This window comes from Osmerus eperlanus, chromosome 2, assembly GCF_963692335.1.
Source record: "Osmerus eperlanus chromosome 2, fOsmEpe2.1, whole genome shotgun sequence".
Classification (NCBI taxonomy): domain Eukaryota; kingdom Metazoa; phylum Chordata; class Actinopteri; order Osmeriformes; family Osmeridae; genus Osmerus; species Osmerus eperlanus.
In genome coordinates this window covers 18661861-18722808 of record NC_085019.1, presented here as the reverse complement: position 1 = coordinate 18722808, position 60948 = coordinate 18661861, and the positions used below count along the sequence as shown (strand labels likewise).

At 40.9% G+C, this 60948-nt stretch overlaps 1 protein-coding gene and 1 pseudogene across 1 annotated transcript; both read right to left on the bottom strand.

The window, feature by feature from the left end:
* Positions 1-14253: 14253 nt before the first annotated feature.
* On the bottom strand, positions 14254-25178 carry LOC134037123 (uncharacterized; annotated as a pseudogene).
* A 2-nt stretch (positions 25179-25180) lies between these two features.
* On the bottom strand, positions 25181-28608 carry LOC134037113 (uncharacterized; the record flags this gene model as incomplete). The annotated part of the gene is given in 5 exon segments (XM_062482448.1): positions 25181-26463; positions 26466-26489; positions 26579-27439; positions 27597-27985; positions 28526-28608. Coding segments are annotated over 5 exon segments (2640 nt in total), but the record flags the coding sequence as incomplete, so codon positions are not given.
* Between the last annotated feature and the right edge of the window lie 32340 nt (positions 28609-60948).

The window sequence follows — 60948 nt, the reverse complement described above, 5'->3', positions numbered from 1 at the left end:
GCCGATACCTTGTTCGTGAAAACCTTGATATTGATTTGGGGACAATGACATGGCTTGTTAGCTAGCTAGTCTTCTTGTCAAACATATTGTCAAATTATATTTACGGTTTGTCAACTGTACACAATGTTCTTGTCTATGAATCTTGCTAGCATAACTTAGCTTTCTGGCTAATAGCTCAGTCCTCCGCTGCACGTAAACGGGCGGGGCCCCCTACAGGACGGGGCCCATGGGCTGGAGCCCAGTCAAGCCCAATGGTAAGTCCGGCCCTGGTCACGAGTGAATTTTTATTTTTTCAGTCACAAACTGAATGAGGTTACCGGACCACACTCCGGGGGCCAGTCCAAAGCTGCTCGGGGGCCGGATTCGGCCCGCGGGCCGCCTATTGAAGAGCCCTGCCTTATGGGTTCTTGAGGCTTTTTTGTTCCCCATGAGAAATAAAGCATGTATACCAATTTTCAGGCATTTTGGAATAATGGGGCGCTGGGGAAATCACGTAGACTTTGGGCGTGGCTTATAGCGCCACCTATGGGCGTACATGGGCCATTAGCGGTCTGGGAGTAGTGAGTGACCTGGTGTATCATTGGGCCAAATTTGAAAAATTCGGGTCAAGGTCTTTTTGAGCTATTGGGCCATTTAGCGGAGAAGAGGAAAAATAATTATAATAATAGGAATACTAACAGAAACAGTAGGTTTCCTCCTACCGGAGGAACCCTAATAATAGGAATACTAACAGAAACAGTAGGTTTCCTCCTACCGGAGGAACCCTAATAATAGGAAATACTAACAAAAACAATAGGTTCCCTCCTACCGGAGGAACCCTAATAATAGGAATACTAACAAAAACAATAGGTTTCCTCCTACCGGAGCAACCCTAATAATAAGAATACTAACAAAAACAATAGGTTCCCTCCTACCGGAGGAACCCTAAATACTAACAAAAGCGGTTCATGTTGTTTAATTGTAACTTGTTTAACTACATGCTCTTATGGTTCTTCCCTTTGGCACTTACTTTGGTTGTTCACAATGTGTGCTTCATGTTTTGGCTACTCGCAATGTTTTGTGGCTATCTTGTTGTTATGATCAGTGACCTATGCACTTTGTAAAGCTCTCTCTTGGAAGTCGCTTTGGATAAAAGCGTCTGCCAAATGAATAAATGTAAAATGTAAAAACAATAGGTTCCCTCCTACCGGAGGAACCCTAATTAACTAATACTAAGGGGACAGGTAGGCCTATGTAAAATAAAATAGGGAGAGGATAGTGCCCAGGAAGCGGAGCCACCCTGGACCTTAAACAAGCAGAAGGGCAGTAGATTACAATCGCCCGTTTCATATAGTGATCAACCACACAACCATAAATAGTCGTAATAGTCATAAAAAATCGTATTTTCTTTCCAGGAAATAAGATAACACTTTACGTCCCACATGGGAGAACGACCATGGAAAATAATTTACTTTGCGGTAGGCTAATTATGAAAGCTAACACACTCTTAACTCTTTAAGAAACGATACAATATCCATTACTCCCAAACAACTCTAACCTACTGAATAACCTTTAACCTACTTGGCACCACTTCAAAACAATCCAGTTTATGTAGGCTAGATTTCGTTTTTCCCGCCGTACAATTTCCCCACAATGCGGTTCTCTTCTTCTTCTTTACACTTTTGGGAGACTAGGCGCGGTAAGCGCTTTGCTGCCTCTCACAGGTCGTTTACTGGACTCACGTATTGTCACTGTCAAATGAAACTGCTGGCGAACACAGTCTATTTGAACTCCTTTGGATGTTCGTTTATTAACAGCATGTATACACTTTATCACGTCACAAACTCCATACCATCTGGTAACTTCCTACTTCTAGCCACCAGGCTGCCTCGCAGCTCTCTCATTGATTGGCTACTGAAGTGGCGCGTGCATATTAAGTATCCTATGCGATACCTTGACATCTCCCCCTTAAGTTGTCCTTTTCTCTCGAACTTGGGGTATAACAGCCTGGGCTTCAACAAATAACACCTCCCATGGCCAACACATAGATGTTTGTTTGAAATTTGCTTTACATTTTAAAGGTAAGTGTTTGTTTAGTTACATTTTTCACTGCCCCTCCTCCACTCTTTATGTCCTCCTGTGCTGTATTGGTTGTCATTCTACTGTGATGTGCAGGTTCTGGAGTGCCAGTTCCTAAAAGAATGGCCTATAAGGAGAAACTGAGGGAGGTCCAGGAACTCTTTAACAACAAATATAGTAGGTTGCACAGTTAGACTACAGTACTTTTTTACTTCTGATTTAAGATCCGTATATGTTTATTGTTTGCAGCTTCTTGCCACAGTAAATTCCGTGTATGTGTAAACCTACATGGCGACTAAAACCAATTCTGAATTGATTCTGAGACATAGCGGACCAGACGCAAGCTTTTACTTTGAAAAGTAGAATCTCGGGGAGGGCATGACACAGGAGGCTCCAGGCTGCAGCCATACACTCTTGGAGATACTTCACATCTCCTCCTATAATCCCTCCAGTGAGTTCTGGGTTTACCCAGGGGTCTCCTCCCAGTTTGACGAGCCCTTAAAACCTCTAAAGGAAGTTGCTTAGGAGGCATCCTAGTCAGATGCCCAAACACATCAATTGGCTCCTTTGGATGAAAAATAACTTTCCTTGTTTTTACTTTTAGAAGAGGCAGGTGGGAGTGGTAGAGTCCCATACTCCACTGCTCTGGAGGAAGGGAGAATAACCATTGCAGTGGAGGGCATGCCTAGAGAAATGGCATTCAAGAAACCAGCATTTTACGGCATCGACCAGCTGAAGGACATTTTGAATGCTGGCAAAAACCTAATTTTTGTCATAAGTAAGTTAACTTATTTTAAGTGGGTTAAATTAAATTTGTGAACCAAGCATTTCATTGCTTTTAACGCTGTTTATGTGAAAACGTGAAATGTGTATTTTTGCAGAAGAAACGGCACCACCTTCAACAACTCCATTGGAGGCTTCCAATTTGGTCCAACCATTGGACTGTGAACATGAGGTAACCGTATACATTGGTGTGCAATAGTTTTTCGTCATTACATTCATTGAAATATTCAAGAACAGGTTATTGTCTCATAATCTATTCTCCTTTTTCACTTTCAGCCTGATCTCACAACTGGTGACATACTTGCCTAGGCCATGCATTCACTTTATGAAGCTTAGCGCAAGCTCAATCAGGCAAGACCGATTCCCGCACTCGGGCATACACAATAATGTTTCACTACTCACTCCCCCCGCTATGAACGCTCTCTCCTTTCCTCTTTCCTATGCCGGGCTGTCATATGGGTTCAGTATCGATTAGCCGCTCTATTCTATCAATTAACGGTGTCAAATCCACCTCGTAGCTGCCAGCTCATCAAAATGATGCCGTGCCTTTAAATATGTTTCTCCCCCTGTTTAGTTTGTCAATGCCACCAAAGTGCGCGACCCGGCCTCCACCTCCCCGTCGCCACCCGGTGCTTTCGTTTTGTGCTCCTTGGCTCCTCTGGCTGTGTCGTCAGCTGCCGCCACCGCCACCAGTGTTTGGACTCCGTGGGGGATTCGTTTTCGGATGTTGGGCAGGCGCTCTTTGATTAATTATTCCCCATGGGGTCTAAGCTCCAAACACTGTAGCACATTTATCATCTCTGTAAATCAAAATCACTTTACTCATCCCAGGTCTCTCCTGATTGAAATGCTTGATGCTGTCATGCCCATATCCGTGCCCCAGCTTTTGTTCATGTTTTCCCTGCCCTAGTGTTTCCCTGTGTTCTTTTCTATTCATTTAGACTGGGAAAAATCAATTGTAATGTAAATTGAACTGCATTGTATTTACTGCCAACAACAGAACTGATTAAAGATTTCCTTTAGAGATGTCTGGTCTATAAAGCATTAAGACAACACAAGGGTTAAAAGAGAAAGATGATATTTACAGATCTCTGTCTGTAATCCAGGGATTCCTTTTTGGGTCATACTTGACTTTTGAGATGTCTCCACAGGCATCTGTATTTATTTTAAAATTGTCCTTATAAAATATAGTTGTTGAAACTTGTTGACAAACTTTTATCATTAGAATAAATTATGTCCTAAAGTGTATGTGCCCGACAAGTTTTAAGTACAAAGCACAGGAGAAGTGGTCTTAATGCAGTATGCCCATTCAGATCCCTCTTAACTAGCAGTGGTTAGTGGTAGGAGGTTGTGTTTGTGTGTGCGTGCATGCATGTGTGTTTGTTTGTGCGTGCGCGTGCCTGCAGGCTCTCAGGCTGTATGTGTGTGAGCAGTGTGGAAGAAATTGGGATTTCCTGTGTGTTTACATTATTCGCTAATCAATAGAACTAGTCATTGGATACTAGTTAGTACGTTCTCATGTAAGCTTGCTATTAATAAGAGTAGATTGTGTCTATGTGTCAGGGTTAATAGATGTTCGGGGTCAGGAGAAAGTACTGGCTAAACGTTCCTTGTCATGACTACAAGGAGAGCTCCAACTATGAACTCTCTAGTCTGAGAGTTGTCATGTGTTGGGAGCAGTGAATCTCTTTCTCTGAGACTGTTGTAACGTCATTACTGTCTGACTGTCTTACAATCTATGTTTCCATTCTTGTGCCCTATAAAAGATGGTCCTCTGGCTTTCAGAGCTGGGAGAGACATGATTGAGACCTAAGCCTGGTGTTGTGTTGTCATTTATTGTCAGAGGTCTGGTTTTCTCTCCTGAAGATTGGTAATAATGATTAAAATCCAGAACTCAATTGAACTTAGTCACTCCGTTTTATGAAGAGAAGGAAAAACACTTTCTTCATCAGCAGGCTGCTCAGCTATCAGGTGTTCTCGGAGGAGCTGGAGCAGATAGTGGCGGCACTCAAACAGGACATCGCCGCCATCGTCCGTCACAAGCGAGAACGCTCCGGAACCTGGTCTTGACCGGGCCTCGCCGGTAGAGGCTGGGGGGCTGAGCTGGGGGATGGGGGGCTGGGGGACTGGAGGCTGACATGGCCAAAGCCAGAAACCATGAACCCTCATCTAGCCAATCAGAAGGCTGAGGCCAGACACCATGAACCATGGTCTGGCCAATCAGACTTGTGGAACTGAAACATAATTGGGCAAGAGAAACAAAAGAAGTGAAGTACATCGTTTCCATACACCTTTACATTTACTGGAAATTTATTTAGAAAATAGATTTTAATAAAAAATATCATCTTTTAAATGGTTGAAGAAGTGTATAGAACTTTCAGAATCGTTATGGTATTTTATTCCATGGCATATATTTAAGAAAATTGGGGGTCAAAAATTTCTGTTGGCATGTGATTACAATATTACCAAACTGCCGCTTAAGTTATCTAAATTTTATCAACAAGCCTTTATGGCATGGAAATTGTGTTTTAGACAACATTTTTCACCTCATAAAGCTATTATATGGAATAATGACAAGATTACTATTAAAAACAAAAGTATCTTTATGAATCATTGGCTAGAAAAACATATAATTTTTGTGATATATAAACCAAAAGTGATTTGGTTTCATGTTCATAAAGCCACATTTTCAAACTCTATTCCGTGCTTTACAGTATTTCTAATATACTTTAATCTCTTGATAGAATCTCTTAATCTGCTACAAAATAAGAAATATTAAATGTTGACTTTTGTCAGATGGCTGAGCAGTTAGGGAATCGGGCTATTAATCCGAAGGTTGCAGGTTCGATTCCCGGCCGTGCAAAATGACATTGTGTTCTTGGGCAAAGCACTTCACCCTACTTGCCTCGGGGGAATGTCCCTGTACTTACTGTAAGTCGCTCTGGATAAGAGCATCTGCTAAATGACTAAAATGTAAAAGCTTCAGCAAAAAGTTTGGCTTTGACCATGCCACTTCCAACAAACAGAAGCAGAGTGAGTTGTTTGATGTACTCTCCTCCTTTTATCTACTTTCTGTCAGTGCTGGGTCTTAATGCTATGTACCTGTTACACATACATCTGATCTCAAAACATACTTTTCCAGCCAATCAGGACTTATCGAGCAAAACTTGTTACTCTAATTAGGCCCCCAGTTCTTTACATTTTATTCCCAGTCCTCTTCGGAACCACTGTCAGACCACTCACTTTGCACGTCGCTGTCTATGTCATTCAAGACTGACGTGGAAATACTAAAAGCAGCAAAAGAAGTTAAAAATGTCTGCATTTTTTTTACTTGTTTCTGCAGTAGTGCAGACGAGCCCTGGTTATAGCGCGTGGCAGCCTGAAGAGAATTGAAGCTTCATAAAGCTCCAACTCCCTCATAAAATTGCTGGGCATTGAAGAGATCTTTTTCAATATTCTGCCTCTCCTCTTCTGCTCTCTTGCAAATCTGCAAAAGCATCACAGCTCGCTGTTTCCCCCCGTGCAGGCTGCTTTGGTTTGTTCACATTGGATTTAACTGTCTGTACATCTCCGCCGAAAGGTGGCGCTGGTGCGGACGAGATACAAAAGATAGAGCACAGCACAGGTCGAGTGGTTTGAAAAATGCACTTTTCCGTTTGGCAGTTGAAAGGAATACTGTGCTCTGAATGTTGTTGTATGTAACCTGTTGGAGGTAATAAAGAGCTCAACTTTTCTACACCCAAGTGTCTTGGGTCTAGCAAGATCACTAGCAAGATCTTGTCCTACCGAGATCTTGATTACCTCACGGAGAAAGACTGAAAAAGACCGGTGAGATGGTAAAGTGTGCGAGAGCGAGAGGCTAATGCTAAGTTAAGAGCTACAGTCAAGCTAGTACGACACGGACCGTTTTTGCGTAATTTTCAGTCAAATCCAATAAACAGGCATAGCTGCAAACATGTCAGAGCATCGCGAAGATTTTCTGTTGAATTTGGAACAGAAATTATGCGGACTTCTAGTGAACGAACTGCTAAGAGTATGTGAACTGTGTAACATTACCGGAGAAGACAAGGCCATTTCGAGCAAAAGCCGCCGAGCTCTGGTTAAGCTCATTGTTGATTTTTGCGAGCGCGACGAGTTTTTGCAAAGCGAAGATGAAGGCATGTCTGTGCTTTTGGAGTTGAACGATGCACTAGATTCGCTGCTAGAAGCAAGGCCATCGGCTGTGGCGGCGGGAGCAGCGTCCCTGTCGTCACCGACGGGCGTGGAAGCGGCGGAGGAGACGCGCATGGAGCGGTCTGCAGCCCAGAGAGAGGACCACGGAACGTCAGCGGATCAGGCACCGTCACCGTGGTTGTCATCGCTGGAGCACCAAGCGGCGCCGAGGACAACGCTGGACGGTGGGACTCAGCGCAAAGGACGAGACTCCACGAGCAACAGCTGTTGCATGGCATCTTCAGGCGGATTCAGGAAAGATTTCCGCATAAATGGTCATGTGGGTGAGTCTACATCCAAAGACACCCCGAGCTTCAGTAGCCTTGAGCATCAGATTGAAAGTGGCTTAAGAAAGGGCTACACTAAAACTGAAGTAGTAGAGGCTGTAGTTCGTGCCATAAGTCCTGGACTGAAGCTAAGGAGCTATTTAGAAGGAAAAATAGATCTCAGTTTGACCAACTTAAGACAAATCTTAAGAGTCCATTATGCAGAGAAAGATGCAACTGTGTTGTATCAACAACTGACAAAAGCAACACAAGGAGCTAATCAGAATCAGAATTGGTGTTTATTCGCCATGAAAGTTTGCACAGACAAGGAATTTACTTTGGCAGGAGAGCCTACCTAGGCAGCCATTTTCGGCGCCAACTAGAAAGTTACAGCATAACATGAGGAGAGGGGAGGAGAGAAAAAGGCAACCCCCCTCTAATGAAACACCTCTTGATTTTCTGGTTAGAGTGCTTGATTTACGTCAGAAAATCCTCTTTGCATCTGAGCGTACCCAGTCTAGTCTTAAGTACAACAAGGAGCTTGTCCAAAGTCAATGTTTCCAGTCAATTATGACCGGACTGTTAAATGACAATGTCAGGGCAGAAATTAGGATGTATTTACAGGATGAAAACAGCACTGATGAGCTCCTGTTACAGAAAATGCAAATCGCACAATACAATGAAAGTGAACGATCCCTAAACTAAAGAAAACAGCTCAACTCTTAGGGCAGGACTAAATGTTGTTGAGCAGGCCGAAGGACTGAATGACCCCTGCATAAGCCAACTTGTAGCAAAACCGAACAAACCAACTAAAGACAACTCACTCTTCACTAAAATAGAGGAAAGTAACACAGCAATCAGAGAGCTTACAGGTCTACTAGCTTCACTTGTGCAAACTGTCCAACGTGACAAAAGAAATGACAGTGACAAACAAACCAAAAGACAGAGAAGGCAATGCACTGCGTGTCAACAAGAGAACAAAGACTGTGACCATTGCTTTAAATGTGGCAGTGACTCACACTGGGCAAAAGGATGTAGAGTAGGGGGAAGTCATAAACCGGGAAACTGGAGGAGGCTGTGACTGAGGGACGCGCCACAGCCCCAAGACCAAAGTCCCTAAGTGCTAAACCCCAAAACTCCAAAAGGGTCCAGTATGTAGAGTTAAGCCAAAGCAAGAAAACTGTGTTACCAAAGACTGAGACAACTCGTGCCAAAGCTAAAGACCAACCATCTAGCATGCTTAACCCTAGTGCTTAACGCAAAAAAATTGCGCCGCTGGTAGGCAAAAAGTGTCTAGTTTGGTGCAAAATGGACAAGTTTAAAACTCAAGCTCTATGGGACACAGGAGCCCAAGTTTCAATAATGAGTGAGTCATGGAAATCAATCAACTTACCTGATTTAAAAGTCCATCCCATTAGTGAACTATTAAGTGATGATGAACTTTTAGACCTGAGAGCTGTAAACGGATCTGAAATCCCTTTTCAGGGCTGGGTGGAAGTTGGCCTTAGCCTTTGCGATCCAAAAGGGAAAGCTGCAGCTGAAAATGATGTCTTAGTTCCATTCTTAGTAGGTTGTGACATTATGCAAAAGCCTATAATAGGGTTTAATGCTACTGAAGAACTGATAAAACGTGACCCTACTGAGTCTATTGACGGAGTAGCTTTAATCAGAAGCTCACTAAAAGTTGGGGCGGGAAAAGCAGAAGCACTTTTGAACCTTATCCATACAGGTACTAGTGAAACTGTCACTTACCCAGTCAGAACAGGGCGCACAGCTGTTATTGTGCCAAGAGGACAAATACACTGTATTAGCTGTCCTATTAAAACAGATCTAAGAGTAAAAACTGAAATGCTTTTTGAGCCAGATGAAAACGTATCCTTAGATGAAGGGTTAAAGTTTAACTGTCAGTTGTTAAGCATATCAGGCACTTCCAAAAAAGCAAAGTTTTATGTCTCTAACACTACACAGCGTGACATAGTTTTGCCAGCAAAGACATTTTTAGGTAGCATTGAGAGAGTGACACACTGCTATCCAGTCAATCTTGACCAAATTAAGGTTTGCTCAGTTGTAGCTGAAAACTCTCAATGTCCGCCTAACCCACCTAAGAAGCCTTCTGACCCACCTGTCAACTTGAGTCACCTCACCCCAGAACAACAAGCTGTCATCATGGAGATGCTTAGAGAGGAGTCAGGTGCATTTGCCAAGCACATAGATGCGTCTGAGGAAGGTCTTGGTGCTGTTTTGTACCAGAGACAGGAAGGTAAACTCACAGTGATTGGGTACGGCTCACGGACACTGACACCAGCAGAGAAAAACTACAGGCTGCATTCAGGGAAACTTGAGTTCTTAGTGCTCAAGTGGGCCGTTACAGAGCGCTTTAGAGACTACTTGTTTTATGCCCCCTCAGTGACAGTCTATATTGATAACAATCCTGTAACCTATGTTTTAAGTACAGCCAAACTAAATGTGACGGGACACAGATGGGTTTCCGAGTTGGCTGACTTTAACATAACGCTCAAATACCGACCTGGAAAAAGCAATGTTGACACAGACTTCTTGTCCAGAACACCTGCCAGTATGGACTCGTACATGTCTGAATGCACTGAGCAGTGTTCACCTGAAGTGTTAAATGCAATACTAAATGCCGCTGAGAAACAAAATGTACAGGACGTGGACTGGATCTCTGCCATAACAAGCAATCCTCAAGTAGATGACATCACTTTTGACAACCAACCAAATCTGAAAATCACCAAAAAGGAACTGTTGCAAGCTCAGTCATTCTGACAAAACACCTGCAAACAAGGATGCTAAGGTAAAACAACTACTACATGAGTGGAACAGACTTTGTATTTCTGATGATGGTTTATTGATGCGCAAAACTGTGATATACTCTCAAATTGTGCTTCCAGAGACATACAAAGAACTTGTGTACAAATACCTTCACTGTGAAATGGGTCACTTAGGGGTAGAACGGGTTTTGAACTTAGCTAGAAGGTTTTACTGGCCTAACATGCACAAAGATATTGAGTTTTCCATTACTAAAGTGTGTAAATGTAACATCCAGAAAAAGCCTACAGTGCAAAGTAGAGCTCCAATGTGTCATGTACCAGCTACTGCACCATTTGCAATGGTTTCTATAGACTATCTTCATCTTGAAAAAGCAGGGGAGGGTATGAGTATATTTTAGTGTTACTTGACAACTTCACAAAATTTACCCAAGCCTACCCTACTCGCAACAAATGTGACAAAACTGCAACAGATAAGATTTTTAATGACTATTCTCTTAAGTTTGGGTTTCCTGGAAAATTACACCATGACCAGGGCAGGGAATTTGAGAATAACTTGTTTAAACAGCTGCAAAAATATACAGGAGTTGACAATTCAAAAACGACACCCTACCACCCACAGGGGAACCCAGCAGAAAGATTCAATCGTACCTTACTTTCTATGCTGCGGACCCTGGACGAAGAGAAAAAGAGAAATTGGAGTGACTATGTAAACAAATTTGTTCACGCTTACAACTGTACAACTAGTGAATCGACAGGTTACTCACCCTTTTACCTACTTTTTGGTAGGCACCCGCGTCTTCCAATATACTTAATATTTGGACTGAATGAGACAACAGGACGTAAAACGCCTGAGGAATATGCTCAAAAATTGCAAAAACAAATGAAAGAAGTATATGACATTGCATCCAAAAATATCAAAAAGACTTTAGCAAGAGGAAAAACTTATTATGATTAAAAGAGACAAAGTGCAGTACTCTCACCTGGGGACAGGGTTCTTGTAAGGAACATGTCAGAGAGGGGAGGGCCTGGGAAGTTGCGCTAATATTGGGAGGATCAGGTCCATGTGGTGGTGTCTCAAAAAGGGGAAAATAGCCCTGTTTATGAAGTTAAGCCTGAGTGTGGCACCGAACGTGGTGGTATTCTTCATCGCAACATGTTAATGCTCTGTAATGCTTTGCCACTTCCCCAAGAAACCAGAACTGAGTCAAATAGCGCTAAAACAGATCAAAAGACAAAAATGTGAGTTACACATCTGAGCATGAGGAAAGCTCAGATGAAGAGGAACAAGGTTGGACACAAGGATTAAGGTGTCATCACCATCATGACTCTCCAGAGGAGTCAGTAGCACCTTCTATTGGACTAGACCAAAGTGATCAGCCCGAGTGTTCTGAGGATACTCAGGAGCTGACAATGGACACTCACGAGCTCCGAGCAGATGCTGAGGAGTTTAGAATGGACACTTTACCGAATCAGGACACTGAAATGGACATTCCACAACCAACAGAGACTTTTCCCTCTCCAGACCAACCCAGTGGAGTTGTAGATACGCAACTGTCCGACACTGTGTTGAGGAGGTCTCAGAGAGATCGACGCCCGAGAGAGAGACTAACTTACGATGCACTTGGTCAGCCTGTCCAGAGAGTTGTTGGGCTTACTGCCAGTCCGCTGTATGCAAGCGCAGTATCTCCACTATATGGACATGGACAGTATAGAGTACCTTGGATAGCTCCACAGATGCCTTTCTATCCAACTTTAGTGCCTGTGAGTTATTACTGAACTTGAATTGAAATCGTTTCTTATGCACTCTTGTTTACTTTTCTATATATACACTACCGTTCAAAAGTTTGGGGTCACTTAAAAATGTCCTTATTTTTCAAAGAAGAGCACTGTTTTTTTCAATGAAGATAACGTTAAATTAATCAGAAATACACTATACATTGTTAATGTGGTAAATGACTATTCTAGGTGGAAACGTCTGTTTTTTAATGAAATATCCACATAGGTGTATAGAGGCCCATTTCCAGCAACTATTACGTTGCTGGAACTATTACTGTATGTGTTCGAATGGTACATTGTGTTTACTAATTGCCTTAGAAGACTAATGGATGATTAGAAGGATTAGAATTAGAATGCCAAAGGTCTGCAATGTTGTAATTGCTGCAAATGGAGCATTATTTGACGAAAGCAAAGTTTGAACAACAAAATTTATATTTCAAATTAAAATAATTATTTCTAATAATAATAATTAACCTTGTAAATGTCTTGACTATGTCTATTCATTTTGAAAAGTTATTTGATAAATAAAAGTGTGAGTTTTCATGGAAAACACAAAATTGTCTGGGTGACCCCAAACTTTTGAACGGTAGTGTATATATATAAAATTGTAATTGTACTTGGTTTAACCATAACTGTGACTTTCCCTGATCAAATATTGGGTATTACAAACAATTCATATGGTAAAATGACAGAAAATGGGTTTTAAATGACACTGGCTAAAGTATGCGTGTCAGAGTAAGGTTACTGTCTAAGTTAAAGCTCCGGAGTACGTAAAGAAGTGATAGTAACACGTGTTTAGAGTAAAATGTAATACTTGTGCTATTGATAACAACTCAACAAGGTTATAAGCTATATGCTTGTTTGAGTAATGGGTACAAAGTGATTGTATCACCTTTTGGTTCAATATTATGGTATAAACTTGCACTGTAAAACATTTATTCTATTCTGCTCATATGCTATTTTGTTTGGGTCACATGAAAAGTTTTTGGTTCATGTTGGTATAAAATACTTTGCTAATGTTGAGGACAACATTTGTTTAGCAGGGGAGGATTGTAGCACTTGAACAAGTGTTGGCTGAACTGTCTAAAACATTAGTAGAACTGTTCTAACACATGCTTAGTTGGTTTGTTCACATTGGATTTAACTGTCTGTACATCTCCGCCGAAAGGTGGCGCTGGTGCGGACGAGATACAAAAGATAGAGCACAGCACAGGTCGAGTGGTTTGAAAAATTCATTTTTCCCGTTTGGCAGTTGAAAGGAATACTGTGCTCTGAATGTTGTTGTATGTAACCTGTTGGAGGTAATAAAGAGCTCAACTTTTCTACACCCAAGTTTCTTGGAGTGGTGTAACACATATCGTGTGTCTTCTTTCGCTCAAGGCTTTCCCAAAATGGAAGACACTGCTGAGGAGACCAGCGAACGATCCGTTGCTTCTTCTCGGTTGTTTTCTGTTTTTTCTCCAAGCTAAATAAAAATGTTACTGTTAAAAGTGGTTTCACCTTAGCTATTTGATCATATATTCACAATTATAAGAGGGAACGTCTATCTCTCTTACCTGGTAAGAGATGTTGTCCTCTTCTCCATCAGGGTGTTCTTGATCTGATGTGCCCAGACTTCCACATCAGACAGTGTGCTACCTATAAAATTGTAGACTCAAAATAAATATATCTTAGAAAAAAAACAATTTCACGTTATGATTATTTTCAACAGTTTAGACGCCAATTAGAAACATCTGACCTGGAATGCCTTCAAGCAACATCAACAATTCCTGCTTCGCCTCGTCCTCCTGTTTCTGCACTTTTTGTCAGCTAAGCGGAATTGTGCTTGCTATGACATATACAATTTGATTTAATTAGATAAAATTGTATCTCAACACTATAATCACCAAATATTAACTTCACAAGTTCAGTAATCGCACCATAGATTGAATAGATAGCTTTTATTGAAGCAGGGCTGTTAGCAGAGCCAAGCCCGATGGTGGAGGAGGCTGGTAGCAAAGCCAAACCTAATGCATTGTGGTACAGGCTGGTAGCAGAGCCAAGCCTCAGGCTGGTAGCAGAGCCAAGCCTACTGCAGTGTGATGCAGGCTGGTAGCAGAGCCGAGCCTGAGGCTGGTAGCAGAGCCGAGCCTGGAGCAGTTGGTGTAGGCTGGTAGCAGAGCCAAGCCTGGTGCTGATGGAGGCCGGTAGCAGAGCCGGCCCTGGGGTCCTGGGAGGATGAGAGTGTGATTAGGGGATGCGGAGAATGGTGATGGAGGTGATGTGGATGGTGTACGTATGGTTACCGGGTATGGACTCGGGGTGTGGCGGAGAGTCCTTATGGGTCACGGCCGAGCAGCAGCTCAATCGGATCCCCAAAAGGAACAGACTCACCTATTTGCTGCAGCGAGGCTGATGCGAGCCTGAGTGTGGTGGAGGTCAGGGAGGTTGGTCCTGACGTATAGGTGGTATGCCTGGGAGGACCAGCGACCCAGGAGCTGGATGGTGTGGTTGGCGACGCCCTGGCTGGAAGCAGAGGAAGCCGCACCGATCCTGAAAGAATGTGCGGAATAATATGAAGGGTCTATACCTGATTTGGCGAGGATGAGGCGGAGATGATGGTGGAACCAGAACCGGCAGGCGACATGTCCTGATTCAGTGATGAATAGTGGGCTGGAGGGTGTGGAAGAAATTGCGATTTCCGGTGTGCTTACATTATTCACTAATCAATATAACTAGTCATTGGATACTAGTTAGTATGTTCTCATGTAAGCTTGCTATTAATAAGAGTAGATGGTGTCTATGTGTCAGGGTTAATAGATGTTCGTGATCAGGAGAAAGTACTGGGTAAACGTCCTTGGTCATGACTACAAGGAGAGCGCCAACTATGATCTCTCTAGTCTGAGTGGTCATGTGTTGGGAGCTGTGAATCTCTTCCTCTGAGACTAATGTAACGTCATTACTGCCTGACTGTCACTATCTATGTTTACATTCCTGTGCCCTATAAAAGATGGTCCTCCGGCTTTCAGAGCGGAGAGAGACATGATTGAGACCTAAGCCTGGTGTTGTGTGGTCATTTATTGTCAGAGGTCTGGTTTTCTCTCCCAATCTGCAGATTGATAATACTTATTAAAATCCAGAACTCAACTGAACTTAGTCACTCCGTTTATGAAGAGACGGACAAAACACTTTCTTCATCAATTGGCGTTGTCGAGCAGCAGGATTGCAGAACCAGATCCAGGAGAGACCCACGGCAGCACCAGTATAAAGCAGAACCTGTGGTGCACAAAACTAAATGGTAAGGGGATCCTTTTCCAAAACCCCATTCACGGACTGCTTTATGCTTGGTGCGCCTGCTGTCCCTCTGCGATGCTGGTAACGTAAACAATTTAAGAACCTTTTATTGTGACGTTCAGTTGGGAGCCTGGTCTTAGCAGACCAGAGTCTGCTAGGCCTCAACAGGAGGAAGATAATATTAGAGTTTTGGTTTAGTAAATTTGGGTCATTAATTGACTTGCTATTTTTACTTTGTCTTGGTCAGAGTTGGCAAACTCTGATAGCGTACAAGAACTCTGGTCGTGTGAAGTATTGAAAAAGTATGTAAAACAATCTGTGTTCTTGATCTGAGGCAAAGGATCTGTTAAGAGAATACGTCCCATACTCTTGATCTGGGGAAAAGGATCTGATAACAGAGAGTATGGTTTTACAGATGCAGACCAGGGGTGAACCAAACAAGGAAAGGTATGTGTTTCTTTTAAAATGCACGTTTACAGCTGAAAACTTTAGTTGAACAGACATCTTATGTTGGTTTGAATTGTATTAAGTTGAATTGTAACTGTATTAAGTTTTGTGTTGGGCTTTTCTCTTTTGAACAGAGATCTTAGTGGGACTTTTATTTTTGTTTGAATTGTAACTGTATTAAGTTTTGTTTTGGGCTTTTCTTAAGACCAAGCACAGTAGGTGGGCGGTCATAATGTATCAGGGTCACAGGCTTTATGCGAGAGACCAACTTTTAAGGGTAAAGTGGTTTTAAACAAGTTAGGGATACTTTGACAATGTAAAGGGGCAGTTAGGCTTTTAACTGACAAGCTTGGCATTTAATTATCAGCGAGGGAAACAATCAAATACTAAGGGAAAGATATAGACTGGCAGTTTATGAATTAACTCGTCCCTTTTAAGCACGAATTGTGGTTATTTTGTTACTTATGGAGTTGAGGAAATTATTGTATGCGCGTTCCCAAAGAGTTGGGTCTTTGTAGGCGCGTCCCATGATCGAGCGCCGGAGGGCGAGGATAGTTTGGCTTGAAAAAGGCCATATTTGTAGTTCACTACCACATGATATTGTAGTTCTTTTATTCTTCAATATTGTGACCGTTTTACAGTGCTATGAGATTGTGCGACTGTTTTATAGTGCCATGTGATTTTGTGACTATATTCTAAAGTGCTGTGTGATTCTTGCTGCAGTAAATCATAAGAGCCTACCGTTATGAGATTTGTTACAGATACTTTGTAATTCAGTATGGGTAATCTAGCTTCCAGTACAGGAGCGATAGAGACGTTGTTAGTCCAGCCCGATATATGATTTGATTTACATGGAATTCAAGCAGTGTCAAGCATTGAGAGATGGCATGCGTGGATTAATCATGACCGAGACATTGTTTTCCGCTGGAGTGAACGTTTGATATATATATATAGGAGAGTTTAAAAGCGGTTTTGAAAGACAAGGAAACAAGTCGGACGTGTAAACAATTTGTCAGCTGGCCAATGTTTATGATATGGTTAACTGAAGCTACGAGACGACGTGGCATTGTCTATCTTGAGAAAATACAATCAGATCAAGCTAAAACGGATTCTGATAGAGAAGCAAGAAATGACCCGGAGCGTCTTGAGACAGAGAAAAGATGATCAGACTGAACAAAGTCATAAAGTGAGGGAACTCAAGACATTGCTCGAACATGTTAACATGAAGTTGCTTGAACAGACTAACAGTGCCAAAACTAATTGTGAGAAGTCAGTAGTTGTGAAACAGGCTGAAGGTAGCGCTAATTCTCAAGGGAAACAAGAGAGTCTACCAAAGATTTGTAGCCTATTTACCTACAATGAAGATGATGTTGTTGCTATAGCTGTGGCTATGCAGAGGAGAGCCAGAGACAGGGAAAATGCATTATTAGGGGAAGCAGCGGGTCAGGTGCAGCCAGAACAGAACCTACAAGAGAAGGTTTATATCACAGCAAAACATGATGGGTGAGGTTAACCAGGAAGGCCTGTCAGTTGAACCCCCAGGTATCAATGAACCCTATGTGTGCATATCCAGGTCTTGATGTATGACAGCCTATGTACCTTTATCGCCCATGGTCAGTGACTGAGCTGAGGGAGCTAGGAAAGGGATTTCCTGACATGAGAGGACTCAGCAACATTTCTAAGAGATTTGCAAATAAAGCTATCAATGCCAACATACCTACTTTTATTGATTTGAATAAAGGCTTAGAGGGTGAACTCCAGACCGGTATGTTGAGAAAACTTAAAGCATAGGTTTCTGATGGTGTTTAATGGCAGTAATACTGGAGGGGTGTTGCTTGACTGGAGCAAAGTGTATGATCGCAAACAGAAAAGATGAGGATCCTACAGATTATCTGGAAAGACTTACTAGGATTTTTGAAAAACATTCTGGTTTTACAGCAGCTGCATCCCCATGCCACTTTATCATGTGTTCATATGTGGATTGCTTCCTGAACTCCAGGTAGAAGTTAAGAAACAGGTTCTAAATTGGGAGAATAAAAACTGTTGATATGATTATGGATTATGTCAAACATAATTGTAAATTGATGCAGGAGAATGTAGGAAAGAAAGTTGAGAAATTAATGACATTGCAAATGAATGTCTTACGGAGAATAATATATGTAAATATTTTTCTAAAAAAACACAAAAAAACAAAATAGGTTCAAATCATTGAGGTTTGAGTCCTCTAAAAAATAGGGTTAGAGTCCCTGAGGTTAGAGTCCTCTAAAGTAAAGAAAAAAATAGGTTCAAATCCTTGAGGTTAGAGTCCTCTAAAAATAATAATAATAATAATCAAGAATACGGGAGGCAGAGAGCTTCTCTTTTTCAAGTAAGACCCAGAGCTACTAGGTTAGCCAGTTCAACAGTATACAGTACCCAAATCAATGAGATGATAGTGGTAGTTTCTGGGGTTCCTGTGGACACAACTGTCAGTTAGCTCTTATGGGTGGATAGATGGATCTTTGAAAGATGAACATGTATTTCTTTCAACTATGTAAAAGTAAGTAACAAGTAAATCTGTAGGAAAGGAATTTGTTGTGCAAACTGAACCGAAATGAAATGCACTACTGACTTTTTCTTATCTATTCCTTAGGATAAAGAACACTTGGCCTAGCAATCCCATACACATCCCCCAGCAGTGGAATGCAGAGATTTTAGCGACCGCAGATGTGGCCTTGCTAGAAGCTGGGCCTGAGCTACTGTGGTCCACACACGCTTATCATATTGGGCGCATTAAGAATGCTACCCCAGTTGTTATCATTGTTTGTAGTACGACTCTTGAGAACCGTACCTCAGTATGCTAGTAATAGAGAAGTAGGGAAAGGTATTGTCCCAGTTATTAATGCTTTGTTGAAACAAGGAGTCATAGGTAGACTTTAGGTCAATTTGATCCTTTAATGCTAATAAAATACTTGGAAGTTTATTATGGGTTTATAAGCAGGTAATGCCTGTGTTATACATCCTGTTGTGCCTAACCCTGTTACGATACTTAGCAAGTAACCCTGTTACTTTCTAGCTCTGTGAATGACTATTGTTTGCTTTCTTTTCTGTTACCATTGCAGAAGAGAGCCAGTATCTGTTTGCATTCACGTTTCGCCAGGTCCACTATACATTTCAGTTCTACCACAGGGGTATACCGAATCACCTACGTTGTTTAGTCAAGCATTACGAGAGGACCTCCAGGATGTCACCTTAGCAGCCGGCTCTACTCTGGTGCAGTATATTAATGACCTTTTTGATATGTTCTAAGAATCTTGCCTCCTGCCAACAGGACACTATTACTGTGCTACAGGCACTGGCTGAGAAGGGCCACAAAGGCAAAACTGCAGTTATGGTCTTAGGAGGTCAAGTATCTGGGCCATACACTCAAAGGTACAGAGCATCTATTGACGCCTGATAGAGTGGAGGCCATCCGATGGATACCGAAGCCTAGAACACCAAAACAACTCAAGTCTTTTTCTAGGTTCAGCCGGGTATTGTCGTTAGTAGATCCTTGATTATGCTGTGTTGGCTAGACCTATCCTTGACTTAAGGAAGGAGACTGATACTCATTTGTTGTGGAAAACTGAAGCTGATAAATCATTTGTATCTCTCAAGCAGGCCTGGGCCCAGGCGCCAGCTCTCGGTCTGCCAGACTACACCAGGGTGTACTGACCCAGCAGTATGGTAATCTTAAGAGGCCTATTGCCTATGTGAGTTCTTCTTTAGATACTGTGGCAGCAGGTTTCCCCCCGTGCTTACGAGCAGTCTGTGCTGTGGCAACATGTGTGTAAGCAACTTCAGATATAGTGCTGGGGTCGCCCTTGGCAGTGATGGTTCCTCATGCAGTAAGTGCTTTTCTGTTACGCACCAAAACTCAACACCTGTCAGCCACTAGAGCTACAAAGTATGAACTGTAATTGTTGACTAAAAGTAACATTACAATCCATAGATGCTCCCCATTGAATCCAGCTTCATTGTTGCCCAACCCTGATGATGGTGAACCACATGACTGTGAGATGGTTGTCGATAAAGTGCTAACACCCAGACCTGATATGTTTGACAAACCTATGGATAATGCTGAACTTGTGTTGTACGTAGATGGATCTTTGTCCCGAGAATGGGATGGCTCTCTAAACTCCGGATATGCGGTCTGCACGGACAGTGAGACATTCAAATCTGGTAAACTGTCTCCACAATGCACTGCACAGCAGGCAGAGTTTTGCTTTGACAAGGGCATGTTGTTTGTCAGAAGGCAAGGTCGTAAATATTCACACTGACTCAAGGTATGGATTTGGAGTTACTTACGATTTTGGTGCCATATGGCGAGAAAGAGGTTTCATTAACTCCTCAGGTGGAGCAATCAAGAATGGAAAGATGATTGATAATTTGTTGTCTGCAATACTACTACAGAGAAAGCTAGCTATTGTTACTAAGTGTGAGGCTCATACTAACAATACAGATGATGTTTCAAGAGGAAATGCTAGAGCTGATTTAGCAGCAAAGGCTGCGGCCAACTCCTCTGATGTGTCCCAGGTCTCTATTTGTTTGTGTCTCAGCAATCGGAAACACGCACTCCCTCTCTTCATGTTGTGGCGGACCTTTGAGCCGCTGCTGATAACACTGAGAGGGATGGTTGGTTATCCATGGCCGTGTGAAAGATCCAACTTCGGCAGTGTGGAGCCACCCCGACGGCCGCGTGGTGGCGCCACGTGCATTGTTCCCTTGGTTAGCTCGCATGGCGCACGACTGTGCCCATACGAGCAAGGGGGGTATGGTCTCAATAGTAAATACTGATTGGTTTGCACCTGGTTTTTCCACAAAGGCTGAGCAACATTGTGCTCAGTGTCATACCTGCCAGCAGCATAATCCCGGAAAGGGACCAAAGAGAAGAGACGCAGCCCACCCGCCACCAAGTGGTCCTTTTATGCATTTACAAATTGATTTTATTCAGATGAACAAGTGTTGTAATTTTGAGTATGTACTTGTAATTGTTGACATGTTCTCGAAATGGGTAGAAGCCTACCCATGTCGGAAAGCTGATGCTACCACGGTAGCCAAGATTCTCATTAGAGATGTGATCTGTAGATATGGGATCCTCACAAGACTGTCCAGTGATAGAGGTTCACATTTTACGGATCAAATTGTTCAGGAACTTTGTAAAGCGCTCCAGATCAACCAGCATTTTCACTGTCCCTACCACCCACAGTCTGCAGGGGCAGTGGAGAGGCAAAATGGAACTTTGAAAAACAAACTAGCCAAGATATGTGAAGAGACTGGCCTAAAATGGCCTGATGCACTCCCACTAGCTCATATGGCCATGAGCCCAGAGGAGGAATGGACTTTCCCCACACAAGATAGTTTTAGGGAGACCAATGAAATTGCCTGTCTCTCCCCCACTATCATTGAAACAGATGGATATCCACCAGATGGATGATACAATGTTAAACTTTTGTTTTGCCCTAACTAGAGCAACCAGGGTTGTGCATTCACAGGTGAAAGCTGCCCGCTGGGGAGCCATGTCATCCCTATCAACCGGGAGACTATGTGAAAGTGCACAAACGGAGGACTGCCCTCTCACCAAGATGGACCGGTCCATACCTGGTTTTCTCTTGGTGACTCACACAGCTGTAAAGGTGGAGGGTCCCAACGGAGAGCCAGGGGTCGGTGGAGGAGCAGGTGCACCTCCAAATGGTGCCTGCTCCAACTTGTCATTTGTCTCATCCCCACTGGGTTACTCCTCCAGGAGTACACCAAGGGGGGTGGAGACCCGTTTGCAGCGGCTGATCCGGGAGCAGGCTCCAGTCCAGCTGACCGATTTGAGCCAAAACCAGGATCCCGCCATCCAGCACTCCAATCCAGGGGCGCTGAGAAGGAGGTCCCAAAGAGCACCCACCCGGAGGTGTTGAAGACGTCGAAAGGTGAGTCACATGAGGAGAAAGCCAGAGAGGGGCTGCTGTTGCTACCATGCCTCTCTCCCCCATGTGTGATTCATGAAGCAGATGACAGCACCCAGACGGGAAACCAGAGAGAGGAGCCTGGAGAGGGGAAGACACTTTCAGTCTTCCTCCGGCCTCTACATGAAGCAGATGACAGCACCCAGAATGGGGACGAGAGGATACTGTGGTGGAGGCCCTCGGCTGTTTCAAGGAAACCGAGGCCGCTGCCGGAGCTACGATGAGAGATGAGATCCAGACATACTGACGCACACACCTGACAGACATTTACTGATACTGGACGCACGAGTCCACAGACATCGCATACATGAGCCACACCGAGAGTCACTATTGCACGCTCCCAATTATACTGATGAACTGAACTGAACATTGAGATTCATCATAAAGCACACATGAAGAACAATCTGTGCAACAACACCTTTCCGTGGACGAAAAAAAAAAAAAAAATGACTGGACGCAGCATTAGAGGGGACAGACCTTGCAGGGTTTGTGGTTAGAGTCCCAAGCATTCTGGAGGTTATCCAGGGATATCTGTCCCTCTGTCAATGGCTGATATGTGTAAGGTCAAGAAGTGGCCTTGTGTAGGGTTGGATATAACAAATGTGACTGTTCTGTCGAACAAGTCAGTCATCTCTTGAATATGCCCCACCTGCATTGTTTTGTGTATGGCATAGTGGTACAGTGAGAGTGAAAAAATACATGCAAGGATACGGTTTCTATGTATGCTCACACTCTACTGGATGATTTGTAAGTTCAATTGTATCTGAGTTCAATGTTACTTGTCCTGTATACCATTTGGGCGGGTGACATAAATTCCTGATGTTGCTGACTATGCTATTCCTACACTTTTAGCATACTACAGAAGATGTAGTATATGGTTGATTAAATGTTTAAATAATTATGGGAAGGTATTTGGTAAAAAGACATGTAACCACACTGTGGTATGTATGCTAACAGCCTGTTGCATGATTTGCCTGTTGCAGATGGACCTGTAAGTATAAGGGCATCACCATTTTGGTCTCGTCGTGCAGCTAACAATGGCACCATGTGGGTATGTGTTAAGAGTGCTTATTATTTCCTGCCGGCCGTCTGGTCAGGAACGTGTTACCTTAGGTTTATTGTAGGAGCCCTCAGACCTGTAGATGGGTTGCCCCTGCACCCCTTTCCCAAACATTGGTGGCACCGCCACAAGAGAAGTATTATTAATGCAGATGCTAAGAAGCTGGGATCACATCACGTGGATTCAATAGTACTCAGTCACTTTTCACGTTTTCAGTTGCCATTCTCCCTGTGTATGGTGTTATCACTGCCTTTAGAGATATTAGGAGCTTAGCAGTAGGGTTGGAGTCCATTGGTAATGAGACAGCCGACGCCTTAACTGCAGTTGCGTCTGAGATGAAGGCCATGAGGCAGGTAGTGCTCCAGAACCGTATGGCACTGGATTATCTGTTGTTAGCTCAGGGAGGTAGCTGTGCTGTGATAGGTCATGACTGTTGTACTTTTATCCATGATGAATCTGCTAATATCACAAGTATGGCTGCTTACATTAAAACATAATGTCAGCTTTGGGGGAACCTGAAGCTAGGAATTGTGCTGACTGACCTCCTCTGTTCGGGGTTTCTTTTTTGACTATCATTCAAATAGGAATCACTGGATTGGGCATGTTAATCGTTGTTGTGCTGATTGTGGTTTGCGCTTGGAAGATGTGTACTGCCTGCTGTGTACAGTGCTGTGCAGTAGGTTTTCGTAAGGCTGCCAGTAAGATTATGGTAGCCCAAATCAAGCCACAGACAAAAGCAAGCAAGACTGATGATAACTTTATTGCCCTGGGAATGACTGAAATGTCTGATATGTAATCTCAAGTACCAAGTGACTATTTTGCCAATGTAATAAAGATGGCCATTTGCCTCCTTCTATTTTCCAACTGATATACAATGCTGTATGCAATGTGAATAGATCTGTCCTTGACCACAGATCAGTTAACAATAATTAAAGATGGTTACTTTATTACTTTTTATACTGTTTGAAATACTCTGAATTTAATGAACAGTGTTTGACCTATACCCTGATGTGTTGAGCTCACGAGAGCATGACCAGTGGGTATGTCTAGCAGAGAAATATTCCTATGTTTCTAGAACTATTGATAAACTAAGCAAAAAGCTATTCACTTCAATGACTTTGTACCTTTTCACCTGTGATTGGGTACTACCTAATATTTCTTCAAATCCTATAATCATGTATGCTGTGCTGAGTAGTTACAGATACTGTATTGTTTGATTGTTAAGGTTTTTAAATGGTATGAAACTTGTGAAATGTAAGGCACTACAGCAGGCCCCAGATAAACAGTTGATGAATGGTTGTTGTGTTGACGTTAAACGTCAAAATGGGGGGACTGTGGAAGAAATTGCGATTTCCGGTGTGCTTACATTATTCACTAATCAATATAACTAGTCATTGGATACTAGTTAGTATGTTCTCATGTAAGCTTGCTATTAATAAGAGTAGATGGTGTCTATGTGTCAGGGTTAATAGATGTTCGTGATCAGGAGAAAGTACTGGGTAAACGTCCTTGGTCATGACTACAAGGAGAGCGCCAACTATGATCTCTCTAGTCTGAGTGGTCATGTGTTGGGAGCTGTGAATCTCTTCCTCTGAGACTAATGTAACGTCATTACTGCCTGACTGTCACTATCTATGTTTACATTCCTGTGCCCTATAAAAGATGGTCCTCCGGCTTTCAGAGCGGAGAGAGACATGATTGAGACCTAAGCCTGGTGTTGTGTGGTCATTTATTGTCAGAGGTCTGGTTTTCTCTCCCAATCTGCAGATTGATAATACTTATTAAAATCCAGAACTCAACTGAACTTAGTCACTCCGTTTATGAAGAGACGGACAAAACACTTTCTTCATCAAGGGGAGGGCGTGGCTTCCTGATTTGGAGAGAATCAGTTTCTGTAGTGACTCGAAGGGGCTGAGGGGAGAGTTGAGGCGGAAGAGGAAGATGGGAACTGCTGGCCCGCTCTGATTAGTCTTGCTGCATTTCAGCGTGAAAATTAGTGTGTCGGGGGAGTGTAGAGTGATGTCAGAGATGCATGGGTGAGCAGAGGGGTCAAAGGTAGAGGAGGTGGACGTGAATTCGGAGCACCTCAGGAAGCCGAAGAAGGCCAGGAGGAACATGGCCTCTAGGGTGGAATCGGTGGAAGGCCAGTCCGCAGTGTGCTGATGCAGGCGGCTAGTAAGTCAGCAGTGAGGGGGAGACGTGTAGAGGGAGAGCGGGGTTCCAGGCGCTTCAGACCTTTCATAAGGAGGGACGTCTGGCTGTTGGAGATGGCTATGCAGGGGGAACCAGAGAGCAACTTGCTAAATAAGTTGACACCGCTGAGGTATGTGTGTATGGTGGAAGTGCGGATAGAGAGGTGCGAGTGAGCGTATGAGATGAAGCTGGTGATGGAGAGGAGGTCGAATGAGGGGAAGGTGAGGTGGTGAACAGTGTGGAAGGACTTGAAGCATTTCCAGGCTGTCCAGTAGGTGGCGAGTGTACGGGGGGACAGACCTTGGAGGATGACGTCCTGGGTGTGGAGGTGAAGGTCGTGGAGGAATATGGAGGGACCGGAGTGGGAAGGGGGTCAGTCTCTGGGACCAAGCGCCTGAATTTCTGCAGGGAGAGAGAGTCAGCAATGGTGTTGTGGTGACCGGGGATGTGAGCGACTCTGATGATGAACTGATGGGTGACTGAAAGCCAGGTGAGGCGGCGGATGAAGGGCATGGCAGTGATGGAATCTGATCGGCCTTTGTTGATCCAGGAGACGACGGCAGTGTTGTCAGAGTGAATGAGGATGGATTGGCGTGACCATTTGTGGCCCCAGAGGAGGGCGGCGATAATGATGGGGTAGACCTTGTGAAGCGCGGATGAGGGGGCCAATGAGGGAGAAGGGCAGGAAGGGAACTCGGAAGGCCAAGGGGAGGAGAACCAGCGGCTGTTGTAATAACAGCCGAACCCTGAGGAGGGGGCGGCGTCAGTGAAGAGTTGCATGTCGTGGGGGTTGGATACGAGCTTGTTGTAAAAGAAAGTTATGCCGTTCCAGTGGGAAAGGAGATGATGCCAGAGCTCCAACTCCATGAGGCAGGCGGCATCCAGTGTAATGGTGTGGTGGAGTGACTGTACGGATGAAGCCAGGAGAAGGAGGTGGGATATGAAGGAGCGGCCTTGGGGGATGATGCGGAGGGCGTAGTTCAGGTGGCCGAGGAGGGAGAGGAGTTGGCGCTTGGTGCAGGTGGGAGTGAGCAGGTAGTTGGACAGAAGGAGTGTGATGCGGTCTAGTTTGTCGGTGGGGAGTGAAGCTTGGAAAGACACGGAGTCCAGTGTTATACCAAGAAACTCCAGTGTTGTAGCTGGCCCTTCTGTCTTTTCCAGGGAGAGGGGGACACCCAGTTGTGCAAACACTGTGGTGAGTGCGTGGAGGCCTTGCGCCGGTGGGGATGAAGGGGGGTTGATGGTGAGGAAGTCATCCAGAAGATGGACTAAGAAAGGGACCTTGAACTCGTTGAGAAGGATCCAGCAGAGCGCTTCGGAGAGGCAGTCAAACAAGCGCGGGCTGCTTTTGCAGCCGAATGCCAGTCGGACAGCAAAGTAATAAGATTCCTCCCAGCAGACCCCAAAGAAAGCCCAGTAGTCGGGGTGGATGGGAAGGACCTTGAAGGCGGTCGTTATGTCGGCCTTCGCCAGCCAGGCGCCGCGGCCGGCCAGGCGGATGAGGGAGATGGTGTGGTCAATAGTGGTGTAAGCCAGGGAGTATTCCGGGCTGGGGATCAAGCTGTTGATGCTGGGGACGGAGCCACGACGGGGGGCAGAGAGGTCGATCACGAGCCTCTGCTTGCCCGAGTATTTCCGGGTGGCGACACCGATAGGGCTCACCTGGTAGACAGGGAATGGGGGAGAGGCGAACGGGCCAATATTGAAGCCCTGAGACACCTCCTTGGCCAACAGGGCAGAGACCACGTCGGGGGCCTCGAGCGCGGAGCGGAGGTTCGGGCAGGCAAAGGAGCAAGTAGACAAGGACGCCAGGCCGGGGGAGAAGCCGAGGACCAAGCCGTCCAGGAGGAACCGCACGGCGGCGGAATCGGGGTGGTGGCGGAGGGCCGCAGCCAGGGCAGGGACGATGATGGGGGTGGACAAGCAGGCAGACAGTCAGGGGGCCGGCCGGGGGGTCATGGGAGCAGGAGGAGTGGGAGTGGGCCCCGCCACAGAAGGAGCACACGTGGAGGCTCCGGCAGGATGACAAGGAGCAGGACCCGGCATTGAAGTTGTTACAAATCATGCGCCCCTTCTGCAGCAAGATGGGGCAGCCCCGGCGGTCGGTGCCCACAGGGCCGGACATGAGGGGCTGTGGGGTGATGGGGTGGGGAGGGGCAGAGGAGCAGGAGGAGGAGGAGAAAGCAGGCCGGACAGGGGGCCGGGCGCAGGGGCTGGGCGGGCCGCGACCGTACACGCCAGCGAAGGGTGGGAAAGGGGCGCCGCACAGGGAACAGGGCAGGGCGGACCGGACGGCGAAGACCCGGCAGTAGGCCTCGCTGTCCAGCACGCCCCAGTAGGTCGACTCGTTGAACTGCTGCAGCCCCCCCGCGGCCTCGGAGTCGAACCGGACGTGGTAGGTGTAGAACCCAGAGCCCCCGAACCGCAGGGCGAGCTGCAGGACCAGGGCGAGGTAGTCATCGAACTCCGCACGGCGCCCAGGGAAGGAGGAGCAGACGACGTCCCGGTACAGGGAGAAGGCGTAAGCGAACTCCGCAGGCGTGAGCTCCCGGCGCTGGGCGGGGTCGGGGTGGCGGCGGCCCCGTCGATGGTACGGGGGGCGGAAACCTGGAAGGGGAGGAGAAGGTCAGCCAGGTCAACATAATTACCCAGCAGGATGGCGGCCCGGAGGGTGGGAGACACGGGGGAAGGCCGGGAGGCAGAGGGGGCCGCGTGAAGGGAGGGGCAGCAGCCGGGGCCGGGGGGACGGCCGGAGCGGAGTCACCTGCAGAGGGAAAAGCACAACACACGGTCAGGGGAGCAGGGCCCGGAGCAGGCGCGGCCGGGATGGGGCAGGGGGGCGCGAAGGAGGTGAGGAACGCTGCAAACAGAGCAGGAAGGTCGGCGAGGGCGGGAGCCGGAGAGGGGCAGTGCGGGGAGGCGCGCCGGCCCCCGGACTCCCCGAAACAGAGGGCAAGCAGCCTGGCCGTGGGATCAGACCGGCTGAAACGGATCCCCCGAGCCCGGAGGAGGCGCTGCAGGCCAGCGACGGTCCAGTCGGAAGGCAGCGCTGGGAGGCCCGGGGCGAGGGACCACGGGGCGGGCAGAGCCAGGCGCCGCAGAGCAGGAGACGGGGAGCGGTGTGAAGAGCCGGTGGAGGAGGAGAAGCGGGGCCTCCCGCGGTCGCCAGAGGCGAGGCCGAGGAGACTTCAGATTCTTCAAATGGACCATTGGCGCAAACCGCCCTCAACATCATTGATCAACCCCTGATCAAACGTAACTATGGCTAACGCTCTTTCCTCCTCGACATGGCATTGGCGTGAGCTCTGTTTATGATTTGTAAGGATGTAATCATTGACTGTACAATTTCTGTCTTTCTTTAAGTTAGACCATTTCATTCTGTTCATTGAAACCAATCTCTCATATCAAACCCATAATCCAACTTGTTCATAAGATCTGTTTACCTTACTTGAATAAATTCATTGTAAAGATATTTTGATGTGCGTGTTCACTGATGTTACGATTGGCTCTACACTTAGAACAAATTCATTCCTGAAGATGAGACTGATTATTACATATTAAACATAGGATTCCCTAATGTCCTAAACCAATATTAGGGTGGTGCCCCGAGACTTTATGATAAATTACGTATTTCTATCTTTAAACGAGCAAACCCCGCTACAGCTGCCTCCTACAGTTAGATTAGTGACTTACTCTCGTGCTCCTATTCCAGTCATTGGCTGTCTACCAGTTACTGTGTCCTGGAATGATGCTACATGCCCAACTACCCTCTTCATCGTGGAGTCGGGTATTGCTCTGTTAGGCATGGACTTGATCAATGGCCTGAGCCTGTGCTTCAAAGGCGCTGCTGTTCAACCTGCTGCTGCGATGACCTCTGCTCCTGTCATGACCAATGCTCCTCTGCCTACATCCAACCTTGGCTGTGCAAAAGGTTTTGTGCATAAGGTTAAAGTGTCCCAGACTGTCACGCCTGTACGTCAAAAATTACGCCGCTTACCCCTGTCTGTGTGGGATGCTGTGAGCGCTGAAATTCAACATCTCCTTCAGGCAGGTGTGATAGAGAGGATAGATGCTTCCCCCTGGGTCTCCCCAATTGTGGTCGTCCAAAAGAAGTCTGGTAAGATCCGTATGTGTGTGGACCTGCGTGAGCCCAACAAGGCTGTGGTTGTGGACTACTTCCCTCTCCCACACATTGACGAGATGCTGATCCTGCTGCACAGGGCCACAGTGTTCTCCACCATTGATTTGGAGAGTGCATACTTTCAGTTGCCATTGCACGAGGACAGTCATGACCTGACCACCTTCATCACGCACAAAGGACAAAGGTTTTGCCGTGTCCCTTATGGACTGGCCTCTGCACCCTCTGCCTTTCAGAAGATGCTGGCCACTATACTTACAGGCTTACCTAATGTTGCAAACTACCTAGATGATGTCATTGTGTGGGGTCGCACACAAGCTACACACGATAACACACTGAAAGCTGTGCTACAGCGTTTGAAAGATGCAGGGCTACAACTGAATACATCAAAGTGCCACTTCAACAGGGTGAATCTGCTTTTCCTTGGACATACAGTGACTGCCGAAGGCATTCAGCCAGACAAGGCCCACATCACCGCTGTTCGACATGCTCCAGCTCCTACTGATGCAGGCAGGTTGCATTCTTTTCTAGGACTTTTGTCATGGTACTGTCAGAAATATGAATCTATCAAGCATTGCACAGTCAGTGGGTGAACAAGTTTAAGAAAGCTTTATTGCTTGCGGCCGGCCCACAAAGAGACAAAAACATCACACGCCATTGTGCTACAAAGTTTGTCTGGTTCACAAGTCTTCAGGTAAGACCATTTATTGGTGAGAAGTCTCCTCCCCTGCATATCAGCTGTCAATATGATCGAACCCAGAGACAGAGTGCGCGTGCACGTGGAAACTTACAGAGTTCTCCGACCCTAGGCTTGACCATATGATTCACTCAACACAGATAAGGTTTATTGCACCTCTAGTATGATAATGGTCAACCTAAGTCGGTTTGTTTACGTAAGCCTAGTGTCATCTATAGGTCATGTGGGGAGAGGGCTCTCTACTGACAAAGGAATGCTAGCACCAGTATTTTCAGAATATAACCTTACATTCTAAATTTCTCCGACAGCTCCCCCCTGAATATACTGAAACATACAGGTGATAACATCAAACTATGTTTTACTTTTTTATTAACCATGGTTTGATGTTATCACCTGTATGTTAACAGAGTAAAAGAAATAAAGTCATCCAGTCAAATGGCAAGAATGCATTCAGACATAATGGGTTTTGCCCTATAGGGTTTTCCCGTTATCACTTAATCTAGTGGTCATTCGACGTCTATGCACCTCATGGCAGACCTGGATTTCATCTCAGATCTCCTTAACCACACAAAATCAAATAGAAACAAACATTGCAACAAGGAAATCAATACAGAAATTATCAGGATACGAACATGCCTACTTGTTGTCTACATGGTCATTTTTAAAACCATCAAACATTCAGTAAACTGTCAGTCAGGTTTTTCTAAGACAGTACAGTGATAGTTGACCCAGTGACCCAGGCCCTGATGTCAAAGCTCCTCTCCAAATCAGATGATAAGCATTTCTCTTCCAGATCAGGGAGTCATAACCCTCAGTTAACCAAACAAAAACCTGTTTAACCCTTAAGTCACCCCAGATTTTGTCTCCAGATTTACTCCCCTGCAACTTATCTCCATTTTATAGATGGCAAAAGAAGCTCACCCTTCCCGAAGGTTACCTCCTACAGAGCGGTTAGGACCTTAGGTCAACAGACATTTCTCTCCAGCCTGCTGCTAAGACACACTTTGGCACACATCCTGAAATCTCCTTAAATGTTCTCAATTTCTGTTTCTTTTCAAATTAATATCAATTTTCTGTAGTACAAACAGGTTTCTCAAAAAACAAAACATTAAGCTTTAATGCTACTCCCAAATAATACTTCATTAAGTCACATAAATGAAACAGTATTGTTATCTCCTCTTCCGACAGTCTATAACTGTTCTCAAAACATTCAAACTTCTGCCCTGGAACATAACAAATCAACTGGAACATCTTTACTTTACTGGTAGAACGTATCATGATAGGAGTGTTTGTACCTAAATTGTATTCCACAGAAAACGTTGTTTACTTATATCGAGATTAAAGATCCTGTAAAGTAAATTCCATGTTTTGCTTCTAAGTACATTATATACACGTGTGAAATTAGTTCCTGAAAGCATGTGCAAAGCGCTAAAACTGAAATGAAATTCACTGAAATGTGGAGTTAGACCGAAGAACAGTTTCTCTTCCGTTTTCAGATCAGGTTTTAATGGGCGGAGCCAAAAAATGCCCTATGTCTCAGGATGTCTCCAACCACCCGCAACTGCATCTTCCCTGGATGCAAGAACTCCAGCTGCGCTGCAACGCTATAAGTTCCCTGTTGATAATGAAAGGAAAAATAGGTGGATAGATTTTGTAAATGGAAAGCTTCGGTTAAACTCCAACAGCCGCCTCTGCGCCACTGACCATTTCACGTCAGACAGTTTTAACATGGACCAGAGACAGACGGGGTTCATCAACACACGGCTTCTCTTGCAGCACGGAGCCGTACCGAGCATCGCCCCCCCGGCCGTTCATCCTCCGGTCGCACCTGGACCATCCACCGCCGCCAGCAGTTCATCACTCAGTTCTGTGTGCTTGTTATAATTATACTAGATAACTTTTCCAGAGCTACCTCTGCTATGAGTTAGTGCAAACCGCTAAATTGATATTAGGCTACTCGGTGTAGAATGATGGTATTGTGGTGAAATGGTAGCTAATGTGTGAGAAGTAGCCTAGTTGGAGAGCTCACTGTCTGCTGTCTCTGGTGTCCATTTTTACCGTTACAGCTCAGGGGAACATTTCATTTATATGCATCTGTATGTTTCACTCATTGAACAAATAAATTCTAATTCTATACGGTTTTGTTCGGCTTGACATAGCGTTCATTATCTGGGTCGTAGGTAGGCACTAGGCAGCGAGGGGCGGAGCTTCAGCTCCTTCAGGCGACACGCCCCCCCAGTCTCAAGAAGAGAAGACTGCTGATTTTTTCACGATTTCAAAGCCTAATTTAACATACTTGTCGGTGTTATTTTTTCATTCGAATTTGGATGGGTAGTTAACACATTATTCTGTGGTGTGGCGAACTTAAAACTCGTTTCCAGGTCCACTTTACAGGATCTTTAAAGCTTCACTTCCGAATGTATTTAACATTTGCATTGTTAATAATGAAACAGTTAAATCATGACATCCATAGTCATAGCACCATTTAGTCCATACGTATTTCAACATACAAAACAGAACGTCTTCTCAAGACAATTCCCATTGTTATCACAAAGTCCAATTTGCTGAAACAGATGCCATGATTGTGTATGCATGGTGATTGTGTAATCTTCTCATAGGCAATGTAGTCTAGTTGATTAAAACGTCAACCTCAACGCACTGTACTATAGGCACAGTGCGGAGTTTTCCTTGATTTGACGCAGAACGCGTTTCCTTTGTTTGACACTATCAAACAAAGTTCACGCTTGCAATGACTCACGTGTACCATGTTATCTCCTCGATTATCACCTCTGAAACTAGCTAGGAATGACCCCATCACTTCGGGTCATTTCCAGGACTTTACGTCTCAAATCCGTCACCACAATCCAGTCTCCTTAGGTCAGCAGACCTCTCACTGGATGAGACAGCATCTCCCGCCTATCTGTGAATTTCAGAACAAAGTAGATTACACAGTAATTAAAATTACATTCTCACAAAGGTCAGTTGAAAGCAACTGACTCATCGTTGCCTATTCCTGAATCTCTACAACATTTCTTCAGCTCAATAAAGTTCATGCATATTATGTTTTCTCTCAAATAGGGTATGCAAAAAAAGTTTTTTCTTTAAGTTTTTCTTGAATAGTTTGTAAATCTATATGCTGTAAACACTTTCGTTATCTCCATCCCTCCTGTTTGAGACATGATTCATCCCATGGCTCAAATCAATACATAACAAAATAGATTCTAGAGTAACATAAGTTCCTCCTGTTAACTTACATAACCCATCATTTTGGTGATACTTCTTGCATATCTCTCAAGACAGTCTCATCCACATTTCCTTATGTTAAGACATCCTGTATGGCTGCCTCTTTTGCCGCCACATCTGCTGTAGCATTCCCAGAAAAATAAAATCAATGTTATCAGTATGAACTTCTAGTAGAGCAAACAAATTCTTGATAATCGATATTCTCCCTTGTAGAGGCGATCATTCCCTTATTTATCCATTGTTGAGCAAACACATGTAGAACAAGACAATACATCATCATTTGATATTCAACTCCTATTAGTCATGCCTAGAAATGACAATCTGTTTCTTTGTTCCCTTCTTTAGAAAATCAACTGTTAGTCTCATTACTTTCACTCTTTTTTTTTTTTTTTACAGTTAAAGTTTAAGACCTATATTGTTTCAGAATACTCTTTTTATCAAATCACACCTCTTTTTGTCAAAGATATAATAAAAACCCATTGTCATTTCCCCAAACCAGAATTGAATCTGTATGCTTCTTAAATGAAATATAGACCAAATAATGTTCTTAATGTAGTTATTAACCAGACATTTTTCCAACTATATTTTCTATAAAGGTCAGATAGGTAGAACTTCATAACTCGCTTTGCTGCAGTTCAAAACGAGCTAATTAGCCCAAACCATCACAACCACAATTTATAAGACTTAATGAGTCTTCCCAAATTATTTCAGAACTGAATGTTATAATCACCCTTTTTATGCACTAATACCATTTATTAATACAACATTATCACAACCTAACTGTTTATCCCAAACATTGTGTCAGGCTCTGATAAAACTCTCAAACAAAACTTAAAATCAAAATGACAATCAAACTCCAAACAAAAGTATATTTTAGTTATTTTCTCTTTCTAATTTTTAACCAAATTGCATCTAATATCTTTATCAAAACTCTTATAAACCCTAGACTTTACTATTTTGACTTCAAATATTAGCCCATATACCTTCAAGTATATGCATTGTTCCCTTTTCAGAACATCAAAGTGTCAATCATCTCTGTTCTCGCATTATTTCATACTTTCAACTTTCATGATCCACTTTAAACCAATCTTTCATGTAACCTTCTAATCATTTCCTCATAATATTTCACATTTCCTTAAACCAAAATAAAACATGTGAAAAACACAGCTTCAAAATAACCCAAACTGGAAAAATGCCATCAATTGATTCCATGTCAATGGATATTTGATGTGCACGTGGTTATTAAAATCAGATGTAGATAGTAATAAAGTTACAATTTCAAATGAAATCAAACCCTTAAAAAAAAACACATTCCCTTTCTGTTCTGAACACAAAAACTTCCCAAGGTTGCAAATATAGAATGAATCTCGCCGTTTGATTTCAAAATTAACCCTTTACTAGTTATCTGACCCACATTTAACTATCGTTATCATAACTTTGTTTCATGAAATCCATGTTTAGATAGGTTAAAAACTTCTCTTAGACCAAGTAATTCATGCTAAAATTACGCTACGACTCGTAATCACGTCAATCAAACAATGCCCTTAAGACAAAAGAAAATATAAATTCTCCCTTTTCCTTTCTAAGCCCTTAAGTTCACAATTTAACAAGTGTAACATAAGCCCATGAAACACAAAACCTTACTCTTTAACTTCTCAAAAGTCTTATTAAAGCATGTAATACAGAATACTCCTTTGAATATGCCTATATTATTTGCCAGCCCTCGGCATGCGTAATGCACGGTCAACCTTCTCAATTCGAAATTTGCGGACCAAATTAACCCAAATGAAAATATTTAACTTGAATATTTAGTAGTTTGTATATGATTTAATGTAACACTTCTCATTTCTCAATTACTCTTCGTTTATTTGAGTTAATTCATTGAGTAAAAACTATCTATCAGCGCGCATTTCAAACTCGAATCAAACACACAGCCTTTCAGCGCGTGTTGGAACTCAAGACAAACAGCAAAGCGCTCTGGGAAAAACCTTTTTACTCTGTTTTTCTTTGACCAACACAGCTGGTTGGCGTTTACCTTCTATTCACTTAATTTTGCTAAAGTATAACTTTTACAATCCAATTATAACTAATTTATGAACCAGGGGTTTAAATTTCTGCATATTTATTTAATACCATCACACATCACATATTTTACGCTCCATAAATACAAGTTCTGGTCAGAAAGGCTTAAAAACCTCCCTGTTTGACTAGGATTTAGAACAAATGTTGATCAAGCATTTGTTAACCACCAAACTTCGAATTCATCTAAACGGACTCATCTTTCAACAATAATAATCACATAATTATGCAGAACCACACCCTCTGGGATCACCTTTGTAAGATCTCAACGTAAAGGGACTCTATTTTAGCCCCCACCTTTCTCCATCTCTCCTCGGATTTTCTGTAACTCATAAAATGTACTCAAACAAACAAAAATCTTGTTAGCAAATGTATCAAAATGCTCATCACGTAACATATTTCAAAAGTAACCAAATTAATATGTAAAATTTGCTCCAAATTCATCTATTTCTCTAAATTTGCGTCTTTGTCAATTTGTCAATTTTTGTCTGCGCATGCGTCATGCGGTTACTCATCCTGGATCTCAAATGTCAAGCTGCAATTCCTTTACTAGCCTGTACCCGCCGCCATCGCTGTTGAGTCTGTCTGTAAGTTTGTTAGCTACAAATGTCGTTGCCATAGTTGCAAATCTAACTTCCTGGACTCTCCTTTGTCTCAGGACAGAGCAAAATGCACTTCCTCCACGTTTTCACCATTAGCTATTAGCTAACAAAGTCACAGCTTGGATCTTTTCCTCTCAGATACAATTAGTCCTCATGGACTAATTTAGTACTATCTTTTACGTGCGCACGGAGTAATTTAATACCTGTAGTCTTCTCACAACGACTGTGGACCGATCCATTTACCTCAACGGCTTTCTACAGAACTTAGCAAAATGGGCTACTAACGCTGCTTCCCGGTACCCCAGCACCATATCTTAGTAAACGTGACCCCTGTGATTAGCCTGCACCATCTCACAACTTGGACCTGAATTAAGCAAATGCAAGAGATATAATTGCACGTAATTTATATTTAACTCAAAAATCGAGTCCAAATTCTACATTGTACACAGAAAAGTCCTATCTTATGTTCACGCATCCGAGGCCTGGTCGACCAGGCCTTGTCCTGTTCGTTTGGCTAGGATTTAATAACACGTGTTTATGGCACGTGTCTACCACCAGACTCAGATACTCAAAACAAACATCTCAGCATCAATAAACGCACTTATGTAGAACTCCTCTCTAATGGCATGTCAAACGCCTTTACCATGTGTAAATTACAATTCCCAATTCATCAGCAATATTATGTCAATTCCAACCAATATACATTTACAGGTCAGGATCCATTTTGAGTTTAGTGCACGACTTCACAGCGGAGTATTTCATCCGACTATATATTAACCAGTGATTAGTCTTTAAAGACTTCACTGCAGAGTTTTTCATCCCTTGCGGTATATAAAAATAAAAAACAAGTATTTTTCGACTATATATATACAATTTATTCTTACCTTGTCCATCGAAAGCTGTGCCTCTTAGCTAGTCCAGAATTCCATCACCTTTCCACCATCCACCCCCCCAAAAAACGGGCCTCTTTTTAAACAGCCATATTTGCTGCAAGGTTCTCCATTGTCATGCACGTCTGCACGATTTCAGGTCTTGGTTCTGGATGATGGAAAGGGTGTTGGAATCCGGCTCGAAGGACCAAAATGTCAGAAATATTAATCTATGTTCCTCTGCCTACATCCAACCTTGGCTGTGCAAAAGGTTTTGTGCATAAGGTTAAAGTGTCCCAGACTGTCACGCCTGTACGTCAAAAATTACGCCGCTTACTCCTGTCTGTGTGGGATGCTGTGAGCGCTGAAATTCAACATCTCCTTCAGGCAGGTGTGATAGAGAGGATAGATGCTTCTCCCTGGGTCTCCCCAATTGTGGTCGTCCAAAAGAAGTCTGGTAAGATCCGTATGTGTGGACCTGCGTGAGCCCAACAAGGCTGTGGTTGTGGACTACTTTCCTCTCCCACACATTGACGAGATGCTGAGCCTGCTGCACAGGGCCACAGTGTTCTCCACCATTGATTTGGAGAGTGCATACTTTCAGTTGCCATTGCACGAGGACAGTCATGACCTGACCGCCTTCATCACGCACAAAGGACAAAGGTTTTGCCATGTCCCTTAAGGACTGGCCTCTGCACCCTCTGCCTTTCAGAAGATGCTGGCCACTATACTTACAGGCTTACCTAATGTTGCAAACTACCTAGATGATGTCATTGTGTGGGGTTGCACATAAGCTACACACGATAACACACTGAAAGCTGTGCTACAGCGTTTGAAAGATGCAGGGCTACAACTGAATACATCAAAGTGCCACTTCAACAGGGTGAATCTGCTTTTCCTTGGACATACAGTGACTGCCGAAGGCATTCAGCCAGACAAGGCCCACATCACCGCTGTTCGACATGCTCCAGCTCCTACTGATGCAGGCAGGTTGCGTTCTTTTCTAGGACTTTTGTCATGGTACTGTCAGAAATATGAATCTATCAAGCATTGCACAGTCAGTCGGTGAACAAGTTTAAGAAAGCTTTATTGCTTGCGGCCGGCCCACAAAGAGACAAAAACATCACACGCCATTGTGCTACAAAGTTTGTCTGGTTCACAAGTCTTCAGGTAAGACCATTTATTGGTGAGAAGTCTCCTCCCCTGCATATCAGCTGTCAATATGATCGATCCCAGAGACAGAGTGCGCGTGCACGTGGAAACTTACAGAGTTCTCCGACCCAAGGCTTGACCATATGATTCACTCAACACAGATAAGGTTTATTGCACCTCTAGTATGATAATGGTCAACCTAAGTCAGTTTGTTTACGTAAGCCTAGTGTCATCTATAGGTCATGTGGGGAGAGGGCTCTCTACTGACAAAGGAATGCTAGCACCAGTACCAGCCCACACAACTGACTACGGCCTTGGGGCTGTGCTTTCACAGATCCAACCCAACCACACTGAGCGCACAGTCGCTTTTGCTTCCAGGACTCTCACGTCTGCTGAACGCAAATACTCAACAGTCGAGAAAGAAGCTCTTGGATGTGTGTGGGCTGTAGAGAAATGGAGAACTTACTTGTGGGGCAGACGATTCACACTACGTAAAGATCACCAGGCACTGACCACCCTGCTGACTACCAAAGGAGCTGACCACGCTGGTATGCGTATCGCTGGCTGGTCCGCACGCCTGCTGTGTTTCTCATATGATGTTGCTCATGTGCCTGGTTCAAAGAACAATACTGCTGACTGTTTTTCCCGCCTGCCTCTTCCTTCTGCTGCTGACGAACCAGAAGTGGAGCCTGAGTTTGTAGCCATGCTGTCTGCTGATCACCTGTCTGCTGTCTGCTTCCTGTCCCGAGCTCTGTGCACTGCGTGCGCAGATTGCTGATGGCTGGCCTCCTTCTCCAACTGCTCTGGTTGCAGTCCTGCGCCCATACTACAGGCTGCGCCATGAACTGTTTATGCAGAACGACCTCACGTTTCGTGGATTGAGGCTCGTTGCTCCTGTTGCCCTGCGCTGCACTCTGGTCGACCTTGCTCACAGGGTCATCAGGGCATTGTAAGAACAAAGCAACGCCTGCGTGATGTCTACTGGTGGCCAGGCATGGATGATCTGGGGCCTCATGTATAAAGGATTGCGCAGCTTTCATACCAGAAGATGGCGTACGGCCAAAACTCGAAAAGTACCTACGCACAGAAATATTCACATGTATAAAACCGGTCGTACGCCAGGTCACGCGCACCTTTCCTTTATAAATCACAATCAACGGCAACAGGTGGACAACAGGTGGAGGCGAGAAAATGTGTCCTGTTTGTCGGCCTGTCATCAGGTATTAGCGACAAAAGAAAGTCGGGGGAGTGGAAAACTGTCACTATTTGCGCCCTTTCTTGTTTTTAACCTGTAGCACTTTGAGATTTAGCTAAATGTAAAGTGCATTACAAATAAAATCACCATTATTATTATAGGGCCATAAATGATGTGGGTTCAGAGAACCGGACCATGGCAGAAATAAAAAAGAAATGGTCCGATGTATAACTTTAAATGAAAAAACGAGTGGTGGCACATCGTAACAGCATGGCAGCTATAGGGTTAGCGTGACATGCATTTCCTGAGTGATTTTGACGTTCGTTTGACACCCTCAAGTTTAACAGAAGTTATTAAGTGGTGGCAGATTAAACAGAAGGCTATATAGCATTTCCCGTTTTGGGTTTTGGCATTTTGATGTGATCTTCCACATTAATGATCAAACTTTTATTTTTATGTTTTTTGAATAGTCAACGTCATAAACGTAGTAGTGGAAACTTTATTTTGTAATGTTTGGTGAGTTTCGGCACTTTTCAGTTAGAATTTGCCACGTTACAGAGCCAGACAAGACTTTGCGGACGGTCCGCACATTCTCCCGTCTGCTCAAAACTTTCTGTGACGGCCCGCACATTCTCACTTCAAGTAAATCTTTATACATCACAAAGTGTGCGTGAAAACCAGCATACGCAAGCTTTTTGTGCGTACGCAACGTTTATACATGAGGCCCCTGGTGAACACTCAGGTAAAGAGCTGCTGCCTGTGCCAGTCCTCTGATAAGTCTGCTGCTTCCTGTGCCGCGCCACTGCAACCAGTTGAGTTCCCTGCAGAGCCCTGGGAGAAGCTAGGAGTTGATGTGGTAGGCCCGTTTGAGAGTGCCACACTCACTGATTACAACACTAAATGGCCTGAGGTTGCTTTCACGTCCTCTGCTACTACAGCCAACATTGTCACTTTTCTTGCTTCAGTATTCAGCAGATTGGGTAATCCAAGAACCATTGTATCAGACAATGGGCCCCAATTCCTGTCTTCAGAGTTCGCTGCATTCTTAAAAGATTGTGACATTAAGCACATACGTACAGTAGTTTACCATCCTGCAGCAAATGGAGCTATCGAACGCTTCCACTGCGTCCTAAGAGCCTCCATACAGTCTGCTATCCTGCAACAAAAGCCCTCGAAAGCTTCAGTGACACAATCCTTGCAAGTGTACCGTGCCACTCCACATGCTACTACTGGACTGTCACCCTTCGAGTTGCTGCATGGCAGAAAAATGCGCACACACCTCCATATCCTTCCTCCGCCGCTGACAAGCTTTGACACGGATGTGCTTCGTCAGTGTCCTCCCGTCAGAAAAAAAATGAAATCATACACTGACTCCTGGCGTGGAGCACACGTTACATCTTAGTAGTGATATGCCTGTATGTTCCCCTGTTGTGATTTCAAGTTTTATTCTTAAAGATCCTGTAAAGTGGTATTGAAAACGAGTTTTAAGTTCACCACACCACAGAAAAATGTGTTATTAACTACCCATCCAAATTCGAATGGAAAAAAAACACAGACAAGTATGTTAAATAAGGCTTTTAAATTGTGAGAAAATCAGCACTCTTCTCTGCTTGAGACTGGGGGGTCGTGTCGCCTGAAGGAGCTGAAGCTCCGCCCCTCGCTGCCTACCTACGACCCAGATAATGGAGGCTACGTCAAGCCGAACAAAACAGTATAGAATTAGAATGTATTTGTTCAATGAGTGAAACATACAGATGCATATAAATGAATTGTTCCCCTGAGCTGTAACACAGGAGTAATAATGGACACCAGAGACAGCAGACAGTGAGCTCTCCAACTACTTCTAGCACATTAGCTACCATTTCACCAAAATACCATCATTCTACACCGAGTAGCCTAATATAAAGTTAGCGGTTTGCACTAACTCATAGCAGAGATACCTCTGGAAAAGTTATCTAGTATAATTATAACAATCACACAGAACTGAGTGATGAACTGCTGGCGGCGGTGGATGGTCCAGGTGCGACCGGAGGAGGAACGGCCGGGAGGGCGATGCTCGGTACGGCTCCGCGCTGCAAGAGAAGCTGTGTGTCCCTGAACCCCGTCTGTCTCTGGTCCATGTTAAAATTATCCTCGTGGCTCTTCACAAAATCAATCCACCAATCCAATTAAATAGCGTTGCAACGCAGCTGAAGTTCTTGCATCCAGGGAAGATGCAGTTGCGGGTGGAGGGAGACATCCTGAAGCTAGCTAGCTAGCTGATGTAGGCTACAATAACAGTACAGCAGGAGGAGCCATTCAGTGATCTGACGTAGATGGGTCAAAATGACGTATATAGGTAATTTTTTGGCTCCGCCCATTAAAACCTGATCTGAAAACGGAAGACAAACTGTTCTACGGTCTAACTCCACATTTCAGTGCGACAAAGTTTTCGCGCTTTGCACATGCTTTCAGGAACTCATTTCACACGTTTATACTGTACTGAGAAGCAAATCATGGAATTTGCTTTACAGGATCTTTAAGTAAAGGGGGAATGTTGTGTCCTGTATAACGCACCACCCCTATGTGGCGACTACCTGTTGAATGTAAGATGTTTGAGTATCAAAGAAGATGATTCGAATTGAGAAGAAGTAAAGGAAGAAATGAGGAATGACGTGTCCGTGCATTACTGCTGAACTACTAGTTAATGATTACAGTTTAGTTTAGTACAATACTACTTTATTAATAGACCTGCATACATAACACACTTGTGTCTTGCCTCTCATCGGTAAGTTACAGTGGAGATGTTTGGAGACAATTGAAGTAGGCGCAGCAACACAAACAACAATGTAGGAAGAGAGAGATGTGCATTTTCGAGTTGGAAATACAATCACTATTTTGAGTATTTGTCAGCTAAAGATGGAAATATCAAGGTTTGTTGTACACATTCATTGTTGTTGTGTACATTACTGTTAAAAATGCACTTCTAATAAAGTGAGTGTGTTGGCAGCTACTGAATGTAACTAATAAAGTAACTTAATCTAATTTAGTTACTTTTAAAATCAAGTAATCTGTAAAGTAACTAGTTTACTTTTTAAAGGAGTAATCAGATAACTTTTTCTTAAGTAATGTGGCAATACTGGTCGTGAACATATCCCAGTCAGTACAGTCCAAGCACACCCGCAGGTCCTCCATAGCCTCACTGGTCCACTGTTTTGATGTCCTCACAGCAGGTTTACAGAGCTTTAGTTTCTGCCTGTATGCATCAGGAATCAGGGGGGTATTTGTCGTAGCTCGCTAAGCGGTTTAGTGAGCTAATTTTCAGGCTAAGATAAAAAACGCCCCTCTTTTTGGTTCGTGGAAGCAACTTTCGATAAATCACCATAGTAACATATCAATTAGCACTAACCTGCTCCAGAGCAGGCTAACGTAAGTGTAGCTGGATAAGCTTGCCACACCCCCAGAAAATAACATGGCAGCTCCCTTTTTGAGAGACCCAGTTGACCAAGGAGCTATATTTTAGTTCGATTAGCTTTCCATACCAAGAGTTCTTCGCGATTGCCAAGATCCTTTATTTCACACGGATCCTTTATTTCTTGTTTGAGCGATATCGATTCAGCCGACATGGACTCATTTATTTGAAAGACCTTCTCGGGCCGTACATTGCAAATATCACACGCCGCAGCAAGCTTTATGCTTTATTATGAGCTTATGCTGCTGTATGTGAATATGTAATGCTTTACGAAATGTCTTGTCTTATCTGTTGTGCCTGTGCTTTTTATATGTTTCACTGTGGGAGAGTGGGAAACGTCATATCGATTCCTTTTTATGTCTTGACATGTGAAGAAATTGAAAATAAAGCTACTACTTGAAACTTTAACTGTGCTTCAGACTGCATAGCCTTGAGGTTTTTTGCGTCAGGTAGGTTATAGGCTACATTTTTATACAGTATAGGCGATCCAGAAAACATTGGCAAAGCCGCAGCATGCGTTGCTGTAAGAAAAGTGTACTTGGCGCTTAACCAGCTGATGAATCAATTCATCATATTCCCTGGCCATGTCCCAGTCAATGACATCAAAGAGGGATTTACACATATGCTTACATGCATATACACATATATAGTACATGATATAAGCGCAGTAGCCTACATATATCCTCATAATTGTCTATGAATTCGTATCAATTAGATACTCTTTGGCCTTGTTTTTATCTAGCCTACTTATTCTGAAAGAGTTGAGATCATTATTGCAATTATTGCTAGCAAGATCTCATTCGATTATTAATTTCCATTAAGCCTATACCAGCAGGCACAATTAAAGAAATGTGATCTGATTGATTGGGGCAATGAGGCACTTAAGATGAGCCTATACATTTCCCCAAAACTTTCGCATTTAGCTTATCGGCAATTTTTTCCCAAGCTGCTTGTCTTGCTCTGGCAGCGGTGGCGGTGTTTGACTTAGCCATGATAATATGCTTATTGTCTAGAGACTCATTATAATAGTTTGCTCGGATGGCGAGAATAGCCTATCACCGCTCTCTCTTTCGTCTTTTCCGCCATCATACCGTTAGTATGAACTTTACTACTACTTTACTACGTTACTTTTGAAGTAGGACGTGCAATTGCAATTTCCCTGATAAGTTTAGCCTGATTGAAATTAACCACATGATTTGGATGCGGATCAGCCGTTGACGAACCGATATTTGCTGTTCTCACTCATCTCGCTAATGTTAACGGGCTAAAGGGACAATTGATTAACTTAGCTTCAACCCTTACGACGAACGGGGCCCAGGTGGACCATGGTGTGTCCCAGTGCTGCTAGGGGGACTGCTTGATAGGCTCTACTGACGGTCAAGGTTGCTCAAGGTTTGATCAATTTAAATAATGACACATAATTCATACGGAACTTTGGCAGTACTGGATAAAATGTATTAATTAAATTAGGTTAAAAAAAAATATTTTGTGGGATAGTACCTAATTTACCAACAAGAGTTAACAGTGTAACAAATAAATATCAACAGGGTTTTAGGGTTAGCTATACGTAGCTAACCCACATATTTACCACATCTCTGAACAACATATTCAACTAGAGAGGGTACAATTTCTGGTGAAATTGTAGGGTGTGCTTGCTTGCGTCGGTTGCACAGGGGGGTCCGTTTTTTATGACATTTTTACAACTGATATTTCTGTATATTTTATATAAAAATGCATACTTATTATTTATAAAGATTACATAGATTTAAAAAAAATTGCTGCTCATTTAAAACTCAAAATACGAGTGAAGTGTAGAATGAAATAGATGTCTTCTCATTTCCCCTGCAAGAGGCGGCCTCATAGTTGAATCAAAACGAATACATTTGGCAGACCGGTGTAAAAATTGACATAATCTCTATGACTTAAACGTCCTTTTAAGTTTTTCCCTTCTCGTGATATTTTTAGGCATTTAGCCTAGTCATATTGCATTCATTCATGAATAAAGAATCCCCTTTGAAGATTATTCTACGACGTTACCGGCAGTAGAAGATGGAATCGCGATTCAAACAGTACCATCTGCTAATTGAAAATATGCCCCTAAAACGTAAATAAGCTTGACATTTATTTAGTGGAAAATCGCTTTCATAAAAAGCTCACTGGTAGCGATCATTGTCAGTAACAACGCAAAGTGTGATATAGCCCTGTGTGGAGAAGCTGCCCCGGTAAATTGTACTACTACTACTAGTACAGTACAGTAGTAGACTACTGCTGTGTTCGTCTTGGTAGCGATTGCGTTGGTGGAATTGGATTTAACGTTCCGTTGTACGGTTTAGGCTGAAATTAATTATTTTCATGAACAGATTGACAACGTTTAGGCTGTGGCAATGAAGTTAAGGTTAGTTAGACTTTTGATTTAAGTAAGGGGAGTGCCGAACATGTTCTGTCGCCGTTTGACTTCCTACAGCTGTGTAGATGTTTTGGTAGTGTCGCGTAGGCTACAGCGTTGCAGTGAAACACTGGTTTGAAACCACAGGTAATGATCATTTCACCCACAAATCGTTTACTTGTAATTTAATGTCATAATAAATCCTACAACGAAAATGTATTTGTGAGGAATGTTTATTTTAACGATTGAAAACAGATGCATCATAGACCACTGTAGTATGTGTTGCCCGGGCAACAGAGGCTAATGTCATGATGCTAATGCTTCAGTGAAATAGTAGACCGTTTCCGAAAGTAGATGTGGGCCTACTTCCTTAATAATATCAGCTAATATTGTACATTACATTTCACAATTGTGTTTCACATCACAAAGTAAAATGAGTAAATAGTTATCACCCTGGTCTCTTTGCTTGTGGCGTTTCTGCAGCTGCCTTGCAGTAAAGCTATAATTGGGTGTGCTTTGCCTTCGGCAAGGGCACAACCTTTGTTCTCTCACATATATATTATTATTGGGTGTGCTCAAGCCTTCAGCGAGAGCACAACCTTTGTTCTCTCACATATATATTTATTATTATTTATTTTTGCCCCCCTAAATCTTTGTCAATATTTGGCCTACATAGACAACCTAGGTGTCAAAAGTTTCGTCTTGGTAGCGATTGAGTTGCTTGTATTTTTATTTACGTTCCGTTGCATGGTTTAGGCTGAAGTTAAGTTTTTGTGGCGAAAAGTGAAGCTAACGGTGGCTAATTTGCTAGCCACAGTCACTGACGTTACTAACGTCACGAAAACACGCGTGACTACCTTTGGCAGAACATTCGTTTCGCATCTGTTAACTTGGGGGATAGCTAGGCTAACTATAGTTTTACTGCAAGGCAGCTGCAGAAACGCCACAAGCAAAGAGGCCAGGGTGATAACTATTTACTCATTTTACTTTGTGATATAACACACAATTGTCATGTGTAATGTACAGTATAAACTGATATTATTAAGGAAGTACATCTACTTTCGGAAACAGTAGTCTACTATTTCACTGAAGTATTAGCATCATGACATTAGCCTGTGTTGCCCGGGCAACACATACTACAGTGGTCTATGATGTAGCGTTATCTGTTTTCAATCGTTAAAATAAACATTCCTCACATATACATTTTCGTTGTAGGATTTATTCTGACATTAGTAAACGATTTGTTGGTGAAATGACCATTACCTGTGGTTTCAAACCAGTGTAGCTCACTGCAACGCTGTAGCTTACGTGAGACACACTACAAAAACATCTACACTACACAGCTGTTTAGGAAGTCAAACGGCGACAGAACATGTTCGGCACTCCCCTTACTTAAATCAAAAGTCTATCTAACTACTAACCTGAACTTCATTGCCACAGCCTAAACGTTGTCAATCTGTTCATGAAAATAATTAATTTCAGCTTAAACCGTACAACGGAACGTTAAATCCAATTCAACCAACGCAATCGCTACCAAGGCGAACACAGCAGTAGTCTAGTACTGTGCCGTAGTAGTACAATTTACCGGGGCAGCTTCTCCACACAGGGCTATATCGCATTTTGCGTTGTTACTGACAATGATCGCTACCAGTGAGCTTTTTATGAATGAGCGATTTTCCACTAAATAAATGTCAAGCTTATTTACGTTTTGGGGGGCATATTTTCAGTTAGCAGATGGTACTGTTTGAATCGCGATTACATCTTCTACTGCCGGGCAACGTCGTAGAATAATCTTCAAAGGGGGTTCTTTATTAATGAATGAATGCAATGAGTAGGCTAAATGCCTGAAAATATCATGAGAAGGGAAAAACTTAAAATGACGTTTAAGTCATAGAGATTAGGTCAATTTTTACACTGGTCTGCCCAATTTATTCGTTTTGTTTCAACGATGAGGCTGCCTCTTGCAGGGGAAATGAGAAGACATCTATTTCATTCTACACTTCACTCGTATTTTCAGTTGTAAATGAGCAGCAAAAAAAAAATGCTTTTAAATCTATGTCATCTTTATAAATAATAAGTATGCATTTTTATATAAAATATACAGAAATATCAGTTGTAAAAATGTCATTCAAAAACGGACCCCTGTGCAACCGACGCAAGCAAGCACACCCTACAATTTCCCCAGAAATTGTACCCTCTCTAGTTAGCCTAGCTATCCCCCAAGTTAACAGATGCGAAACGAATGTTCTGCTACAGGTAGTCACGCGTTTTCGTGACGTTAGTAACGTCAGTGACTGTGGCTAGCAAATTAGCCACCGTTAGCTTCACTTTTCACCACAAAAACGCAATTTCTACTTAAACCATGCAACAGGACGTAAATAAAAATACAAACAACGCAATCGCTACTAATACGAAACTTTTGACACCTAGGTTGTTTATGTAGTCCAAATATTGACTGATCCTTAGGGGGGCGAAAATAAACAACTAGAAAGGTACATTTCCTGAAGAAAATGTGTGTTTGCTGAAAGCAGTTGAAACGATTGTTTTGATGGCTTGAATAGTGAAGAAGGTTTTACAATTTTTTTTAAAGAGGTATGTGCTTTAAAAACAATATGGTGAGAAAAAGTGTTAAAAGTATATCTGTCATTGTTATGCATTGCGATATTTTCTTACTGTTGAAAATGGAGAAAAAACAGTGATGAAAAGAGTATCTTATTGACTTTCATACATTTAAGCGTTAAAAGTATTAACCTTTTAAGGAGTGAGTTATAAATATTACCGACGCTTCCACCAGAGTGAGTTATTTTTCCAAAACGGAAGCTAGCTAGCTTTAGTTAGCTTCCGTTACCTAGCAACCTAGCATAATACTCGTAGCAATGCTACTACCTGCTAGTGTTACTTGTTAGCCTCCTAATTGTAAATTTTGAAGCCATACTATAGCGTTTGTCATATAGTTTTTGTCTATCGGAAAATAGTCAGTTGGAATGTTCAGAATCACACGTGTGACGGTACTCTGTGGGGCCCGCTTTCGAACGATCACATATGTGTGACGCTACTCCTTAACAGGTTAAAGAATGAAAGATTGAGAAACAGAAAAAAGTTTGTAGTTAGAAAAATTAGCAAATATAGTGATGAAGTATGAGTATATTGCATAACAGTTATCAATATCATAGCAGACAAAAGTATGTCAGCAGTATGAAGGTGAAAAAAAGTGTTGCTTTGAAACCAAAATGGTGAGACAGTGTTAAAAGTATATCTGTCATTGTTATGCATTGCAATATTTTCTCACGGTTGAAAAAGGAGAAAAAATTGTGATGAAAAGGGTATCTTATTTAATTTCATAAATGTTAAAGCGTTATGTTAGAGCCATTTTATATTTTATTTCATTCTAAACCTTTTACATTTTTAAACCCTTAGTATTAGTTAGACTTGTACACTTCTTATTTAAAATTCTTATATGTTTAATGTGTGCACCTTCCTGCCACAGTAAATTCCTTGTCTGTGTGATGTTTCTTGGCGAATAAAACCCATTCTGAAAAGTATTAATAATTGAAAGATGTAGAAACAGAAAAAAAGTTTGAACAGTGGAACAGTGAAGACCGTTGGCCAATCGGATTGGTTCCTTGTTTCTTGTAACGTAGCAACTGTTGGTCATTGTCAACATTTCTAACCTAGTATCTAGGTTTTAGGTTCAAGATGAAGGAGAAACTAATCATGTGTGCCTGCACAACCAGTCCTGTTCAGACACTTAATTTAAAGATGACATCAAAATAATAATCCATAGTGCAGGTGTTGAGCATATTTGATAATATAGCAAAGCCATGTTAAATAGTCTACGCAGTGACGTCAGATTGGAACGTGTGTACCTGCGCGCACTAGGATGCTGTTGAGAGCGTGCACAAAATAAACGGTCAGTGTGAGTTCCTAGACCAAAGAGAGATGGTAGTCTGTACTCTTTTCTCCTGTGAATATTAACTACTAGTAGGTACTAGCTAACCACATTGGTGACTGTAAAAACGATAGACTGCTGCAGAAATGTCTAACGTAGGCTGTATTACCTTAGCACTGTAGAGAAAGTGAAAATGTAGATTATTTCTACAGAGTGGCTTATGATGTACCTAGAACACTTAAAGAGGCAATGGACTCAAAGAAGTCAAAAATGTGGGCTGAAGATGAATTCTTTGACAGAGAATGAGACTTTCACTTTGACCCCACTGCCAAGAGGCAAACAAGCAGTGGGAGGTCGCTGGGTATATGCAGTGAAAGAGAGCCCAGATGGATCTGAGACTTGTAAAGCCAGATATGTCGCAAAGGGGTATAGTCAAGTGGAAGGGATTGATTATAAAGAGACCTTTTCACCGACAGCCAACACGACCTCTGTAGGAGCATTAATGCAGGTGGCTGTACAGGAGGATCTTACCCTACACCAAATGGATGTGAAGACTGCTTACCTCCATGCTCCAATAGACTGTGAGGTATATATGGAGCAACCGGAAGGTTTTGAGATCAAGTCAAAAACAGGGGAACACTTAGTGTGTAAACTCAACAAGTCATTGTATGGTTTAAAACAGTCCGGGCGTAACTGGAACATGTTACTGCATGATCACCTTACAGAGAATGGTTTTGTGCAAAATGATGCTGATCATTGTGTCTACAGCAAAAAATCTGAGAACGAGAAAGTGATTCTGTTAGTATGGGTAGATGACTTAATCTTAGCAGGGAATAACAACACCTTACTCAGTGATGTAAAACAAATGTTGAAGAGAAGGTTTAAGATGAAAGATATGGGTCCACTTAAACACTTCCTGGGTATCGATTTCAGACAGAGTGAGGGAGAGATCAGAATGACTCAAAAGAGGCACGTAGAGAAGATATTAGCGAAATTTGGTATGTCCGAATGCAAACCGAGATCCACCCCATGTGAGCAAAAGTTAAACTTTGACAGTGAGGGTGAAGTTATTGATTCAACAGGATATAGAGAGATAGTAGGTAGCTTGATATACATTATGACATGTACCAGACCTGACCTGAGCTGGGTTGTCAGTAAACTATCTCAATATCTAGCAGAACCAAAACAACAGCATTGGGCCACAGCAAAACACGTACTGAGGTACTTAAAGGGTACTATAGATCAAAAACTACACTACCAGAAATGTGAAGAAAGCCTACTACAGCTGGAGGGGTATAGTGATGCTGATTGGGCAGCCGATAGGGATGATAGGAGGAGCACAAGTGGATACTGTTTCAGCTTAACTGAGAATGGTCCAGATATATAATGGAAGAGTAGGAAACAGCCAACGGTGGCATTATCCACCTGCGAAGCTGAGTATATGGCACTAGCAGCAACTACTCAAGAGAGTATGTACCTTGTACAACTACTTAGAGGAATTGATAGTAGTAACCAGCATGTACCAGTCAAGATATATGAGGACAACCAGGGGGCGATAGCTTTATCTAAGAACCCAGTATGCAGGCAGAGAAGCAAACACATAGATATAAAGTATCACTTTGTACGGTCTGCACACGCGGAAGGGAAAATATCTATAGAATACTGTCCTACTGCAAACATGGTAGCTGATGTACTTACCAAGCCAGTGACAAAGGCTAAGTTTAAGAGTTTCAAGGGGTATTTGTTCGGAGAGTAATGTGAACTGTCAGATGTAAATGTTTTGAAGTCTTTAGAACACTGCCAGTATGCCAAATGTTTTATTTTGGAGTTATGTATTTTTGGTTTTTATCTACCACTATAGAAAGCTATACACATGTCTTTGAGTGGGAGTGTTGAGCATATTTGATAATATAGCAAAGCCATGTTAAATAGCCTACGCAGTGACGTCAGATTGGAACGTGTGTACCTGCGCGCACTAGGATGCTGTTGAGAGCGTGCACAAAATAAACGGTCAGTGTGAGTTCCTAGACCAAAGAGAGATGGTAGTCTGTACTCTTTTCTCCTGTGAATATTAACTACTAGTAGGTACTAGCTAACCACATTGGTGACTGTAAAAACGATAGACGGCTGCACAAATGTCTAACGCTACAGCAGGGTTGCCGATGTTGTCGTTGTCCCTGGTGAGTTTTTTTGTCCCTGGTGAGTTTTTTTAATTCAATCTCGTCACATTATGTGACTTTGTTGTGCAACTGGAAAAGATAGCTACTCTAACTCAGAATGCTGCTGCAAAAATGCAGAACTATTGTGGGTGGTAAATAAGATCATGCTACATCTAGCCAGCGGATCATTTCTTGCAAGTGTGTCAAAGTGGTATTTTTACAGACTGTATTAACACCGTAGGCGTGAATAATGCATGCAAAAAGATATTGAGATTAGTAAGGATTTCATGCTATTTTCAGAGATTAGGGATTTTCTATCATTCTTTTAAAAACATTATTGAAAAAGTAAAGGGTGTGGAAGTAGGCCAGACAATATTAGAATAATCTGGTGTATATTTGAGATTTTTCGACACAAGTTTGAAAGAGATATTGAGATTAGCGAGGATTTCATGCTATTTTCAGAGATTAGCGATTTTCTATCATTTAAAAAAAAGTTTTATTGAAAAAGTAAAGGGTGTGGAAGTAGGCCAGACAATATTAGAATAATCTGGTGTATATTTGAGATTTTTTGACACAAGTTTGAAAAAGATATTGATATTAGCAAGGACTTTCATGCTATTTTCAGAGATTAGCGATTGTCTATCATTCTTTTAAAAACATTATTGAAAAAGTAAAGGGTGTGGAAGTAGGCCAGACATTATTAGAATAATCTGGTGTATATTTGAGATTTTTTGACACAAGTTTGAAAAAGATATTGAGATTAGCAAGCATTTCATGCTATTTTCAGAGATTAGCGATTTTCTATCATTCTTTTAAAAACATTATTGAAAAAGTAAAGGGTGTGGAAGTAGGCCAGACAATATTAGAATAATCTGGTGTATATTTGAGATTTTTTGACACAAGTTTGAAAAAGATATTGAGATTAGCAAGGATTTCATGCTATTTTCAGAGATTAGGGATTTTCTATCATTCTTTTAAAAACATTATTGAAAAAGTAAAGGGTGTGGAAGTAGGCCAGACATTATTAGAATCATCTGGTGTATATTTGAGATTTTTTGACACAAGTTTGAAAAAGATATTGAGATTAGTAAGGATTTCATGCTATTTTCAGAGATTAGGGATTTTCTATCATTCTTTTAAAAACATTATTGAAAAAGTAAAGGGTGTGGAAGTAGGCCAGACATTATTAGAATAATCTGGTGTATATTTGAGATTTTTTGACACAAGTTTGAAAGAGATATTGAGATTAGCGAGGATTTCATGCTTTTTTCAGAGATTAGCGATTTTCTATCATTTAAAAAAAAGTTTTATTGAAAAAGTAAAGGGTGTGGAAGTAGGCCAGACAATATTAGAATAATCTGGTGTATATTTGAGATTTTTTGACACAAGTTTGAAAGAGATATTGAGATTAGCGAGGATTTCATGCTTTTGTCAGAGATTAGCGATTTTCTATCATTTAAAAAAAAGTTTTATTGAAAAAGTAAAGGGTGTGGAAGTAGGCCAGACAATATTAGAATAATCTGGTGTATATTTGAGATTTTTTGACACAAGTTTGAAAAAGATATTGATATTAGCAAGGACATTCATGCTATTTTCAGAGATTAGCGATTGTCTATCATTCTTTTAAAAACATTATTGAAAAAGTAAAGGGTGTGGAAGTAGGCCAGACATTATTAGAATAATCTGGTGTATATTTGAGATTTTTTGACACAAGTTTGAAAGAGATATTGAGATTAGCGAGGATTTCATGCTATTTTTAGAGATTAGCGATTTTCTATCATTTAAAAAAAAGTTTTATTGAAAAAGTAAAGGGTGTGGAAGTAGGCCAGACAATATTAGAATAATCTGGTGTATATTTGAGATTTTTTGACACAAGTTTGAAAAAGATATTGATATTAGCAAGGACTTTCATGCTATTTTCAGAGATTAGCGATTTTCTATCATTTAAAAAAAAGGTTATTGAAAAAGGAAAGGGTGTGGAAGTAGGCCAGACATTATTAGAATAATCTGGTGTGTATTTGAGATTTTTTTAAACAAGTTTGAAAAAGATATTGAGATTAGCGAGGATTTCATGCTATTTTCATAGATTAGAGATTTTCTATCATTTTTTAAAAAACATTATTGAAAAAGTAAAGGGTGTGGAAGTAGGCCAGACATTATTAGAATAATCTGGTGTATATTTGAGATTTTTTGACACAAGTTTGAAAAAGATATTGAGATTAGCGAGGATTTCATGCTATTTTCAGAGATTAGCGATTGTCTATCATTCTTTTAAAAACATTATTGAAAAAGTAAAGGGTGTGGAAGTAGGCCAGACATTATTAGAATAATCTGGTGTATATTTGAGATTTTTTGACACAAGTTTGAAAAAGATATTGAGATTAGTAAGGATTTCATGCTATTTTCATAGATTAGAGATTTTCTATCATGTTTTTAAAAACATTATTGAAAAAGTAAAGGGTGTGGAAGTAGGCCAGACATTATTAGAATAATCTGGTGTATATTTGAGATTTTTTGACAAAAGTTTGAAAAAGATATTGAGATTAGCGAGGATTTCATGCTATTTTCAGAGATTAGCGATTTTCTATCATTCTTTTAAAAACATTATTGAAAAAGTAAAGGGTGTGGAAGTAGGCCAGACATTATTAGAATAATCTGGTGTATATTTGAGATTTATTGACACAAGTTTGAAAGAGATATTGAGATTAGCGAGGATTTCATGCTATTTTCAGAGATTAGCGATTTTCTATCATTTAAAAAAAAGTTTTATTGAAAAAGTAAAGGGTGTGGAAGTAGGCCAGACAATATTAGAATAATCTGGTGTATATTTGAGATTTTTTGACACAAGTTTGAAAAAGATATTGAGATTAGCGAGGATTTCATGATATTTTCATAGATTAGAGATTTTCTATCATTTTTTAAAAAACATTATTGAAAAAGTAAAGGGTGTGGAAGTAGGCCAGACAATATTAGAATAATCTGGTGTATATTTGAGATTTTTTGACACAAGTTTGAAAAAGATATTGATATTAGCAAGGACTTTCATGCTATTTTCAGAGATTAGCGATTTTCTATCATTTAAAAAAAAGGTTATTGAAAAAGTAAAGGGTGTGGAAGTAGGCCAGACATTATTAGAATAATCTGGTGTGTATTTGAGATTTTTTTAAACAAGTTTGAAAAAGATATTGAGATTAGCGAGGATTTCATGCTATTTTCATAGATTAGAGATTTTCTATCATTTTTTAAAAAACATTATTGAAAAAGTAAAGGGTGTGGAAGTAGGCCAGACATTATTAGAATAATCTGGTGTATATTTGAGATTTTTTGACACAAGTTTGAAAAAGATATTGAGATTAGCGAGGATTTCATGCTATTTTCAGAGATTAGCGATTGTCTATCATTCTTTTAAAAACATTATTGAAAATGTAAAGGGTGTGGAAGTAGGCCAGACATTATTAGAATAATCTGGTGTATATTTGAGATTTTTTGACACAAGTTTGAAAAAGATATTGAGATTAGTAAGGATTTCATGCTATTTTCATAGATTAGAGATTTTCTATCATGTTTTTAAAAACATTATTGAAAAAGTAAAGGGTGTGGAAGTAGGCCAGACATTATTAGAATAATCTGGTGTATATTTGAGATTTTTTGACAAAAGTTTGAAAAAGATATTGAGATTAGCGAGGATTTCATGCTATTTTCAGAGATTAGCGATTTTCTATCATTCTTTTAAAAACATTATTGAAAAAGTAAAGGGTGTGGAAGTAGGCCAGACATTATTAGAATAATCTGGTGTATATTTGAGATTTTTTGACACAAGTTTGAAAAAGATATTGAGATTAGTAAGGATTTCATGCTATTTTCAGAGATTAGGGATTTTCTATCATTCTTTTAAAAACATTATTGAAAAAGTAAAGGGTGTGGAAGTAGGCCAGACATTATTAGAATAATCTGGTGTATATTTGAGATTTTTTGACACAAGTTTGAAAGAGATATTGAGATTAGCGAGGATTTCATGCTTTTTTCAGAGATTAGCGATTTTCTATCATTTAAAAAAAAGTTTTATTGAAAAAGTAAAGGGTGTGGAAGTAGGCCAGACAATATTAGAATAATCTGGTTTATATTTGAGATTTTTTGACACAAGTTTGAAAGAGATATTGAGATTAGCGAGGATTTCATGCTTTTGTCAGAGATTAGCGATTTTCTATCATTTAAAAAAAAGTTTTATTGAAAAAGTAAAGGGTGTGGAAGTAGGCCAGACAATATTAGAATAATCTGGTGTATATTTGAGATTTTTTGACACAAGTTTGAAAAAGATATTGATATTAGCAAGGACATTCATGCTATTTTCAGAGATTAGCGATTGTCTATCATTCTTTTAAAAACATTATTGAAAAAGTAAAGGGTGTGGAAGTAGGCCAGACATTATTAGAATAATCTGGTGTATATTTGAGATTTTTTGACAAAAGTTTGAAAAAGATATTGAGATTAGCGAGGATTTCATGCTATTTTCAGAGATTAGCGATTTTCTATCATTCTTTTAAAAACATTATTGAAAAAGTAAAGGGTGTGGAAGTAGGCCAGACATTATTAGAATAATCTGGTGTATATTTGAGATTTTTTGACACAAGTTTGAAAAAGATATTGAGATTAGTAAGGATTTCATGCTATTTTCAGAGATTAGGGATTTTCTATCATTCTTTTAAAAACATTATTGAAAAAGTAAAGGGTGTGGAAGTAGGCCAGACATTATTAGAATAATCTGGTGTATATTTGAGATTTTTTGACACAAGTTTGAAAGAGATATTGAGATTAGCGAGGATTTCATGCTTTTTTCAGAGATTAGCGATTTTCTATCATTTAAAAAAAAGTTTTATTGAAAAAGTAAAGGGTGTGGAAGTAGGCCAGACAATATTAGAATAATCTGGTTTATATTTGAGATTTTTTGACACAAGTTTGAAAGAGATATTGAGATTAGCGAGGATTTCATGCTTTTGTCAGAGATTAGCGATTTTCTATCATTTAAAAAAAAGTTTTATTGAAAAAGTAAAGGGTGTGGAAGTAGGCCAGACAATATTAGAATAATCTGGTGTATATTTGAGATTTTTTGACACAAGTTTGAAAAAGATATTGATATTAGCAAGGACATTCATGCTATTTTCAGAGATTAGCGATTGTCTATCATTCTTTTAAAAACATTATTGAAAAAGTAAAGGGTGTGGAAGTAGGCCAGACATTATTAGAATAATCTGGTGTATATTTGAGATTTTTTGACACAAGTTTGAAAGAGATATTGAGATTAGCGAGGATTTCATGCTTTTGTCAGAGATTAGCGATTTTCTATTATTTAAAAAAAAGTTTTATTGAAAAAGTAAAGGGTGTGGAAGTAGGCCAGACAATATTAGAATAATCTGGTGTATATTTGAGATTTTTTGACACAAGTTTGAAAAAGATATTGATATTAGCAAGGACATTCATGCTATTTTCAGAGATTAGCGATTGTCTATCATTCTTTTAAAAACATTATTGAAAAAGTAAAGGGTGTGGAAGTAGGCCAGACATTATTAGAATAATCTGGTGTATATTTGAGATTTTTTGACACAAGTTTGAAAGAGATATTGAGATTAGCGAGGATTTCATGCTTTTGTCAGAGATTAGCGATTTTCTATCATTTAAAAAAAAGTTTTATTGAAAAAGTAAAGGGTGTGGAAGTAGGCCAGACAATATTAGAATAATCTGGTGTATATTTGAGATTTTTTGACACAAGTTTGAAAAAGATATTGATATTAGCAAGGACATTCATGCTATTTTCAGAGATTAGCGATTGTCTATCATTCTTTTAAAAACATTATTGAAAAAGTAAAGGGTGTGGAAGTAGGCCAGACATTATTAGAATAATCTGGTGTATATTTGAGATTTTTTGACACAAGTTTGAAAGAGATATTGAGATTAGCGAGGATTTCATGCTTTTGTCAGAGATTAGCGATTTTCTATCATTTAAAAAAAAGTTTTATTGAAAAAGTAAAGGGTGTGGAAGTAGGCCAGACAATATTAGAATAATCTGGTGTATATTTGAGATTTTTTGACACAAGTTTGAAAAAGATATTGATATTAGCAAGGACATTCATGCTATTTTCAGAGATTAGCGATTGTCTATCATTCTTTTAAAAACATTATTGAAAAAGTAAAGGGTGTGGAAGTAGGCCAGACAATATTAGAATAATCTGGTGTATATTTGAGATTTTTTGACACAAGTTTGAAAAAGATATTGATATTAGCAAGGACTTTCATGCTATTTTCAGAGATTAGCGATTTTCTATCATTTAAAAAAAAGGTTATTGAAAAAGGAAAGGGTGTGGAAGTAGGCCAGACATTATTAGAATAATCTGGTGTGTATTTGAGATTTTTTTAAACAAGTTTGAAAAAGATATTGAGATTAGCGAGGATTTCATGCTATTTTCATAGATTAGAGATTTTCTATCATTTTTTAAAAAACATTATTGAAAAAGTAAAGGGTGTGGAAGTAGGCCAGACATTATTAGAATAATCTGGTGTATATTTGAGATTTTTTGACACAAGTTTGAAAAAGATATTGAGATTAGCGAGGATTTCATGCTATTTTCAGAGATTAGCGATTGTCTATCATTCTTTTAAAAACATTATTGAAAAAGTAAAGGGTGTGGAAGTAGGCCAGACATTATTAGAATAATCTGGTGTATATTTGAGATTTTTTGACAAAAGTTTGAAAAAGATATTGAGATTAGCGAGGATTTCATGCTATTTTCAGAGATTAGCGATTTTCTATCATTCTTTTAAAAACATTATTGAAAAAGTAAAGGGTGTGGAAGTAGGCCAGACATTATTAGAATAATCTGGTGTATATTTGAGATTTATTGACACAAGTTTGAAAGAGATATTGAGATTAGCGAGGATTTCATGCTATTTTCAGAGATTAGCGATTTTCTATCATTTAAAAAAAAGTTTTATTGAAAAAGTAAAGGGTGTGGAAGTAGGCCAGACAATATTAGAATAATCTGGTGTATATTTGAGATTTTTTGACACAAGTTTGAAAAAGATATTGAGATTAGCAAGGATTTCATGCTATTTTCAGAGATTAGCGATTTTCTATCATTTAAAAAAAAGTTTATTGAAAAAGGAAAGGGTGTGGAAGTAGAACAGACATTATTAGAATAATCTGGTGTGTATTTGAGATTTTTCGACACAAGTTTGAAAAAGATATTGAGATTAGCGAGGATTTAATGATATTTTCATAGATTAGAGATTTTCTATCATTTTTTTAAAAACATTATTGAAAAAGTAAAGGGTGTGGAAGTAGGCCAGACAATATTAGAATAATCTGGTGTATATTTGAGATTTTTTGACACAAATTTGAAAAAGATATTGAGATTAGCAAGGATTTCATGCTATTTTCAGAGATTAGCGATTTTCTATCATTTAAAAAAAAGTTTATTGAAAAAGTAAAGGGTGTGGAAGTAGGCCAGACATTATTAGAATAATCTGGTGTGTATTTGAGATTTTTTGACACAAGTTTGAAAAAGATATTGAGATTAGCAAGGATTTCATGCTATTTTCAGAGATTAGCGATTTTCTATCATTCTTTTAAAAACATTATTGAAAAAGTAAAGGGTGTGGAAGTAGGCCAGACATTATTAGAATAATCTGGTGTATATTTGAGATTTTTTGACACAAGTTTGAAAGAGATATTGAGATTAGCAAGGATTTCATGCTATTTTCAGAGATTAGGGATTTTCTATCATTCTTTTAAAAACATTATTGAAAAAGTAAAGGGTGTGGAAGTAGGCCAGACATTATTAGAATAATCTGGTGTATATTTGAGATTTTTTGACACAAGTTTGAAAAAGATATTGAGATTAGTAAGGATTTCATGCTATTTTCAGAGATTAGGGATTTTCTATCATTTAAAAAAAAGTTTTATTGAAAAAGTAAAGGGTGTGGAAGTAGGCCAGACAATATTAGAATAATCTGGTGTATATTTGAGATTTTTTGACACAAGTTTGAAAAAGATATTGATATTAGCAAGGACATTCATGCTATTTTCAGAGATTAGCGATTGTCTATCATTCTCTTAAAAACATTATTGAAAAAGTAAAGGGTGTGGAAGTAGGCCAGACATTATTAGAATAATCTGGTGTATATTTGAGATTTTTTGACACAAGTTTGAAAGAGATATTGAGATTAGCGAGGATTTCATGCTATTTTCAGAGATTAGCGATTTTCTATCATTTAAAAAAAACGTTTTATTGAAAAAGTAAAGGGTGTGGAAGTAGGCCAGACAATATTAGAATAATCTGGTGTATATTTGAGATTTTTTGACACAAGTTTGAAAAATGTATTGAGATTAGCAATGATTTCATGCTATTTTCAGAGATTAGGGATTTTCTATCATTCTTTTAAAAACATTATTGAAAAAGTAAAGGGTGTGGAAGTAGGCCAGACATTATTAGAATAATCTGCTGTATATTTGAGATTTCTTGACACAAGTTTGAAAAAGATATTGAGATTAGCAAGGTTTTCATGCTATTTTCAGAGATTAGCGATTTTCTATCATTTAAAAAATGGTTTTATTGAAAAAGTAAAGGGTGTGGAAGTAGGCCAGACAATATTAGAATAATCTGGTGTATATTTGAGATTTTTTGACACAAGTTTGAAAAATATATTGAGATTAGCAAGGACTTTCATGCTATTTTCAGAGATTAGCGATTGTCTATCATTCTTTTAAAAACATTATTGAAAAAGTAAAGGGTGTGGAAGTAGGCCAGACATTATTATAATAATCTGGTGTATATTTGAGATTTTTTGACACAAGTTTGAAAGAGATATTGAAATTAGCGAGGATTTCATGCTATTTTCAGAGATTAGCGATTTTCTATCATTCTTTTAAAAACATTATTGAAAAAGTAAAGGGTGTGGAAGTAGGCCAGACATTATTAGAATAATCTGGTGTATATTTGAGATTTTTTGACACAAGTTTGAAAGAGATATTGAGATTAGCGAGGATTTCATGCTATTTTCAGAGATTAGCGATTTTCTATCATTTAAAAAAAAGTTTTATTGAAAAAGTAAAGGGTGTGGAAGTAGGCCAGACAATATTAGAATAATCTGGTGTATATTTGAGATTTTTTGACACAAGTTTGAAAAAGATATTGAGATTAGCAAGGATTTTCATGCTATTTTCAGAGATTAGCGATTGTCTATCATTCTTTTAAAAACATTATTGAAAAAGTAAAGGGTGTGGAAGTAGGCCAGACATTATTAGAATAATCTGGTGTATATTTGTAATTTTTTGACACAATTTTGAAAGAGATATTGAGATTAGGGAGGTTTTCATGCTATTTTCAGAGATTAGCGATTTTCTATCATTTTTTTAAAAACATTATTGAAAAAGTAAAGGGTGTGGAAGTAGGCCAGACATTTTTAGAAAAATATGGTGTATATTTGAGATTTTTTGACACAAGTTTGAAAGAGATATTGAGATTAGCGAGGATTTCATGCTATTTTCAGAGATTAGCGATTTTCTATCATTTAAAAAAAAGTTTTATTGAAAAAGTAAAGGGTGTGGAAGTAGGCCAGACAATATTAGAATAATCTGGTGTATATTTGAGATTTTTTGACACAAGTTTGAAAGAGATATTGAGATTAGCAAGGACTTTCATGCTATTTTCAGAGATTAGCGATTGTCTATCATTCTTTTAAAAACATTATTGAAAAAGTAAAGGGTGTGGAAGTAGGCCAGACATTATTAGAATAATCTGGTTTATATTTGAGATTTTTTGACACAAGTTTGAAAAAGATATTGAGATTAGCGAGGATTTCATGCTATTTTCATAGATTAGCGATTTTCTATCATTTTTTAAAAAACATTATTGAAAAAGTAAAGGGTGTGGAAGTAGGCCAGACATTATTAGAATAATCTGGTGTATATTTGAGATTTTTTGACACAAGTTTGAAAAAGATATTGAGATTAGCAAGGATTTCATACTATTTTCAGATATTAGCGATTTTCTATCATTTAAAAAAAAGTTTTATTGAAAAAGTAAAGGGTGTGGAAGTAGGCCAGACAATATTAGAATAATCTGCTGTATATTTGAGATTTTTTGACACAAGTTTGAAAAAGATATTGAGATTAGCAAGGATTTCATGCTATTTTCAGAGATTAGCGATTTTCTATAATTTTTTTAAAAACATTATTGAAAAAAAAGGGTGTGGAAGTACGC